Source organism: Cornus florida, unplaced genomic scaffold (assembly GCF_030987335.1).
Source record: "Cornus florida cultivar Cherokee Brave unplaced genomic scaffold, ASM3098733v1 CherokeeBrave_3.0.0_Hap2_Chr05, whole genome shotgun sequence".
Classification (NCBI taxonomy): domain Eukaryota; kingdom Viridiplantae; phylum Streptophyta; class Magnoliopsida; order Cornales; family Cornaceae; genus Cornus; species Cornus florida.
The window spans coordinates 117,309,798-117,370,745 of NW_026775575.1; the positions used below are offsets into that span (position 1 = coordinate 117,309,798).

A 60,948-nucleotide genomic window follows, 5' to 3' on the forward strand; every position below is an offset into this window, starting at 1 on the left:
GAAATTTTAACAGTTCATCAATTAACATCCATTGCACGATATAATGCTAAACAGAATTGAAACTGAATACATTATACTAGAATGCCAAAAATACAACCACATTAGTCCATGTACTTTGCTAAAGCAAACCTAGCAATTTAAATCCTCCTCAATCCTTGATGTCATGTAAATTCAAATTCAAATTTCATAACGTCATTTAATCCTCAAATATAAATCCCGAGCATAATATATTGATACACGGAAGTATAAATTGAACACATTATATTTGAATGCCAAAACCACCTCCATACTAGTCCATATAGTTTACTAAAGTGAGACTAGAAATTTCAACTTCCACTATTCCTGACAGCATACAATTTAGTATCTAAATTTCATGATCTCTATAACTACAGTAGAAACCAACATTCCTGGGACTTAATAATGTTATAAAAATCATTTTAAAACCCCTCCATTAAATTTGCTTAAACATTACGACAAGCTATTTAAATTCTTCCAAGCCGTAAACCGCATACGAATTTAATTTTAAATCTTATGTTGATCAAGTTCCTAGCATGAATTAATCATTCTTTAGTTTTATCCTACTTAATTACAACATTTAAAACCATCCAACCAAGTTTAAAACAACATTGGAGCCCTGAAATCCCAAAAATGTCAAAGAAATACATTTAGTGTGTATTTACAAAAGAGGAGTCGGCTCCACAAAAGTGTGGAGCCTGCTCTACCCTCTTGGAGCCGCCTCCACAAGAGTGTGGAGCCTGCTCCACTTCAATGGAGCCTGCTCCATTAAAGGGTGGAGCTTCCTCCACTCTCTCAGCCTCCGTTTTTCCTTCTTCATTTCCTCTGTTTGCCTTCTCCGCTTCCGGCAAAGCTTCAGTCCTCTGTCTCACTTTTATTAAAGATTTTTTTTTTTAAGATTCAATTTAAGTCCTAACAATCCTAAAAACTTCTCCAATTTCAGTATGAATTAATTGACAAAAACATAAACCATAATCGAAACAGTTTATGCTTCCTCTGTTTGTCTTCTTTGCTTCCGGCGAAGTTCAGTCCTCTGTTCTAAATTTTCTTAAAGTTCTTAAGGTTTAATATAAGTCCCAACAGTTCTAGAAACTCCTCAAATTCTATTGTGAATTTATTGACAGAAGTTTAAATAAAAAACAACACAGTTTATGCAAGAAACCGATTTCAGTTATTTAAACGTAAAACAAGTTACAGTCCGATATAACATGCATCAACCATCAGTTTTAAAAGTTGAATTAATCCCTAGAGACTATATAGAATGCACAGAACACAAGTTTACAGGAAGGAGATAAAATGAAACTTGCCTTTAGGTTTCGATTTGAAACCTTTCAACATCCGTCTCCAAGTTCCGACAACCCCCAAGACCATTCCTTCCTCCTCTGTTCACTGCTTTATACCTCTGTTACTTCTTGGCTCAACCCACAAGCAACTCCCTTAATTAATTTCTCAAGACCCTCTCTGTTTATCTCTCAAAACTATTCCACAGCCTCTGTTTTTCCCCTCTCTAGACTATTGCGTGAGTAGGGTTTTTCCCAACCCTAGCAGACATATAAGAATATATATATAGGCATCCCAATCATAAGTCTGATTATAACCGTATATCTATAGGCTTTAATTAAACCCTAATATAAGTCGGCTACTATAATACCATAAAATAATAAAACCTTAATCCTAAACTACATACACGACCAAATAAAACAAATAATTTAAACAAATAAGTCATATAAAACGTATGTCATTTAAATCACAAATTAATCAAATAATTAAATTAACTCACAATTAACCAATTAAAAATACAACCAATAAAACAATTATAGTTAAATAATTAATTTAAATAAACATAATTAATCAATTAAGAAAAATACATAAGTCACGTAAGTCACATAATTAAATAAAAATACAATAAAATCAAAATTAAATTCCCATTTTATCCTTTTAAAAACAAGGGGTATTACAATATATGTATCACTATCCATGGGTAATTATTTGTACCCGTTAAAACTCCTATCCAAGTAGTCCATGCAACCCATGGGTTTGGTCCATGACTACAATCCATAACCATTAAAATAAAATAAAACAAAAAGATAATATTTAAATCATTTAATTGTAACGATTAATTACAAGGAAACAACTAACATTTAAACAAACAAATACATATCATTAATCATACAATTTAATTAGACAAATAATTCAAATAAATATATAAACAATTAAACAAATAGCCAAGAAATCCAAGAAATAATAAAAAATGCAATTAAAACAATTAATTAAATATCGAGACTATCCTTTTAAAATTAGGGGTATTATAGTTTATCCCTTTGGTAAGTGAATAAATTTTGCAAGCTTCATTCAACATTTCCCTTTAGTAAGGGATTAAATTTTTATGAGCTTTACTTAGCTCGTCCCTTTAGTAAGGGAATTAATTTTTACAAGCTTCACTCAGCTTGTCCCTTTAATAAGGGAATGAGTTCTTGTGAGCTTCAATCAGCTCGTCTATTTAGTAAGGGAACTGTTTTCACGAGCTTTACTCGTTTAATCCTTTTAGTAAGAGAGTTTGGTTTTTTGTTAGCTTTATATAAAAACATTACCACATAGGTCATTCAAAGGTAACTGAAACAAATAATATTTTATTTTAACATTAGGGGTCATCCATCTTATTGGTGATGGTGACTTTATTGGAAAATAAGATGACAATATGTGAGAGAGCTATCCTCCCTTTAAAGTGATTAAATGGAATGCCCATAGTCTTTATTTTGGATGACTTGATAAGGTTGATTCCAACTGGGAGGCAACTTTTATCACGTTAATCTCATGAGCCGAGTTGGATTCGTCATCCTAGGTTTACTCATCCAGAAATGATCATGATATCCCCAATTAGTTGTTACCCCATAAGGCAATTATTGGGGTTGGTACCTTCATTGGCAACAAACTTTTGCAAGTGACCCATTCGAGTTAGATTCTTAAGGTCAAAACAATCATCCATGGGTGTGCCCATGATCCCGATGGAACCTACAATATTTATCTCGTGGTCTTTTCGCTGGATCAGACTTCATCCTCTGTGGCCATTTCAAAGACACATAGTCTTGGATCTGTAAAAAAATATGGCCAATTAACGTATTCAAAGGAGTGTAGTCGGCATATTTATCTGAGTCCTTCTCACAAGAGGTCCTATCGCTTTGGTTGAAGAATGATTTATTGTATTTGGTTTCCTTCTCATCCCTGGTGATAGGGGTTAATCTCTTCTTGTCATCTCCTTCCTTTTCTTTTCGTGCATTTATGATGTCTTCAGCATTCATGTGCTTCAGCGCTTTAACCAACAACTCTGACATGCTAGTGGGAGGCCCTTCAAAAAGTACCACCGTGGTCTCACAATATTTTAGTTAGTTTTTTTTTTTTTTTTTTCAATGCTCTCAAATGTTGTCAATGAAGATTAATATATAATTTTAGATTTTTTTTTAATCATAACCACCATCTTTTGAAAATGTTCACTTGAAATGTTTATGCATTCTTTAAAAACTCGAAGGTTCATTAGTGTAATTTTTTCTTTGGTCTCTCTTGAATTGATAAGAATCTATGATAGATAAAATTGCTATAATAATAATGAAATTATATTTTTGTTAACAAGATTAGGGATGTTTGAAGTATCACTAAAACGATTTAAGGTGACTTTTTTCTACGAGTGTTGATGGAACATACTTGTAAGTTAAATTTATTTCAAAGTTTCTATTTTTGGAGTTGATAATCGAGTGTTTTGATTCTTTTTTGGGAGGGTCCAATGAATTTTAGTAAGTTTGAGTTATGATCTACCCTCGTGATCTTTGTAATTTATTTTAGTTAACTGGTTTTCTTTATGGGATAAAGTGCAAAATCAGAAATTCCGTTGTATATTGAATGTGGTTGTGTGAGGTTCTCGCCGAAACAAAAAAAGAAAAAAACTACAATTTGAAAATTGAAATATCTAAAATACTCTAAAGATAAAAGTAAAAAATTTTAAAAGGTTATTTTGGAGTTTTTATAAAAAGTTTTAGTCAAAATTAACCGGCACATATGTTTCAAATGTTACAAATTTATATGCACATACTTAATAGTACAAATATTTTTTTTACATTTTTTCATATAACATTATTATTATTTTTTTTTGTCGCACTATCTTTAATAATACAAATAACCTCCCTATTTATAAAGAGGAGTAGACGTCGAATCGGGTGTTCGCAAAAGAAAAAACAGTAGTGTGTGAGTGAAGGTAATAATAATAATAAATAATAAACAATTGATGATAAATAAATAATAATAATAAAAAACACCGTACAGTTGATGTACCTAACACACTGCCGTTACTTTTTGCAATTCTACAAACAACCTAATAAAATTTAAATTTTATCTAATTTCCGCCGCTTAAATCTCCTTTTTCTTAATTTTTATTTGTTTTATTAAAAAGAAAGAAAAAGGGAAAGAAAAAGGACAAAAAAAAGAAAAGTACAATGTAAAGCGTGTATGTTTTAGTTATGTTACTTCTCATACGTGCGGTTACCGATCAATAACTCCACAAGTTTTAGCAGACAGATAGCATCAGATTTGAGCAGTGAAGAACATGATATGTTAATAAGTTAACTGATGGAACTGTTTTGTGTAACAGTAGTAGTTTTTTTTTTTTTTTTTTGAGAGAGGGGTTAATCTATAATTTCTTATTTTTATTTAAACGGACAAAGCGACAGAGATGCAGGCGAATCTAGAGAGCTCTGTCTCTTCTCTGGTTCGATCCCTGTTTTCAATACACCAAGCTAACGGTCGCATTCCCATCTTCACCTAAAAATAAACCCACAATAAACCATTTCTAACCGTTACATCTCGTCACTTTTCTCTCCTCTCCACATTCCATCTCTCTCTCTCTCTCTAAAATGTCCACGAATTCCTCTTTCTCTCTCATCCTCTCCCTCATCTTCATCACCACACTCCCCTTTAACTCCCTTTCTCACACCCAGCAGCACCCCACCACCCTCAGACAATCCACCTCCGCCCAAGACGGCGGCGTAGTGTCGGTGGAGCTCTGGTGCGTGGCCAAGAACAACGCCGAGAACTCGGCCCTGCAGTCGGCCTTGGACTGGGCCTGTGGGTCCGGAGGTTCCGATTGCCGTCCGATCCAGCAAGGTGGGCCCTGCTACGATCCGGCCGACATTCAGAGGACGGCGTCGTTTGCCTTCAATGACTACTTTCTCAAGCATGGCTTGACGGAGGACAGCTGTAATTTTGACAGCACAGCCGCTCTCACCTCCCTCAACCCTAGTAAGGGTTTACTAAAGAAAAAGATACTTCTTTAGAGGGTTTTGATCTCTTAACCCCAATATTTTGTTTAGCTAATTTTGTGATTTTGTTTTTAATCTTATTTTCTTTTGTTTTTGATTTCAGGTCATGGTACTTGCAAATTTCCGTCCAGGTAATTGATTTAAAATTTGTTGTGATCAGTTTCTACTTAGAAAGTTTTAAGCAGATTTGAAATTGAGTGGTCCATTTTTTATTTTTTATTTTTATTTTTCCTAGTTAATAAGAGTGGTGCATTTTCAGTTGCATACTGTTGAAGGTACAAATTAGTTGCTAGGTAAAACACTTTGGACATTTGTCTGTGTGTGAAATCTAGAACTGTACTCAAGCGCCAAAGCCACTCAGGCATTTGGAGTGTGATAGTGTACTAGTGATCCTCTACTAAATAATTTAAATGCCGTCACGTAATTCCCAATTCATAATGCCGGAAAATAGACCATCTCCATTACTTCAATTTATAGGACAGGAACTAGAATAATCATCTAAACAAGTTGCATACTGCACGTTGAAACCCATGTTAAGAAAACCTAGACACAGTGTTTTACAAACTTCATGAGCATAAAGAATTTCAGAATGGAAATCCATGAAACATTTAAAAACAAGCATCCGAAATGTTCAAAGCAGAAGACATTAAAAAATAAAAAAAACACATCCATGAAATATTATTTAGGCAAAGACTTGTCAAAAAAAAAAAAAATTTATTTAGGCAAAGGCAGATAGATAGATTTTTAAATTTTTCTCCTGATAAGTAAGATTAGTTAAAAATATTGCACTTACAGATAATTGAGTTCCTACATGGGACAATTGAAGGATGCTATTACAGGAGGGAGAGAACATAGGGATGCTTCTACATTGAAAGTCTCAGGCACATGGTTTGGGGAGTGACAAAGTACTATCTATATAACAAGGACTTAGAAACCAACTCAAAGCAAATTTATGCATTTTTTTTTTTTTTTTTATGGTGTGAAATACCCTGAAATAAATAAAGAAATTGTACATGACAAATTCAAATAAAACGTATCTTTTGAAAAATGAGAAATTTAATGTTTCTTTTAGATTATGTCCAAAGCATACGATATTACAATTTTTGAGGAAAAACCTCTTAAAATTAATAAAACTCAATTCTCTCTTCAAAGCAGACACAAGATTCATGACGATGTCAAGCTCCAAATTACATTCGAAGATGGTTTGGAGGATCGAAGAATAATTTTTAAATTTGCAAGTGTTTAGTACCCAAAACAAAGCCTCCCAATATAAATTGCTATTATGCACATATAAATAATCCTCCAGCACTTATCTCTGTTTCGTTGTGTTTTAATACCGAACATTCATCTTTCTCTTGTAATTTGGCACAAAACATTTTTCTTATGTAGCTTTTGAAACAGGCTTCTGAGTTTTCACACGGCCTTCCATGAACCAAATAGCATCCCACTGTATGTGGTATGCTCTCAAGGAACGAATTTGACTATGTCTTTCATAAACATGAGAGTATGTTTGTAGAGAAAATTATGCATAAATCATACATGAGAATATTGTTAAAAGAAATCATGAATAAATTATAGATGTGGTTATTCAGTTTCCATAAAATATCCAAACATGCCCATATTCTATAATTTTCTAGTTCAAAGGGTATAGATTGTAAGGTCGAGTGATTTTACTTGTCATCTATGTCACGTTATGCAATTGAACACTTCTTGTGGGACCATTGATGGCTGGCTCTTATTGCAAGATTTTGTTTACATTAAGAGCGTTACTTCCAACTTTTGTGATATATTTTGCTTATGCAGTTTTACAGTGAATAATGGAAGCTTCGTTGGGTCATCGACCACGGTTGGACTGGGGCCGTCTAGTGCGGATATGAACAGTGGAAATTTCGTTACTGCCAGATGGTGTTGGGCCTTAATCACCATTCATTTATTCTATTTAATTAAATTGATCTCATGAGGAGGATAAAGGTGGACTCTGTTACTTGCATGTTGCCTAGAATTGAGGCAAAAGCAAAGGTTTCTGTTGAGAAGATAAATCAGGTAATTAGTATCTGCTCGTGAATTGTATTAAACAATTATATATATTATAATTAGTGAAATGTCTTCTAATATATCTGTTTGAATTTGTGGTCCGTTTAATTAAATCAGTTTTGATTCAATTCAGTTTTGTATATGTAATACCCCATTTCAATCTGTCAAAGAGGACTATGACAGTCAAGGCCTAGGAATCTTGATGTCTCATTTCTGTGGTTATTTGTTCCCATTTGAACCTGTCCAAGGGCTTTTTGACAATCATGGCCTAGAATCAGGCCTTATAGACCTATCTGGCTTTTTCTTTTTGTTATTTATTTAATTTTTGGAACTTTTGCAATGCCACTCCCTCGGTAAACAATTCTTTTGGATTATGTAGGGTAAAATTTTCTTGGCAACATGTCACTCCCTCGGTAAACAACTCTTTGAGCTCTTGGCAACTTGTATCCTAGTAAACAATTCTTTTAGACCATTTCTTTTGCTTATGGTGTGAACTCTTTGGGCTTGGCAACATGTAGTTAAATAATTTCCTTCTAATTTGGTTTGTGTTTTCATGTTTTCCTAAGTTTTTCGGTTTCTTTATCAGCATTTAAGAAGTCATTTCATACTAATATAAATGGGATGGTAACAAGAGGCGTCGATTGCCAAATTTGTTATTGTTGCATTTGGAATCATTTCACTTATTATTGTGCGGGTTGTTTCTTGTGCAATAAACTTCACTCTGAAAGACAAATTATATACCTTGTATTGAATTGTGGGATATAGTCTGAAATTCATTGTAACGTTTGAGTGATTATTAAATATATTTTTTTTTTGAGTGACTCGGGCGGGGTGAGCATTTCAAATGGTTTCTTGACATGTTGGGGTGAGCATTTCAAATGGTTTCTTGACATTTTAATAACCTACTAGTAAATAATAACAAGAAGAAAAAAAAATGCTAAAAGTATATAATTACATAACTAGGAAAAAATAAATTCGAGCTCTGAAGTTTAAACTCAGCTCCAATACCATAGATTAAAGCACCTTGTTCACGCTGTAAAATTTTCGGGCTAGACTCGAGTTAGGCACTCCCAAATCCCACCCTGCTTAGTTGTTTCCAAATTATGCGAGTGCAGGATTTTAAAATTTGATATAAATCCAAATTATGCGAGCGTGAAAAAATAAAAACCATCATTACCCAACCTCAAGTCTAACACGATAAAAAGGTAAGTGGTTACTTCATAAGAAATAAGAAATAACAGCTATGCAGTAACTGGGAGAGATCATTACCCAACCTGCTTAGTTGTTAGCAAATTATGCACACTACCTGCTTTAGTTGTTTGCAAATTATGTGAGTGTGCAGGATTTTAAAATTTGATATAAATCCAAATTATGCAAGCGTGAACAAATAAAAATCATCATTACCCAACCTCAAGTCTAACCAGATGAAGTTGTAAAAAGGTTAGTGGTAACTTCATAAGAAGTAAGAAATAAGAAATAACAGGGAGAGAACATCGTCAGTAGCTATACAGTAACTGGGAGAGATCCCTAGAGCGTCCAAGCATATGCTTCCTCTCTCTGCCGCTCTTTCATGTGGTTTTCGCGAGTGGAGAAAGCCTTCTGCATAAGGCAGCAGCATGGATAGACCATTGAATAATCAAGTGAAAAAGTCGTTTTGAACGGTTGTGGTGCCAAGCTGAGGCTGCCGTGTCCGTATGTGAATAAATGGAGCCTATGGAGGGGCTAATTCCTGATAGACGGGCAGGGCTAAGTTTAAGACTTAGGAAGTGAAGAAGGTGACAACTCCCGTTCAATTAGAATCTTGGTTGGAAAGAAGGCAATTCAGTGGTTGAAGTTTTAAGTCGAAGTCGAACAATTACCTGCTCTATGATCTAAAGCTTTTTGTTGAAAGATTTATATATTTAAGTTACACCATCTCTAACAATTTAAGCTTTTAGAGTAGATAGGTAGTTATCTCGACTTCAAACTTCACCGTCACCCTGAATTTTTTTTTGAAAAACACATGTTGGACCAAAAGAAGGCCACGCGTAAAGGAACGTGTTGAAAGATTCATATATTTAAATTACACTTTCTCTAACAGTTTAAGCTTTTAGAATAAATGGGTGGGTAACGCAGTTATGAAATGGAACTCTTGAATTTACCAATTCATCAATCAGTCAGCTTCGGCACCCTTGAGGAATCCCTTTTGTTTTGTGCGAACAGTCTTTTTTGGTCTGCGGCGTGGGGTCTTGGGTACTCAACAACTTAAATCCCTTATTCCAAACATAATATTTATATACCTTAAAAAGGTGATTTCATAAAACCTACTCTCCAGAGGGTGTCCTAACCAATTGGAACATGATAGTTTAAAATGAAGCCGTCCAATAACAGAAGAATTATTTTTTGGTCATGTAATTAATTACTTTATTTTTTTATGCATTTCCTACTGTCTATTCTGCAAGTGTTGAAAATCCTAGTTTCCGGAGATAAAAATATCTATGAGATATTTTTATTGATTAAGAGAATACAATGACACTTAGCAGGGATCTTGGTTCACATGAGCTGGACCTTACCTTACCTGTCTCTATTATATTCAATCATAATCATCTTAGGTAACCAAATACCAAGTCCTACGACCAAGTGAAAATGACAATTAATGACATATAGACCCATAAGTTTAAGCATATTGACGAATGATCTCTTGACGGACCTTTCTAAACAACTTTGGATGACCGGAGCTGAGAAAATCCATCTCCATTTTGTATCGGGATGTTTTGATTTGTAATAGCAACATATACAAAAACTAAAATCATTACATGTAATGGTTTGTTATGTTATAATAACAAATACAAAAACAAAACTCAAAAAAGCACACAAATTAATATAGAAGAAATTAAGAAATTATTATTACCCACAATCATTGTCTTTCAAGATCTTCAACACCATCATCTTGTCCACAGGATTGAGCTCTTCTCGACGACCTTTCCCTGCTAAGCATCCTCCGAAATGAACTCAAGCGCGAGTTCGATCCGCTAACCTTAGCTGACAATTGTACTGCACCATCTGATGTCCCTTCCGCGCTTGTGAAAGCAGAGTTCACATGTTCTAGAGGTGGAGCAGTGGGTGGATCCATGGTGGGTTGCTCCCTGGGCTCGGGAATGAGCAGTGGCTCAGCCTCAGTGCGACAAATGGGACATGTTGGTTGTGAAATCAGCCATTTATCAATGCACTCTGCATGAAAAGTATGCTTACAGTTTGGTAGAAGCCTAGCCATATCTCCGTCCACCAACACAGTTAGACAGACTGCACACTCTATGGTGCCCAAGTCATCTTGGGTGCCATCTTGCTTGAAAAGAAATTCTGGTAGGGCAGCAATGACAGATGGATCAAGCCCGGTCTTGGGCGGCTCGGACGAGTGCACTTGAGCAGTTGCCAGACCTAGTTGTCGAAATATGGCCGCCCTCCGGGATGCCTGGCGCCGTAGGACACATCTTGTATATATATGAAGTATGATAACAAGAAGAACAACAACAGATAATGAAATAATCACAGTGAGTATGATCTTATTATTGAAATCATTTGTATTTTTATGAGGGAAATCAAAGGGAGGATTATCGTCGTTATGATCACCGTGCATATCCATGGCGGTGATGAGCCAGCCGGAGAAAGAAGGGGCTTAGGAGTGGATAATTTGGTTATGGTGTTTCAAGTTTGGGGGTGTAACAACTCTCAACATGTTCTCTAAGTTTACCCTCGTTCTATTTGTTGTGAAAGGAAAAGAAACTGACTTTATATTTATTCAAGAGGTTGACTGTTGAATGTTGAAATCTCTCTTCCATGTTAGTGTATTTTCTATCTTTGCTATTGTAGTAAGGTGTTTTGGTTCTTTTGTACTGTAAAAAGGGAAGGGTTTAATTAGAGAATTAGAAAAAAGGCAATAACAAATTTACCAAAAAAAAACTTTTCTAGGACAAGAAGTGGGGATGAAACTAGAACAACAAAAGCATGTTTAACCTGTCATCTATAATTGTTGGTCTTTAGCTAGCAAAATCTAGTATGAATGTATGAAAAAAAGGGGCAATATAATTGCAAAATTGTTGTGATATTTTAGTGGTCAAGTATATTTGGACACTTTATGGAAATCAATGGTTCGCCTTTATATTACATTGTACATATGGAATTTTGATGCAATCATCTTTTATTTTTCAAGGACTTGGCTGATAGCTGTGGGTTGGGTGAGAGAATCAGAAAAATCATGAGCCAATTGAATAACTATGGTGTACCTGTCCTTGTTTTCCCAGGCCAATCACCATAGGGTCTATGATGATGCTTTACCAGAACTGACTTGTTTAATATATATATATTAAAATATACTATTTTATGTATATTCGATTATTAGGTAAACTACTTTACTAATCAATGCCTTAAGAAGACCTGTTCAAAGCCTATGTTTCATAAATTTAAATGATTCTTGGGAGTTTTCTTTATGAGATTTTTATATGGTAGCTGACGGTAATAAGCGAGAGAATGAGATAAATTTTAAGTTTCATGTTCTATAAATTTTTTTCATAAATTTCTTTTAAACTTTTAGTAAAGGACTAGTTTTGTTTTTATTCATTTAATTATATATATTTTTTCTTTATTTAATTAGATAAAGATCAAACAATCAAAACTCCACATCAAAATTTTCTTTCATGCTTCCACAAACATTTTGATCTGATTTTTTCAGGTTATGTATATTATTTTGTACAAGTGACAATTCGTTGCTAGTGTTATTAAGCAATGATTATTTATTTATTATTATCATTTTTTAAATAAAGTGATCATCTACAAGAAACTCTGATTTTTGCCCTTTGAAACTTTTTCAATGCATAAAGGGTGCCACGTAGAAATAAAAATAAAAATATATGAAAATGTATTTCATAAAATTGTAATAGCTAATTATGTGGTGTACAAATATAGAGTAAAATGTGGATGGTGTTGGTCAGGTGAAAGACTTGATTCTACTGAGCATTAAAGTATAGGGAGAAGGTTGAAGGTTCCAAAGTCAATAAGGGGGACTTTTGTGATAAATGATCGACATAATTTTCAATTTTGACTGTTATAAGATAAACAATGCATCGTTACAGGACTTGGAGGGGAGAACTCTCTAGAAGAATATAACATATATACATAATTATATATGTGTGTGTGTGTGTGTTATGTAAAATTTTCTTATTTAGCTTAATTCTTCCTATATATAATAAGGAAAAACTGAAAAAGGATGAAGATTTGTAAACATCTTCTTTCTACATAGCCCTCCTACCTACCTGCCTACAAAGGTTTGAAAGAGAAAAACTGTATTCTAAGATAAAAGTCGGCTTTGTTTTTCTTAATTTCATTTTGGGGTTTTGATTAAGAAAGTCTTTCCCATTTTATTTATTCTAAAATCTAAATCAAGCCCAATTTATTTAGAGCATCTAAGTTTGAACTTTGTAATTGTACATTTCAATGTGATCAAATCATCACACTCGTCATACATGACTTTAATTAATTTAAAATTTCTTATTTAGAGCATCAAGTTTAAAATTGTACATTTCTGTAATTTTTGTGAATTTCTCTTCATATATTATCTGAATTTCCAGACATAAAAGAGAGAAATATATTTACATATAGATTGCATGTAATCAAATGCCATATTAAATGTACAAATTAATTACATGGTCCTACTATATAACGTACTCTTGCTACAATGCAAGTTTATATTACTATACTACCTCACTTCTCATCCATATCCCTTGTAGTTCAAGCTATTAAGCATGGCTAAATATTCAATCGCTGCTGCACGGGTGCTTTTAGCATTCCTGCTCTTCTTCTTCTTCGTCGTCGTCTTCTTCTTCGTGCTGTTCATCGCTTCCGTGCTTTTCGCGAGCTTCCAGAGTTGTCAAAGAATAATATTGATAGCAAGCTAGCTTCTTTTCCGCCGCCGGTTAGTATTCACATATCTCACGCCTGCTCAACTAGCAAATATATATACCTATATCTCCCAAAAAGCTACTAGTTGTATACCACGTTCTGATTTCTTGTATGACCATTAATGGATAACAATTTTTAATATGTCTTGGCTTGGCTTGTACAAATTAAGCAAAAATGGACTTGTTTTATATATATGCTCATCTTCGGGCTGTCGTCGACTAATAAGGATTGAAATAAATCCATTGGTTATTAAGCACACTAATGCCACAAAGAATTTAATAATATATGATAGAAAACACAAGCACAACCTCTAATTAAGGGAAATTTCAATAAACAAAGGATAAGAATAAAAAATGAATATTAAGGTCAATTAAAGCCTGAAATTTCATTTGAGATTTTAGTTTTTCTCCACCATTCCAATTAATTTCATTTGAGATTTTGTGTTTCTCTCCAAGGACCTCCGGGTAAATGGGTCATTTTGTTTTTTTCGTTTTTGTTAACCATAGTGACACTCGCAATGAAAATATATAATATAATTCCCCATGCAAGTAGCAAATATATCCATCTTTTTTTTATACTAGATAAAAAGGAGCACGTAATTACAACTCTTAATCTACCATTAAATATATATATATATATATATATATATATATATATATATAACAATGACATTGTAAATTTGAAAATTGTCATATAAAAATAAAAATTTTATTGTCATCTCCATACAAATTAATTTATAGAATTTTATTCTCACCTTCATATAAAATTTTTTATTTTCATATAAAAATTAAAATTTTATTGTCATATTTATTCCAAATAATCTATATCTATATAGTTTAGTTATTATAATGGTGTAGGTTTCTTGAAAGTTATGAGATGATTCACTCCCACTATTTTTCTCATGGTTAAATTTCTTACTTGTTAATTATTGTATTCTTGTGAGACAAGTATTATTACTAATTATTCAATTTAAAATTAGAAAAGAATTATTCCCTACTGTTGTTACAAGTATATCAAGAAACTTTTAATCTAATTTCAAAACGTAAAAAGTTAAAAATGTGTTAAAATATAAAATGCTTTAGGCAAATAATGAACAAAATATTAGTAAAAGTGTATAAAAATTAATTACCATATACCAATGTAAATGAAAAATCTAAAAAGAAAAAGTAAATTTGAAAATGCAAATATATATAAAAAAATAAAAATAAATGTAAATCACTAATGGTATGAAAATTAAAGTGTTTTTAAAAACGTTTATTGAATAACTCACGATATTTTTAGCAACTCAAATGATTTCTTTTACAAATCCAAATTATTAATCCGGCCCGTTGCAAAACCCATGGCAAGCCACAATATCATTCAGGGGAAAAAAAAAAAAAAAAAAAAAATTCCACAATACGAATGGATAGAAAGCCACAAGTACTGCACACTGCAAAGATTTACGTTTTTACTATCCAAAGAATATTAAATGGAGGGTTACGACTTACAATACGTTCAGGTCAAACAAAACAACCATACTGTCGCCCCAAGGTCTACACTCATTATTATATTATATATATATACTGTGCAAGAAAGTGAGGTCTACAATCTACATTCATTACCTCTTATATTTGATATTTAAATTAACTTCATCCGTTCTGGACAGTTTTATTCATTCAATATATAATATAACTAATACAAAATATTTAGTTCTTGTAATATTTATTATTTAATACCAAGTATTTAATGTTTAATACTTTTTACCGGAAAAAAATGTTTAATACTTTAAATATTAATATTTAATACCACCATTAATTGAGGAAAAAATATTTAATACATTTTTTTTTGAAAAAAAAGTATTTAATACTATAAAATGTTTAATATTATATTAAAACATTTAATACTTAATATTTAATACCAAGTATTTAAAATGTTCAAGCAGCACCAAAAAAAAAAAAAAAAAAAAAAAAAAGAGAAAAAAAAAAGAAAAAAACATTCATAAATATATATACAAACACAGTCACGTACACTTGGCCTCTCTTTCTCCCATTAAATTTGCACGTATTTTTATTTTATTTTTTCAGATTTGCATGTAATTAATCACATAAAGAATAGTGCATTAATTAATTACATGCACTCATATATGCGGTCCAGCCGGCCTATAAATAGCACTCTTTGCTAGCTAATTAGTTCCATTATTAAGTAAATTAAGCATCACATGATATAATTATCATCATACATATGGCTATTTCATCTGCTTCTCGGGTATCTCTGCTGATCACTTTTTTCGTGCTCTTTATCTCGTCTGAGGCGGCACGTCAGCTTTCAGCCATGCCCAATGATGATAATAAAATTGATCGTCGCCACCTTCTTCTGCAAAACTCAGCAGCTGCATCCATATATGGATTTGATTGTAAACTTTAATAATTCGTGTTAAGTCATTAATCACGAATTTACATGAATTTCATATTTTAGAACTTCATAATTTTTACATATCTATAATGCATAAATAAATGGTTAGATATAAATACGTCGATTCAGATATTAAACTTGTTGAGATTAAATTCAACGTCTAGATCCTCTAACCACGAATTAATCTGCAACTCTGATCAACAGGCAAAGGTAAAAACTGGTTTCTCTCTCTTGACCTTTTGCACACATAAAACTTTTACGTGTTGTATCATTAATCGTACATAATTGATGGAGTATATGCACTTTTATAAAGATAGAGAGAGGACCAGTTTTCCTTTTAGTAACATAATTATACTTTCCATCAAAGTAAGAAATAAGTAAAGAAAACACTTCTCCAATAAGTAATTACCAAAAAGGTAATTATAAGTTGATCAAAAATAAATAATATTAATTGATATCTATTTACTTAGCCACCAACTAATATGTCACATGTCCAAATCATGTGGGCCACAATTAAAAAAATAATCTTGCATTCTCCCACTTGGCACATATGATAATTTATGTAGTGGTTTAGTAAAATAGTCATTAGTGTGCACCATAAATCAGATTAAGGTATTAAGTTGATCATCATAAATACAATGGTAAACAAACTACCAATGTGAGTCATGGCGGTTGTGTGTCCCTAAATGACACAGTCCCTTCCATGTACCACAATACTAGTAACTCATTTAACATAGTCTATAAAAGAGAAGTATCAATAATGATCTAACAATAATGTCTTTTCCAAGACTATTCCTATTAGCACTTATTAAAGCAATACGTACATGTACATTAACTAAATGGAAATATCAGAAACACATTTAATGAGCGTAAAATGTCAAATATATATAAACACTGTTAAACAATCCACAATTAAAAAATAATCATCATTGACTACATTCAAGACTCATTCTTTTAACATGTTCCATAAATGTCTTGGGTGGTAGTCCATTCGTTAATGAATTGCAATCATAAGATGTGTGCTTCTATATTCAATAGACATTCGTTATTTCTAAACATCTTCTTTAATGATAAAGTATTTCAACTTTAGAATACCTATCATTTTTCATACAAGAAGATCAACAATTGCAGCATAAATTTTCAGCAATCTGAAAATAGTACCCATAACTCCAAATCCTGAAATAACTTCTGCAATTATAAATTGTAGCCTCAAAGTATGCTACTAATTAAAAATTCATAATAGACAAAGTAATAAAAAAATTACTTTATACTTTTTCATAATATTGTTCTTTCAGCCAAAAAAAAAAACAACAAATGACCAATTAAAAAATGTCTTTCTAAGTGTGAGCATATAATTTTTATCACATACCAACTTGGATATACATCAAACTTCACAATATATGCATAAGGAATATTTTTCGCTTTTTTACCTTCTAGCTAACTCATTTTTTGGAATTGCATTAGGCTAAATTTATCCCCTTTTATGTATGGAGCAATACTGGTTGAATAATGTTCCATACCAAATCTTTCTACAACTCTTTCAATATATATTTTTCTGAGATAATCCTAAAAATTCACGTGATATATTATGAAATATTTCTATTACTATCATATAGGATGCCTCATCCATATATTTTATTTCAAAGTTCTTAGAGATACTTTTAGTTTCATATAATAAACTAAGATCACTACTAGTAAATCAAATATCATCAATATATAGAATCAGAAATATAAACTTACTCCCACTAACCTTCTAAAATCTATTCATTGATGACAATCTCATTATAGAGTTGTTAATCATTTAATTGTTCTTCGTTGTTATACGATTCAACAACTGAAGGAACAATTATTTCCTTAGAAGTTATGGGTAAAGAGATTTGTACCTTAACTTCTGGAATGATCAAATTCTTATTTTTATCACTCCCACTGATTTCACCATTCTTAATGAATCTGTCATTACCGGTTTCAATAATTATCGTACTATGTTTAGGATAGTAAAATTTATACCCTTTAGATTACTTAATATCCACAACATTATGGGTAACGAGGAATTACTTAACATATTCCTAACCAATTCCATAAGTTTGTACTCTTTAGATTACTTAATATTCACAACATTATGGGTAACGAGTAATTACTTAACATATTCCTAACCAATTCCATAAGAGTACGATTACGCCTTACAGCTACACGCTTCTGCTGTGGCATATATAGCAAAGTGTATTGAGCACATATGCCATATATTTTAAGGAGTTTAACAAACTGTTATAATATTAACCTGTTTTATCATACTTTCCATAATATTTACTACCTCTATATGACCTTATGATTTTCACTTTTCTATCTAATTGTTTTTCAACCTCATTTATGTATACTTCAAGAGTACCCACTGCTTGAGATTTTTCATACAACAAATAGATATATCCATAATGTGAAAAATCAACTATAAAGGCGATAAAATACTTTTCTCCTCCAAAAGATGGAACATTAAAAGGTTTACAAATGTCTGTATGAATAATTTCAAGAAGCTATTTACTTATTGTGGCTCATTCTTTGTATGTTTGGTTTGTTTACCCTTAATACAATTCACACACACACACACACACACACACACATCAAAATTAATAAAGTTTAGATTCAGAAGAATCACATCCTTTACTAATTTTCCTAACATTTCACTAGATATTGACCTAGTCTTGTATGTTATAAGAAAGATAAATTTTCTATTAATTGAGTTATGCTTAGTTCTAACATTATGATGTAAGATCAAAAGATTTTTTTTTTAATAAATAAACTATCAAGTTTGAATTTACAGAAATCATTAACAATAATACCATAACTCACAAATTAGAATTTCTTGAATAAATATCATTATCAAATTTAAATGAAAAACCATTAACATAAAAATCAAATTATAGGAAATTGAATAAATATAAAAAGTTTAAAATAATTTAAATAAAATCCACTATCTAACATTAAACATAATATCACAATGGTTTCAATAAAACTTTTTCCCAATTATCATAAATAAGAAAATATTATTTGAATTTGTGGTTTAGGCCATAAGAAATTCTTGCATCTATTAGAAACATAAATATTAGTACTTAAGTCAACCTATCATGTATTAGAAATAATTTCAATAAGTAATTTGAAATATACAAAAACCAAAAGTTTACCATTCTTTTTCGAATCATTCTTTATATTTCATGTAATTTTTTTAAAAGTGTTCAATACATTAATGACACTTTTTCATTATTACATTCATTTCTTTTAGTAGATTAACCTAAATCTTTTAATTTTGAGGGTTGCTCACTTAATACCCTTTCAGGCTTATTCCTAAATTTCTTTCTAACTTCTTGAGTCATGAGATGAGCATAATGATTACTTGCTACTTAAGCCTTGTCTCCTCCTAAATTAACATAATAGTCAATTCATTAACTTCCACTTGTCTTAATAGTGTTAATTCGAAATGACCCATATTGAATAGACAAGAAATTGAGAATAAATTGAATAAGAAAATTCTCATTTACAATCATTCATAATGTTCTCAATTTTGCATCAACATTAGTCAGCCAAAAGAAAACATACCCATACATGGTAAGAGTTCCAACAAAATTGCATAGTAGTGATATACTCCATAAAGTTTGGGAGAGATCGAATAGATTAAGCATTATAGTTATGTGAATAATTGTTTCCCATAGTGATAGTGCTAAGGAATATTTTGACTAGAAGAATGTTTTCGTTCTATTTGATCTCTCCCAAACTTTATGGAAAATCTTTTCTCCCTCACTGTCTTTATGAGTAATAATAGTAGATTTCTCAATTTAAAATGCTAAATCAAGATTTAACACATCTAAATTTTGAACTCAACTTACTCATTCAATTATGAGAAATTAGTCCTATTGAGAATTAGAACAGATGTAGCATGCATATTAAGATAAAATACTCACAACAATAATGCTTTGAGTTAACAACACGTTTATATATAACTTAAAAATATAAATATAGTGTATAACTATAGTACCCCTTTGGGTCGTAACTATAAAATATTAATAATGATACTCATTTGTATTTATATGTATATCTTTATTGGCAATGTATTATTTAATTAAATAGACTAGTTACCTTTGGATATCCTATATCTACCTAATTAAAAAATACATGCAATCCCTTAATTTTCATTTAATTACTTGAAAATTAATTCCTTTTGGAGAATTATTTTTCATAATTAAATAAACTCAATATTCATGAATATCACAAAAAATAATAAGCATCATAATTCATGAAATATTATAATTATGTTTACTACTAAAATTAATATTCATCAACTATTATAGTTAGGCCACTTTGGTAGTTACCAACCTTTACATAATATGAATATTAAATTAGATAGTAACTAATTTATGATTAATTATGTCTATTACAAAAATTAATATTCATTAATCATTATGATTGGGCCACTTTGGTAACTACCAATCTTCACATAATATGAATATTAAATTAGACAGAGATTAATTCATTATTAAGTTATACTTACTACTAAAATTAATATTCGTCGACCATTATGGTTAGGCCACTTTGATAACTATTAACCCTCACATAATATGAATATTAAATTAATTAGTAACTAATTAATCATTAATTTACCCATTTAACATTATACACACATACTCATAATTGTCGATTGAAGTTTAAGCAACTTCGATATCAAAAACTTAATAGTCCGAAATTTCATAGAAAATATCTTTTTATTTTATATACATAATAAAACATATTATTTTATTTTCAGACTTAAAGATCATAATTGAATCAATCTAAAATCGACTCTTCATCATGTATGTATGTTTGGGTATAAAACAGCAAGTTATTTGCATGTCTAATAATATTAGATTAAATTTCTAAACTCACAAATTATTCTAGAAATTCAAATTCCTAAAATAAATAAATCACGTACATTATGTATTTAATAATCTATTAAAAATACTCATATACAGTGCCATGCTTCTCATTCATCAATTATCACTATATATATAAAACAAATATATAATGATATATATATTTATATCCACCACACAAGTAGGTCTAGAAAGTTTTTGGGTGTAAAATATACATGCTAGAGAAGTGATGTTTCAAGAAACATCTATTTAATCATGCAAACCAATAAAGTTATATATACATATGCTTACATATATATAGTAACTTTCAAGTCAAATATACAGAGACAGAAATCAAGGTAGGAAACCAAAATAAATTCTTTGGTAAACAAACTGATAAAAAACATACTCCGGAGACTAATTGGACATTATACAATCATAGCCACGATTTTGATCAACAAATTTAATTATTTAATTTTAATTTTAATTTATATATATTATCTATGCAAACTTTAGTGGAAAATAACGAGTTCCTAAACCATAAACTCTGATACCACATGAAAATTTTAATAATTCATGTTAAGCCATTAATCACAAATTTACATGAATCCCATATCTTAGAACTTCATGATTTTCACATATCTATAATGCATAAATAAATGGTTAGATATAAATACCTCGATTCAGATATCAAACTTTGTTGAGATTAAATCCGACGTCTAGATCCTTTAACCACGAACTAATCTACAACTCTGATCAACAGGCAAATGTGGAAACTGGTTTCTCTCTTTTGGCCTTTTGCACACATAAAACTTTTACGTGTTGTATCATTAATAGTACATAATTGATGGAGTATATGCACTTTTATAAAGGCAGAGAGTGTCACGCCCCAGAAATTCTAACAACATCCTCAAATTTATACAAATCAATACATATCAAAATATACCCAGGATCATAAAAATTGCCCTCTCTTTTATACAAAGTCAATTTCCTTAAGTATACAAAAAAAATCTCCAAGTAAATAAATAAAATCCTGCAACAACGACTCTTCAGCCTAAGCCCGAATCTAGCAATTCCAGTTCATCTTCAGTACCTGAAACTGGAGGGTGGTGAGACAAAAGTCCCAGTAGGAAAAACCATAACAAGAATTTCACGGTGGTTTAACAAAATAGCTTCACAACATAAACATATACATTTAATATATATGCATTTAATTAAAAACATTAAAGCAAAACCTCCCCATGCCATTCAAGGTATAGAGAACCCTACATTAAAAAATCATCAAGCCTCAAGCTCCGGCTTCTCTGCCACTCTCGGCTCCTGTGTTTCCTTAAAACTCACTCTCAGTTTCTCTCTCTCTCTCTCTTCTATACTGCTTACTCAAGTCACAAGATAGATACATACATAGGAGAATGCACCGACTCCACCCACCAACTCCATACACGTGTCAATATTGCTCACCACACCCTCAAAGGATATCAGACAATATCACAATCCGTCCTTACATTAACTACAACCCACGTGAACAAAACCAACGCCAAAGAATTTTTGACAGAAAATCAACCCGTAGGACCCACACCACATCATTACCATTCTGCTTCCTCATTATGTTTTGCCTTGCTGCCCAATTTTATGGTTCAATAAACAATATCTATATATATATATATATATAAATCATGTGACAAAAGTCAAGCTCATTAAACCATTTCTTGTGGGCCCCGAAAAAAGTATCATCACCATTACATTTCCATTCTCCTTTTTCTCTTCGGCGGGTGCCTCTCTCTTGGCAAGTTACAATATATATATATATAGATAACATATATATACAAAAACAATAATAATATCAAATCAAAACTCACATTTACAATTTAAGTGAGACCAGCCAAAACAATTCACTATTACATCCTTTCTCTCTCACCTTCGACTGTAAGTTGCTTTCTTCGTCAAAACTAATAATAAAATAAAATTAATAATAATAATAAAATCATAAGTTAAAATAAAAAAATTCAGAATTATCACAAAGAGAGGATCAGTTTTCCTTTTAGTAATATAATTCTACTTTCCATCAAAGTAAGAAATAAGTAAGAAAAACACTTCTCCAATAAGTAATTACCAAAAAGGTAATTATAAGTTGACCAAAAATAAATAATATTAATTGATATCTATTTACTTAGCCACCAAGTAATATGTCACATGTCCAAATTATGTAGGCCACAATTAAATAAATAATCTTACATTGATCATCAACCAATAGTAATTCGAACTCCACCACCACCACATGGTAATAGGATTAAACCACTTTGCCATACACCAGACGATGATCCATCACCACCACCATACACTAATTGTAGACTTCAACCAACTCCCCCTCCACCACATCATTACTAGCTACCTACTTATGATCAATGTTGTGGGAGTATGTGCATGTTATGGCAAAATTTTGATCTCTCTCTCAATATGATCGATCACTACCCTCTATCCAAGCCAACTCTCACTATAATTAATTATAAAGTTAGCTATTTTATTATGGAGAAATTTTATCCCAGAAAAATGAGATTTAATAAATAAAAGTCTTATATGTTCTTGGGAAGCTTTTTAATTTCTTGTTTCTGTTTTGGTAAATCTTTCTGAATTCTATGAGTTTAGTATTTCTTCAATTCTTCAACATAATTAATGCATGTTGTTCGATCTGCTTATTCTGATAATGATTTCTTCCATCGTCAACACTCCGTCCTGCTTATATAAATATTTTTAATATATATATATATATAATATTTTTAAAACCCTTGTTACTTTGTTAGAAATGTTTGTTAATATATTTATATTCAATACTTAGTAATTTAAAAGTTGAACCAACTTATTTATTAGTTCAATTGGAGCACATTGTGTTATTTTTTTTTAACTAAATAATAAAAGTGGCATAACCCACCTCTCCCCCGCAATTATATGAAGTGCGTATTAGGTATAGCAATTTCCTCCATTCTGTTAGGTTTCCGCCCCGCTCTGCTCCTAATGGGACGGATTTAGTAACTCCATAAATGGGTTTGAGGCGAATTTGGTAAAAGAATTAAAAACCTGAAATGGATAACAGGAGATCCCCAAAACAACCACAAACGAAAGGTGGCTCGAGAATGAGGTCAAGCATAGAGAAAGGTTACGTTTGTACAAGGAAAATGTCCAAGACAACCTCCTACTCTTTCTATTTCATTTGGGGCGGGGGATGGATTTAGTGATGCCCTCACCCCACCCTTGCCCCGACCCTGATTATATATATATATATATATATATATATATATAAAAGTTAAGTGTCTATTAATATATTTTGACTAAATATTCGCTAGAATCACTACTTACTAAAATTTCACAATTGTGCACGTGATTCAATCTTCAAGAATCAATCAAGGATTCAAGATCTTGGTATTCTATCCTAAGTTCAAAAATTAATTCAATAGTTTCAATTTTATCGCAATTGAACGAAGTATGCGGGACGGAGTCAGTATTTTGTCTATCAAAATAGGGACAGGGATGGTATACCAATTATAAACCCGTCCCGAAATTAGAACGGAGTTGGTATGACGAAATTTTTAACAGGGCGAAATAGGGTGTAGCCAACTCTACCCTGTTGCTAATTTTAGTACGTATGGCAGAATTGATAAGTTACCTGCCGAAATAGGGATGAAGATGGTACACTAATCAAAAATCCATACCGAAATAAAGACAAAAATGGTATACATGAAGTGATATTATGCAACCGGCTCTTAATCGGATTATATCTGTACGTATAATAGGGAGCCAATAACACCAATATTCATTGATGCGTCAGTGCTGAAGAGTTTTGATTTTTTTAAATTTTTTTTTTTTATTAGATTTTGTATAACGCAAAGGGAAAAATTGACAAATTAGAATAATAATTTAGACACTTTTTCATGGCCTAAATGGAAAAAGAGTGACGATCAAAAGATACAAATGAAACAAAACAAGTTAAGTTGAGATCCAGTCTTATAGTACAAAAGTTCAGTTTTCTCTTTCGCTTTGCGTCCATACAATATCACCAACACAACGCGTTTATAACCTCAAGCTTCAAATCTCTCTATAAAACTCTAAAACCATATCCAAATCTTCGTCTTCGATTGATCAAGCCAATTTTCGAACCCTAGTCCTCGCCAGACACCTCAACCACCCAAATCTTCATTCACCTCCCTCCGTACGTCTTCAATACTCTCCTCCGGAGCTCTCCTACGTTTCGATTTCGACACCAGATCCATGCGGAAGCTGATGGACGGCCACAATTTGGAGGACAGGGACTGGTTGTTCGAATTGATGATACAGAGCAAGTTGTTCTTCCCTAGAGAGAGGGGCGGGAAAGTTTTCGTGTCGCCAGACTATAATCAGTCGATGGAGCAGCAGAGAGAATTGACAATGAGGCGAATTGGGTAATTGCTGGATCGTGGGGTTTTAGATGGGTGGCTTACGACCAAAGGGCCCGATGCTGATATGCGAAAGTTCGCGTTTTTTGAGGTCGTTGGTTTGTATGATCACAAACTTGCCATTAAGCTTGGTGTTCATTTCTATGGTCCGTTATAGTTTCTTTTTCTATGATCTTTTAATGCTATTATCCTGAATTTAATCCTTTTTGAGTGATCCTGAATGTTGGTTGGTGTTGTTTCCTGTTTGGTTGCTGATTGAGCGGAGGAAAAGAAAGGAAAAGTAGATTGTTTTCTTGGTTCTGAGAGAAAGCTTGAATAGGAAGAGAGTAAACCGCAAGGGGTTTGCCTAGGGGGAAAAGCAGGTCTTAAAGATCAATTCTTCTTAAGTGTAAACAATTTTTTAAGAGCCACGCGAGAGGCATAGTCCAACCTTTACCTAATCCGTGCGGGGCACCTTGCACAGTCCCGTGGATCAGTTGGGCAAAGCCCCGACACCCCGGTTTGGTGAAATAAAAAATTGGAAGAGTGCGCTGAACTTGGGAATAGTAGCAACTTTATGTGATGGTGTTAAATGCTTGACTGCCCTGAAAGTTGTTCCTTCTGTGAAAACATCATACAATTAGGCTCCTCTGTTTTAGCATCTTCGCTTCAAAATGTTTTCTGTAAATGTAATAAGAAATTAAAAAACCTTCACACCTCACCTTTTCCGTAATTTTCATGTTGAACAAATGAATGTTTTTTTATAAAAAAAAAAAGAAAAAATGTAGAAAAAATAACACAATTTAACTAAGCCATGTACTTGTCCAAGCTTGGTGGCCGTTCATTTGATTTGTGAATCAAATAAATAAGAACATGGTTGTCTCTCTCTCTCTCTCCGAAATGTGGCCGGCCAGATTTCTGTCTCATATTCTTTAATTTAATGGGTTTCAGTTATAAATAAAAAAAATAAATAAAATAATGAGTTTCTTTTTAAGATTTTTCTTCTTTTGATGGTCACAGCCACGGACCTACCTGTAATCCAGTGGGGGCCCCACAGATTTTTTTTTTTTTTTTTTTTTTTTGGTTTTGGTTTTTATACCTGCAGTTTCCTCCTCCACCTTTTTTTTATTTTTTATTTTTTTTGTATTACATACCTACAAAAAAATTAATTTGCCCCCCAATGAAATTACTGAATAATCCCACTATTGCCCCCACAACATAGGCCGTCTCCTTACATAATTTTCTGGGTCTGTCCTTGGATGGCCAATTAGTTTCCCGATTCCATAACAGATGAGATTGTGTTAGAAATTTGAGTGGGCCCAACTGCCCAAGATAGGAGGGGTTCTGGACCTGTGAGAGCACATGCTGGTGAGCGAGAACCTGTGGGGTAATTCTTTACGTGGCTTTGGAGCACTTTTTCTAGTGTGACAGAGTTATACTAAAGAAATTAAACAACCTTGTCCAACAAGAAATTGGTGTAAGAGCTCTATAAAAATTGAGTATGTGGTAGAGGAGTTGGAGTATGCCTGAGGTAGCGAAGGGTTCTATTAGGTTTAGTATTCCTTGGATCTGCGCATTAAAATTCCTTTATAGGAATGACAATAATAATTTAGCCTATGTTATGATAGAATTATCATACAGATGGTGGATCTCTTTCTACACAGAAGAGATCCTTTCTGACATTAATACTGTTATATCATCACATTTCTATGAGGATTTAAAAGTATCACCAAAATTCCTCTTTAAAAGATCTAATTAAGGATTCAAATAAAAAACCTCCCAAAATTTCCAGAAATATCTTCAGATTTGAAGAAAAAACTATTAGAGATCATCATAATTCATGTCCAACAATGAATTCACTTTAAGAGCTTTATAAAGAATGAGTACGTGGTAGGAGTATAGTATACCCAAGGTAGCTAGGGGTTCTATGCTTATGGGAGAATTCATGGGGTATTTCTTTACATGGTTCCAGAGCGCGTTTTGTGGTTGGATTTGGTTCTAGAGCGCATTTTGTGGTTGGAGTTTGGAGAAACATGTGTCTTATCTGACTTTTTTACTTTGGATGTTTTGTTTCAGTTTATTATACTCTTTTTGGGTTTTGGATGGGATACCTTCTTTGATTGAGTTTAAGAAAAAATTCATAGTACCGTCTTCATTATATATAGTGGAACCTTTTTGTTGTCTTTGCTCACGAATATAGCTTATTTGTGGGTGAACTGAATAAATCATCCAGTTTTATGTTTGTTCATTTCTTGTTAAATTCACTTATTTTTCTCTTGCCAATATGAACCTTAACAATAGTGTTGATTTTTTATTTTTTCCCTTTTAAACTATGTGTGATCATCATTTCACAACTAACAGAAGACAATTCAATCATATATGTTACTGAGGAGGGAGGAAACACGTTATGCAAGTTGGTTTGCAAGTTTCAGTTGGGTGGACTCCTACTCTTATTCATGTAATGAGGAGCAGGGGCCATCAAATTCTTTTAAAAAATATATTAATGCAATTGGACCATGATGAACTTTACACTTTTATTTTTAATTGAACTTCAGGTATTGGCATGTAGCTAGGTCTGGCTGGAATTGTTGATCATATTAGCCAGACAATCAATTAGTCTGGGTATTTTTTGGAGCTTGGTGATCAATGCTGATTTACTTATCAAAAAAATAAATAAACTTGAATTGCATATATTATTAGTTATTACAAGTCCAACTTTTGGAATATTGTGTTTGTTTGTTAATTTTAGTGTGGTATATCACAGAAATTTTATCATTAGGACTCTCTTTTTCAATGCATTTCTGGGGTGGTGCCATCCAGTTTTTTGGCACAAAGCGCCATCATGAGAAACACTGAAAGTTACGTAGTCAAAGGCTGCTTTGCAATGACTGAACTTGAGCATGGAAGTAATGTATGTAAAGGTGGTTCCTTCATTTAATATGGGGGGTATTTGGCCTGTTCTTTGATTTTCATCCATTCTTCTGCGTCAGTTTCCTTGACTGTTTCCTGGGTTATCTTTTTCAGGTATGAGGATTTGAAACAGTCACCACCTATGATCCAAAAACTGGCGAGTTTGTAATTAATACTCCCCGTGGATTGGCTCAGAAGTACTGGCGAGTCACGTTCTTCAATTTCTGTACATGTACTGGCCAAATGCCTTACGAAGCATCAGGTCTGTTTCAATTCCAATGGCTACAATAGTAAAATACCAGCAAGCCTGAGACAAAAATAATACAATACAATAATAAAACACTAGCCTTCTGAGATAATTAATAAATGAAACAACTAAAATATATAAACACGTCAATACATCATCCGCCATAGACATAAATGAAACAAATGAAATAAACACAGTCTATACATCATCCTTGGCCTCTCTGAAAGTGACTTTCTAGCTCTACTATCTATATGATCATAAAGCTGTAGCTTTGCAGATAGGACAAACATTCTTTTCAAGGGGCCAAGTCTTTATGCAGTCTGCATGATATTCATGTCCGCATCCAAGTCTTCCAATGTACTTTAATTTTTGTTTATCTGTCTCAGATCAGAAGATTTTGTTTTTATTTTTTTGGTCTATTAATGACTAAATTGAGGAAATGAGTAGAAAGATTGAAAGTTTTTAATCCTATGTTGTCTGTTGTCTGGCTCATGAATCATGATTAGTGAATATGTGGCTCAGTTCTAGATGATAGTTTAGGAATACCAATCAAAATGATGGAACCATTCAAATTTGAGGGGATGTACAAACACACCCCAAATCAATTTGGTTGCAAGACAAGCTTGTAATGTATATAGTTGAATAAATTGGATTCTTTCTAGACATTTTCCATTGATGTCCCTGGCTTTGCTTGTTTCCTTGTACATTTGTTTCTTTCATGGTGTTCTATGTGTACCAATTGACCATGCAAAGCATATGTTGTACATGTTCATACTCCATGGTAAGTTGGGATGCTATATGATTGGGTGTGACAAGATTAGCTACTAGATTATAGTGATGAGTAGAGTTTAAATCAAATTATTACTCCACGATTATCATTTCTGCTATTCTGGAATGTTTCTACTTTTGCTTGAAGTTGGTTGACTAGAAATAGAAAACTTGGAATGTCAAAACTACCAATCAAACATTGAGTAAATGTATGATATTGAATAGACTAGTACTCTTTCCTCTTATCACCGTCTGCTATTAAACAAGGGTATTATTGCTTCTGAACAATCCTTGGATGTTTCTGGGTTGCAGCCGATTACCATATAATAAGGAGAGAGTTACAGAACTTAAAAATCAATAACCTACCTTCCATCATTTTCTGGATCTAAGTTTCCATCTCATGGTGATGATACTATCCGAACGTAGTTTCTTCAAATTTTTATTGCTGGCTATAAGTATGTATATTTGTATAAACAAACAAGCAAACTAGGAACCCTTTAAAAGGTTTCGACTTCCAAAATGAATTGTTATTGGTTGTTGGTCTAACATTGCCCTTATCCCCAATCTTAACTCCTTTGCTGTGTAAAATTTCTCTTTTTATATATATCTGCCCTGTTGTTTACTACATGATTAATCAACGAAGTGTATTTTCTTGTCAATATTCCTTTCAGAATAAATTGTCTTCTCACTTGAAATTCTTTGTTATAGATACTGTGCTATCACAAGTGCATACTACCAAGGAGCTGTTGGTGCATTGCTTGTTTGTGATGTCACTCGTCATGTCACATTTGAGAATGTAGAGAGATGGCTAAAGGAAGTACGAGATCAGACAGACGCCAATATTGTGATCATGCTAGTGGGGAACAAGGCAGATTTGCGTCACTCGCGGGCTGCTTCCACCGAGGATGTCACATCAGAAAACACCTTTTTTATGGAGACCTCTGCTCTGGAGTCCATGAATGTGGAAAATGCTCTCACTGAAGTGCTTAGTCAGATATATATCGTGTTGTTAGCAGAAAGGCTCTTGATATTGGGGATGATCCGGCAGCTTTGCCAAAAGGGCAAACCATTAATGTTGGCGGCAAGGATGATGTATCAGCGGTGAAAAAGGTTGGGTGCTGTTCTGCATAATCTAAAGAATGAGACCAGTGGCGAAAACTGGTATTTCTTTGATTCCCATTTCAATGTGGTTATGGGACACTTTTGATTGTCTGAGTGTTAGAATTACAAAGAACCATCGCCAACAAAACTTATATATTTATAACATGTGACACTCAAAATTTGCCTAGTTTTGCCGAGGCTCCAAATTTTAGGATTGATATTTCTTGCATTCTTTTGTCCTCTTAGTCACCTTCATGTTAATTTAAATTTGATTGCTCAGGATTGGATTCGGAAATGTATCAAGACATTCTACTTTCACTGTGCTTCAATTTGATGTTTTTTGTCCACATAAATAATTTATTAGTTATTGTATTACGGTAATGGAATGATAGATTGATCCATTTTCCTGTGCAAAGTTTACTACAAAGCTCGAGCTAGATATTTGTAAGCTTGTCTTCTTGTTCATGTTGTATGAAGAGATGTCAGTAAAGGGTGACTATCCTCTTTGAGGATGTTGATTGTTGATTGACAACTTACCTTTCTGTTTTCATCAATGAGTTATTGGAAGTTCTTTTATGGGATCTACATTACTCAATGGTTTTTGTAAGGTCTATTCAATGGGTTTTTATTGGGAATCGGGATTACATTTACAATCTGATATCATCGTCTGGGTAGACAACATATGGCAAAATTGTTAGATGGTTCTGAAACATTGATGTGAAGAAACTGAAGATTCAATTCCTGTGGACAAAAATAATAAAATGCTAGCCTTTTGAGATAGTTAATGATGAAACAACTGAATTATATAAACACGTCAATACACTGTCCACAATAGACATGAGAGAAACAAATGAAATAAACAGAGTCTACACATCATCCTTGGCCTCTCTAAAAGTCGTTTTCTAGCTCTACTATATATATGATCAAAAAGGTGTAGCTTTGCAGATAGGGCAAACATTTTTTTCAAGGAGCCACGTTTTTATGCAGTCTGCATGATATTCATGTCCGCATCCAAGTCTTCCAATTGTCTCGTTCTTTTCATACTCCGCCTGCAAAATTATACACCATTTTAGTTATTACATCATCAACAGACAAAGATGCATGCCTTAAATTAAAGCCAAACACAAATGGGAAGAATTAATGGAATTGGTTTGCATGAGACTGAATATATATGCATATATATAGTTTTACGTACTTGGCATATAACACAGATTTCAGGTTCTTCGTTCTGATTCGCAGATGAAATATGGGTTCTTGTGTTAAGCTGATTTGCAATGGTTTCCTCTGACAACCCAGTGCTAACCCGGCCCATCCGTTCCTGAAGCTCTAGTCGGTCCTGCAAAGTTGCACGTGTCCTTTTAGTTATACATGTATGATTATATATCTATAATGATAGTGCAATAAGATTTTTAGATAATCACTAGTCTTCAATTTATATACATACTTGGGTCTCCTTTGATATATATAAATGTATATATATGAAGAGAGTGAAATCGTCTTATTTATGTATAAAATTAAATTAAGAACACATTCAATTTGAACTTAGTAATGTAGATACCTCGTAAGACATATTATCATCAGTGAAGTTATCTGAATTGGGGTTTGCCGGAATGTAAAGGGAGTAATATGAAGAATCATCCAGCTGGAGCACCTCCTACAAACAATATTTTCAGGGAATATATTAATTAGTATCCTTAAAGTTAGATGGTTATATAAGTACCGTAGTCTGTAAATAAAGGAAGTAGATAAAAGTAGTAGAGAAAGAAGATAAATTAACGTAACATACATCTTCTAGAAGATAATTTCGGAAAAGGTGACCCTGGTGTGGCGCTAATTGATGAATGGGTATGAGCGTGTTACTCGAATTCCTGGTATTAACCCGAGCCTGAGAAGGACGACCACCTCTTCCTCTGGTTTCATTGTCATGATGATGATGATGATGATGATGATACAAGCTTGGGTGGTTTTCTCTTTCTATTGCTTGCATGGGATAAGGTGAGTGATGCTCATAATCATTCATGACATTGTCATACTGGTAGTGTGTCGATCTCTCTGCATATTGAATCTCTGTGGAACAATTAAATCAACAATTTGTCCCATCACTACTCAATTCACAACCATATAATATATAATATATATACACTAATGAATCTATATATGGAACCAAACATTTAATTAAAGACAAATTAGTTGAAGAAGACAAAGGTAGTAGAAATTAATAATTACCTTGTGAGTAATAAGATCCAGTAGTTTGGTCCCAAGTAAAAAGTCCTACATTTGTTATCCCAAAAGGAAGTGTAGTAGATGAATGCGTCCCAACATCTGTAATGGGCGGTCCATACAGAAGACTACCACCGTAATGAGTCCAAATATCTGAAATAGGTGGAGGCCCATACTGAATAGCACCGGAGTGAGTCCCAACATCATCATCTGAAATGGACTGCTGCTGATACTGAAACCCACTGGAGCGAATCGCATCGTCTGAAATGGACTGTACTGGATCACTAGACTGATTCCTATAAGCACTTGTGAGCAGCATGTTTCCAATATAGTTCTCCCTCGGCCTTGGTTGATCAAGCAGATCGTGACTACTTGTGAGTACCATGTGATCATCTATACATGATATCCACAGTTGCCTGCTTTCAATTACATATCAACATACCCATCCCATCAGAAAAATAAATAATAATAATAATAATATATATACACAAGAAACACAGATAAGTACACAAGAAACAACACACAAAATATGTAACTACAAAAGAAAAAAATTTATTCATATACCAACATCACAGGGGAAAAAAAAGGAAAAAAAATTATAGAAAATGCAAACCTTAACAAAACCATAACTTAATACTCAAGAATCATAAAGTCAATCCATAAACTACGGTTATACATAGTCACTATATTGTCTTTAAACTATACATTAATATATGCACTCATATACCAATTAATATATAATTAAAACATTAGAGAATTCGTACCTTTCCATTCTTTTTGACTATGTAAGTCACTGAATAGAAAAATCTAGAAGAGTAGAATGAGAAGTAGTGTGTGTTGTCCGAAAAATCTAAGGGAATAGAATGAGAAGTTGTTGATGAATGTGACTATTTATAGACCCACATAGATATATATTACTTAGTCCCTACACAAAAGGAAAGCTAATTGGGCTTCTCGCCGCCGCCGTACAGATTCACTCTAATTTCTCAGATTATATAATTTCTTTGGACCCAAGTTTTATCCTTTAAATAGTCAAACTTAGTGGTCAACCAGAATCTAATTAGAGATTGCCACCAAGCACTTACATATCTTCTTTCCCAAATGTATATTTATACAATAAAAATTTGTTTCCCTACTTTACGGTCTCTTAAAATAAATTAATTATTAATTTATACGTTAAACTTTTTTATAATTTACTTTTTAGGTCAAATTGCACTAAACTTCTTTTACTATCAAAAAATTGTAAAATACACCCCTACACTATATTTTTTTATTTTTTTTTATCAAACATTCTCAATTTATCAAAAATTACAAATTATCCTCTCTTCAATACAAAAATTAAATTTTTGGTGTTAAAATAGTAGAGCGTCTTAAGCGGCTAATTAAGTGATGGCTTAAGCCCTCGCTCAATCGGAGGGTCCCATGTTTACAATTTAGTTTTTTTTTACTCTATTTAAATGTTAGGGAGTATTTAAATGAAACAATCTTTCAGCCATTCCTACTTTTTCTCTTTCTATTCTATTAAAACTTTTTTTTTTTTTTTTTTTTTTTTTTTCACTCATTTATGCTTTTTATATTAGAAATCTTATATATTCTCTCTTTAGTTTTTTCCACTTCTAAAATTTCTCTTTAGTTTTTTCTACTCTTAGTATTTTTTTAACTTTTCAATATTTGTTTTGCATGTTCTAATATTTTTTTAATGTGTTTTAAAATTATTTTTCAATTGGAAAAGTACTTGAGAGAATTTTAATCCGCAGTACAGTAAAATTTAATCCTTAATGCAATATATATATATATATATATATATATATATATATATATATATATTTTAAACGAGTATAGTGTTAATTTCGTAACCAAACGTCTCCCATCGTCTTGTGGCGATTATGAAAGTCACTGATAGAAGACGACGGAGCTGGAAACTGATGAGTGGTAGTCCAACGCCTCGCGTCATCATCTGATGAAATGCATCAACTCAAAATCAAAGCCATGCTCGCCGCACCACTAAGGTTCTCAAAACTCCCACTTCCCATCTTCAAAGCTAAGTCCTACACATCTTCTTCTTCTTCTTCTTCCTTCAACCATCCACAATGGTCTGGTCTTCAAACATGGAGAGTCAATCCTCTCAACGAGGATCGTTTTTGGGGACCCACCGGTCCCCAACCCCCGACATCGTCACCTTCCTCCTCGGCTGAAGTCGATGAGGGTTCCGTAGCGTCCGCTTCTTCTCTGGCGGAATTGGGCACTCTGGTTCTCTCCACCGGTGATCCTCTTGCCAAATCGAAGCTTTCTCATCTCGCTTACTCCAGGTGGCGCCGACACAATCTTCCTATTGGGGTTTCTGTGCCGCCTGATCGACCCGCTCGCCCTACCAAACCCCAATTGGTTCCTTCTCTCATTCCCATAGTTTTTATTTTACTTTTGTTCTTAACTTATTTGAACTTTATATTGTATCCAATTTTGTCTTTCATTCTGGTTTCTTAAGAAAATTAGTAGGTCTTGATGATTGAAGCTAAATTGCTCTCTTTTTTTTTTTTTTTTGTATGTACTATATATATATTAGGACTTACGAGTCCCTGCAAGCTTTAGAAGCTTCTTTTTTCCCTAAAAATCTTTAAACATCCAAGTGTAATTGAAGATTATAATGGTTCGCAGATGTGGGTATTCCCTATTATTGATAGTTATATACAATGAGATTTCTTCAGTTTAACTTTCTAAACATCTTCAACTAAAAGTTCAGTGATTTGGAGATGGTGGTATTGTTCATATCTTTTTATTGTAGTGATATTTTCGTACCGGCAAGTTCAGGGGGTTATGTTGGATATAACTTTCTATATATGTGGCTATTGCTCTTATATTTTAATTATTGATAGTTACAATTTGATGAGGGGGCGATTTTAACTTTTAGAAAATTTAAATTGGAGTTTCTAATGATAGGGAGATTTGGGTGTTACTCACCCATGGGCTATTGAGTTTGTAGCTATGTGGTATTGTTCATTTTTAGCCTCTTTTTGTAAAATACAGGTGTCCCCAAAAGAAATTCCGTCTCCCAAAAACTCTGGCTTGCCGCTTAATGCTTATATGCTACATAATCTTGCTCATGTGGAGTTAAATGCTATTGATTTGGCATGGGATACTGTTGTCCGGTTTTCATCATATAGTGATCTTCTTGGAGAAGGTTTCTTTGCTGATTTTGCTCATGTTGCTGATGATGAGAGTCGTCATTTTGCTTGGTGTTCACAAAGACTGGCTGAGCTTGGTTTTGGGTGAGGAGAGCTATTAATTTGGGTATTATAATTCCTTTTTGTTACTTTGGCTTACTTTCAATACTCCCCTTGTAAATAGCTATGGAGACATGCCGGCTCATAATCTGCTTTGGAGGGAGTGTGAGAAGTCATCCGATAAAGTTGCTGCCCGTTTGGCAGTTATACCATTAGTCCAGGTAATCTTTTTCTTCTAGTCCACGTTTTTGAAGTTCCAATGATGTCAAACTTGATTGCTTATCCTTTTAGAGATGTTAAGTTATAAATATATTTTCTTTCCTCCTTTTCGTCCCTTAAAGAACTCAAGGTTATAACAGTGTGTAACATAAAAAGTTCATTCCCTAGTACTAGTCATGGTGATGTGGCATACTAGCAGGGAAAGTGTAGAGACAAATCTAGCCTTTGGCATTATTTGCACAATGCGGCTCTCATCCGACTTTGAGATATGTCCTTGTGCTTTTGGACCCAAGTTTTCACCATACCAAGCAATGATTTCTACAGGCAAATCTAACCTTATGATTTATTCAACATGCATTCATCTTAAACCCATATCAGTATAACGTCATAAATTTTACCTAATACAGTTGCCCCTTCCTCAACATTGCATTCGGTTTTCAGCATATCTGTTTTGCATCTTCTTCTTCGTAATCTAAGAGTTCTATTTCCAACCCTTTTCTGCATAAAATATATACAAAGTCTAATGTGGGCTATGCCATGCTTCGACTCCTGCTGCCCACTCCTTCACTCATGAGTATTTTAAGAGAGGTCATTGCATATTGCAGTGGTAAAAGGTTGGACTGAGAAACGTGAGATAGTGGGTTCAAGTATGAGAGTAGCCACTTTGAGTAAAATAATTTGGAAACTTAAGTTTTGGGCTCATTCATGCATACCATTGTTATATTTGGTAGTCTCTAACCATGCACAAACCATTAACTGTGCCCCATACACCTGTCTACTTCTTCTGTGCAGAAGCATTACTCATATATTATCACCTAAGTTTCCTAATCCATTCAGAATGAGACTTAAAGGATAATATAAAATTCACTACCATGATTACCCCTGTTTATAATTTGAACACCATTAAAAATAATTAAAACTGGAATTTATGGAATTCTGAGTTTAATTCATGCATATCTTTGATATATTGGGTAGTTGACAGCCAATAGAAAATGATATGGAAATTTGTGTATAGCTATAAGCTACATAAAGCATCTGTCACTCTGTTATTGTTACAACTCATTTAACAAGTCATATACACCTTTAATACTCAATAAGTAAAAGTTTAAGCCTTCCACAAAATGTACAAGTTATCAGACTAGATTATATACCTTGCCCAACAATGTATTTCTGAACTACCTTACACTTTCATCCCTTGTACTAAACTTCAATAATTATTAAATATGATAAAGGGTAGAAACGTGGATGATCTGAGTTTATGGAAATGTTTAGTTTATATTTATTGAGCTGAGGGTCACTCTTTTACTTTGTTGCTACAGGAGGCTAGAGGACTAGATGCTGGGCCAAGGCTTGTGCAAAGATTGGTTGGCTTTGGAGATTGTAGGACATCCAACATTGTGGCTAGGATTGCTGATGAAGAAGTTGCACATGTGGCAGTTGGTGTCCACTGGTTTGTTTCAGTCTGCCAGAAAATGGGTCACACCCCTTGCTCGACTTTTAAAGGTTTGCTAATCTCTTGACACTCTTTCTAGTTATTGTATTTGTATGGGTGGGGGGCTTTTGGAAGCCCTTGAAAGGGATTAGTACTAGTAGACTAGTAGTAGTATTAGCAGCAGCAATAGTAATGGCAATAGCACTAGTAATTTAGTAACGGTAATAGTAATACTTACTGGAGAAAAAATAAAAAGAAAATAAATGGTAAGAGTAAGAGTAACAGTAATGGTAGATGCTTCATGGCAGTATCTCAAAGTCAATTTCAAGAAAGTAAATTGGTTCGGTATATGCTTTAAGTGAATAATGGGAAATTCTGTAATGTTCCATATTTGTCAAATAAGACGTTATCTTGAATTTTTAATATAGTTATAAATCCTGACAATCTTGTGTGTGCATGTTATAAACCTCCTCCACAGAAGAAGAAAAACCTGAATTACCCATCTCTTCATCGTTATCATCTTCATTAAACCTGAAAAACCTGTATAAATCCTAAGGTCTTTGTCAGTTTTGAAAATTGCATATCTTACTGTGTAAGGTTGGCACTTTGGCATTGTCGGAATTTCTGTGCGTGTGTTTGTGTTATGCCCATTGCAGTGAGTACCTTGCATTCTGTCCTTCCATTCATCTTTATCTCGGCCACATTAAACAATTGAAAGCAAACCATTCAACTGACAACCCAGCACATAAAATTGAAGTTGTCCTCAAATTTTTTTCTCTTAATGTGAATAACAAAACACCTTAGTTATCCATCTAGTAGAAATTCCTACTGCTTCTATTTAACACCAAAAGCAAAATACTTAAAGAAAAATAAGGAAAGAGAGCTAAATACAGAGATAACAACACGGAGGAACGAGATTTATCTAATTAGTGTAAGATGACATCTTGTAATCTGCCCCCTTCTGTCTCATCCTCCATTCATATGTTTTGTTTGTGTGTGTGTGTGTTTATTTATTTATTTATTTTTTTATGATATACATGCAAATTATGCATGAACTTGTTTATATCAAATATTTTATGAAGTTAAAGGGCAACCCTATAAACTGAAAGTTATTCTTGTAGTCATGGTTTTTAGACATTAACTTCTTAATTAAAAGGACTTCTGAAAAATCCATTTGCCAAACATTTTTTCTTTTTCCTTTTGATTCCTTGTAACAAAGTTCTTCCTGTAAGGGACTTCCCAACAAAGGACTTTTGGTGTTAGGATGTGTCAGAGAGCCCAAGCATTAATATTATTACCATATTAATTCTGTGAATTGCGTGCAAGATGATGTTCTTTTCTTTTATTTGTTGGTTGTAATCTTGCAGACTTGTTAAGAGAGTACAATGTGGAGCTCAAAGGACCCTTCAATTATTCAGCTAGAGATGAAGCAGGAATTCCGCGAGACTGGTGAGAGAATTCAATTTATTCTTTTCTTCGCCCCACCTTCTTTGTCGGGGTGCTTTCCACTGATAATTCATGTTTATAAGTTGAACACAATAAAAACAATAAAGCCGGAATTAAATGGAGTCCAGGGTTTATTCATGCATATCACTGGTATGTTGAGTAGTAGTGTATCAAATAAAAAATTACAGCTTCGATGTCAATGTCTATGACATAAGATGTAACATGTAATACACCTCGAGTCCTTGCCACTGCTACCATGACAGCATGTAAAACATTTAGTGGAGATAGAATCTTTTTTTCCTTGTATAGCAGCTAGTATGGACTTAATTTATTTTATTTATGCGTCATAGATGCGGCTCTTTTTGATAAGCTATGTCTCGTCTGCTGTGCAGGTATGACGCATCATCTACCAATAAACAGGATAACGGGCAGCTTTCTGAGGTATATGATTTGGGAACTTTGCACATATGAAGTTAATTTTAGAATTTTCTTGCAAATGATATTGTTTGAAATGTTACTGACAGGTTTATGAACGACTTGCTTGCATAATCTCTATGGAAAAAGAAAACTCAAGTATGAATAGTCCCCCTGGATGATCATTGTTCTGCAGAATCAGCTCAAATTGGATAACATGTTCTTTTTGCTGTGAGCAAATGGGTGTGAAACAGAATCCCCTGTTTGGTTGCATTTTCATCTCCACTAAGGGGAGTTATTTGGATTTATGATATGACAGGCTACACAGTAAAGCCAATTTGATGCAATCCTAATTCTTGCTGAATTGGGTGAGAGGCTACAGATAATTGAAAGTCTGGTTTTGAAGTGGTCTGTGCAGCTTTGATAGAATTCATTGTTTTGAAGTGGTCTTTCCCTTGTGATGAGGGTCTATGACATAAACCTTGCTCACCCAGTCATGGAGTTGAAGTTTCTCAAGCTCAAAAATGATACAGAGCGTGATAATTGAGAAAAGAAGACAAGTTCAAATGAAAGTAACAACATAATATTTGTGTAAATATCAATCAACCTCACTTCATCCAAACTAACAGATGGAGGATTTAATGATAAAAATTACTTATGTTATAAGAATGAGTAGATTTCTTTGGTCTAATATCTGAGCAAACAATCGTTGTCCTTGTTCATGTTCTCTAAACAGTGTATTAGTGACCATTTTTCTTGTTTAAAGGATTGAGATTTTTATTCTTACCACATTACCCTTGATTATCTGACCTACTGTAAGGTCGGGTAACAAAGACGTGATTCTAAGTCGTAACGTTATTTTTTTAATGACGATTATTGTTTTGTTTTATTGATCTATCTATTACATTAAAATGGATTGGTTATGGATTGCATATATATATTCCCTCTCTCTCCATATTGACGATTGAAAATATTCTTGTTCTTTGATTCCATTATCATAGTTTGAATCTCCCTCAACCATCGCATTGATCACAGTTTTATTTTTTTTTATTCCGGGTAAAAATCATTGATCACAGCTTGATAACTGTGGGAAACTAAAATAGAATTGAAATAGTATATTAGTGAAAATTGGTTGAAGCTATGTAGCACGGATATGGATACGTCGATATGTCAAATTTTTAAAAAATAAGATACGGATACAGCGTGGACATGCACGGCTACATATAAATGTAAAATTTTATATTTATGCATTTATTGATAAATAGGATTATAAAACTTTAATTCATTTATAATTTAGTTACTATGAAATGAATTAGAAAATAAAATTATGTCACTATTGTAATGATTTTTATATCATATATATTATTATTTTACTACATTGTCATGATAATATTTATACTATTTTCAAGATTACTCGGTAGACTTGTGTTAGAAATGTCTAGGAAAGTGTCAATGAAGTGTCCAGGGAGTGTTAGAAATGTCTAGGAAAATATTGGTGAAGTGTTCAGAAAGTGTTCGAAATAATAAAATTAAATTTTTTTTATGAACATGTATATGAATTGTTGAATAAGTATTTGAGGAGTGTCGGTGTCCGACACGTATACGACTCTTTAGTAGAAGTGTTCGTTCTTCCAAGCACGGACCTAGCGTAGAATCAGCAGATGCCCCCATTGGATTTTTTATATTTTCATTTTAGACCTTAATTTTTTTAGAATTTATGAAGATGCCCCTACTAAAATTACAATTCGCCCCCACTGATTTTTTTTATTTTTTATCTTTTACTTTAAATTTTTAAGAATTTATGAAAATGCCCCCATTAAAATTACAATTTTCCCTACTCAATTATTATTTTTTTTTTTGTATTTTATACTTTAAATTTTTAAAAATTTATAAAGAAAACTCTATTAAAATTATAAAAATAAATTCACTATATAAGTTTGCCCACGAATTAAAATGCCGCCACTCCTCACAAAAGTTTTTGGATATATGCTTCCTAAGTTAAAAAGAGAGTGGGAAGCCGAAAGCAACTTTTAACAAGTGATAAAATGAGAATGCTGAGAATGCCTTTTGTGGGGGTGGAAATTGGGAATCCTTTGGTGTCAAAGTGGTTCAATGAAAGCGTTGGCTTTACCTTTTTTATATCGGATGACAACACCGATGTTGCTTAGAGCAAACGCAAAGGAAACGCCTACATGATGTCTAATGACCCACTCCCACTCGCACGCACCCATGTTCCTTCTCTTTTCTGGGTATAATTTCACAGTAAACAAACAAGAGAGAAGAGACTATACGACTTACCATTAGCCTTCAGTTGAAGCAATTCATTGTAGAGAGAGAAAGTAGATCATAATGTGCTGTGGAGACGATGATTGCAGACCTCTGGGCTTTCTTCTGGGACTGCCCTTCGCCTTCCTTTCCCTCATCATCTCCGTCGTCGGAATAGTCGTTTGGATCGTCGGGTAGGCTTGCCTTCCACTCTTAAATATCTCTCTCTCTCTCCCCCTCTGTCTATTAGGGTTTCCAATTTCATCTAATAATCTTGATTTATTGACGATACATTACATTGCAGGTTGGTGCTGACGTGCATATGCCCATGCTGTCTGTGTGTGACGGTGTTAGTGGAACTTGCTCTAGACCTTATCAAAGCCCCAATTCATGTCATCGAGTGGTTCACTTCTCAGATCCCCTGTTAGAACCAACACTCTTTACTGTATTTCACTTCCTTCCTTCTTAATCTCTCTGTGTGTTCTAATTAATTAATGGTAATACTATGATTCCCTAGGCCGCTGTACATTCAATTTACATATATTAGAGTTTTTCTTTTGCTACATTACTGGTTTCTGTGTATTGCCTTGAAATCCCTTTCTTTGAACTGAATATTGGATGTCCATTTCATATTTTCTTCTTGATTATTTGTGCGTACATAATTAATATATATATGTATATGTATTAGTAATATATATATGATCACTATATTGAACTATACCATATGTGTATTTACAGCGTGTTTTATATTGATTTGATATGTGCCTCTCATCTTTAACAATTTATGCTTTTGGGCCATTGTTAGTCTATTATAATACTGGAGTTTTATAGTTCTAGAGGTCTTGGAACTTTTTGGCCTTATTCTTCAACAATTTAAGCTTTTGGAACAATTAAAACTCTAAAAGCTTTGTGATATTAAGTATCAATGTTTTCACAACATTATGGGCATACTTAGCTGACTAGAGACATGGAATTAATTGGAAAGATTTACTATAATTAGCAATAATAGTTTGCATAAATAACTGATCTTATCTTTGTAATGGCGTGGAAGAGTGCTGCTTCTTCATGTTGCAACTTTTTTTCTATGTATTTCATCTACTTCAGTAGTCAACCTCCTCACTATCATCATTCTGATGATCCTCCAACTTCCAAGACCCATCATTTTGTTGAACCATTCCCTTATTCTTCTCACACCACCATGAAGCAGGCACCATGTACTCCTCTTTAAGACCATCAATTGATTTGTTCACTAGTGCAATGTCCCGTTTAACATCCAAATGGAACGCTCTTTGAGGCCCTTGTGTTCCTGCAATTCCATGCAGATAAGTCTCCAAGTTATGCCACGTCGTGAAATTTCCAGGACTCTTCAGGAAGTTGGACTTTCGAGTATCAATCACTAGTTCTTCCCCCACATCTGTGTATCCGAACATCGGATAATAAGGAACGATATCTGGGACATTTTTCACACGTAGAAAATGAAGATTTTTCATAGACTGCACCACATTTCGAAATTGGAAGTCCCCAACATGTGGGCTGGCAAAGAGGAAGGCTGTTACAGGACAGGGCTTTTTAGACATGTCAAGTCGCTTGTTTAATACATTGGCCATAATATCAGCTGCATTCAGCGTTCCGAGGGCCGCCCCTAAACTGTGGCCGGTTATAGTTATGCTGATTTCCTCATTCTTGAATTGTTCAACTAGTCTCTTCACCTCGGTTAGAACCTAGAATGTGGAAGTCAAAAGGGTCATGAAGGTTAGTTTGGATGATATATAGCTTAAGGAAGACTTGCATTTAATTTTGTTTATGGTCTCATAAAATACTGAAATAGGGAATAGGTTCTGTTAGTGGAATATTAAAAAGAGCCATAAGGTGTACTTGCTTCAGTTAGCTGAAGAAATAATAGACATTTTAGATGTCAATCTTTTGAAAGTTTTCTATCGAAAAGTTCAAAATATTAGCTCCAAAAAATAATTTTGTTTTAGTTCTTTGAACATCACATTCTATGAAACTACTTGAAATCATCATTATAAGAGTAGTTGAAAACCTTCTCTTAGAAAATTAAATCACACAGACCCTATCCTGAAAGATATGAGGGATGTTTCATCTTCCTCGCCGCCTTCTCTTCTCTTTGCTAGATGTGGTGATTACCTTTTTCTCCTCTTCCTCAGCCACTTAGCTAAGTGGCAACCCCATTGGCTTTCTTATGCTTTCATTATTTCCCTTTCAAAGAAAGTTTTGTATATAGCACTTGCTTTAAAACCTCTTACTCACTTCTCTAGCATTTTCATGTCCTCGTATTATCCCAATATGTTTATCAAAAGTATCTTTTATACGACCTATTAATTTATATATAGTTATAAAAAATCAACTGTAATGACCAATATAAAAACAACTCCAATTACATTAACCACGAGAACTTATGTCAGGGAATTTTTTTTTTTCTTCTTCCTAGTTTTTTTCTTCTTCCTAGTTGAACTTATGTCAGTTTAAAAATTAAAATAAAAACAATTCCATGACGGACATGCATGTTGGCATTCACCTGTTCACGAGCACTAACTTTATTGAATCGTGTATGTGGATCATCTGAAGTATAAATAGAAAGCCATCCTCTGTGCACTTGAGGATTGCCTTCTTTCCCGAGTATCTTAGCAGCTGATGTCAATGGGAAATCAAAGTCTTTAACCCATTCCAATTCCTGCACTGTCCCTCTCCAGGCTACCAATATATCTCTCCTACCCAGTGCCACTTTCGCCTTATCTGTGGCCACCGCGACATACCCCATCCAGTTGGATTGCTGACACCAAGCCTCCTTTGACGACGATTTGAAGATGAATGATTCTGGGACACCGACACGAGACATTGCGTACACGTACTTTGTGCATGTATACCGATATGGGTGGCCTAATGTGAGACCGACCATGGCGAAGAGATTTTTCCTTGAGTATCTGCTGCTTCCGGCATACTTTGATTCTTTATCAGAGTTGAAAGTGTCATAGGTTGCCTGAGCCATCTCGCCATAGTGAATGATGTATGGTCGGAGATCCTTGTCAAGAGGGTTCAAGAGTTTCTTCCAGTTGTACTGGCCGCTGAGCAGCCTCCATCTTTGAGCCACACTCCCCACCATTTCTTTTCTCACTGTAGAAACAAGTCTTATTATGTCAGGTTTTTGTGTTCCTTTTAACTTTGTTATAACATCCATCATATATGTTCATTACTATAACACACACCCGACCTTTGCGGTTAAAACTATAAACATTGCCTCGCAAAGCAGTTATTGTCAGCATAAATGTGCGAGTGCGGTATATGTGTAGATATATTTTATATTTAGGTCGTTGGTGTAAAAGGCAGATTGCATGTTCTCTGTGTTGGCAAACTATTGTTATAGCACAAATACAATTAAGTGCAAATATACCTCAAAAGTTAATTACGAGTGAAAAGAAACAAAAGGATAATGAAGGGAAATGAAAGACAGGAGGGACAGTGTTGGTCACTCGCACTTGTGTTTGGAATAGAATAGCAGAAGGAAAGAAAAATATAGTATTAACCAAGGAAGCATGGACACTCAAACATGTGTCATACTTATGTTAGGCTAAGATACATGTACGCTTGTATGGCGATAACTGTCTTGAAATTTGAATATTTTATTTTTTGATTGGACACGGATAAAACACGATTTGAACACTTTTCTAATGCGATGAGATCATTTTGTAATTATTAATTTTTTTTAACAAAATGAAATTTAAAATATATTATGATTTTTAAAAAAATATATATATATATATATATATATATATATATAATTTAAGAAAACAAAAATAATAGTGATCTAGCTTTAAGTTCCAAATTAATAATTTTATTTACCAGCATAAAATGACCAAAAATTATAACTTATATATTATAAGGTAAATTGCACTCACACTCTCTGAGGTTTGGGTCAACGCCACTCAACAGACGATCAATACACTAGTTTACATTGATACCCTTGAGATTTCAAAAGTTATATTTACCCTTGAACCTATTAACCGCCATACTCTTGAACCTATTAACCGCCACACTCTGCCGCACCTACCACCGCAACCACAAACCCACCGCCACAACCACAACACCACACCCACCACAACCACACTCTACTGCAACCACAGACCGCCACACCCACCACCGCAACCACAGAACCACCGCCACAACCACACCCACAACGCCACGCACATACTCTGCCACAACCACAGACCCACAGCCAAACAATTCACACCCACAATGCCACATTCTGCCGCCCCACACACCCACTGCCACAACCCTTGCACACCGCCACATAAAACACAACACACCCACCGCCACAACCACCACACAACACTTCAGATCGGGGAGCTCCTCGATCCGACCTCAAATCAAACACGTAAAGCGCGCGTGAAGGGCAGTGGTGGTCGGGTGGCGGTGATGGCGAGTGATTCGCTAGCCGACGTCCCTAACAGCGAGCCATCTCAAGGAATTAGCGATTCACTCCCCGATCTGAAGCGTCAACGCATCGAGGACATCTTGATTGCCACCATAGTCGAAGAGTATGTATGTGTGTGGGTGGTTGCGTATGGACTCGTCGTTTTAGCAGAGGGATTTTGCCTCTAATTGGAGAGTGGTGGTGGTGGTGCTTCTGATGAGAGAGGCAGAGAGGGTATGGTGGTGGGTGGTGTTAGGGAGGAGAGAGACAGAGAGGGTATGGTGTTATTTTGCAGTTTCTGGCTCATCTGGTGTTAAACCTAGCACTTGCTTTACTATTACATTGAATGTAAACTGTAACACGCAAATTCAAAACAACCAAAACATATGAGACTATTAATTTGATGGTTCAGTGATCATTATATTAAAAGATGGTATAAAATATTGAACATATACATATATGTATACCTTTCTAGCTTCTTTACAGAAAGTGACTTGGTGTTTATGTTTCCATGAATCAAGTATGTCAATGGCTGTCCTCTCTATGTCATTTAAACACTGAGGGTTTGATTTGGTGGTGGTGACTAGGGAGAGAGCCACATTTCTAAGCCTCTTGTGAGTGTCACCTACTGCCACCAGCATTGAAATCTTCCCAAGAATTCCATGGATGGGCTTTGGGTAGCTGCACTGGAATCTCTCTTTTGAAGAGAAGATGAAATATGCTTCGGACGATGTGATGAATTAGGTATGGAACGAGTGCGATTACATCCACGAAAAATGATGTCCTCTGGAGGGACTATTTGAGGCTTCTTTGCCGTCTGATGAAATATGCTTCGGACGATGTGATGAATCCAGCTGTTAGGTGTGGAACGAGTGTGATTACATCCACGAAAAATGATCTCCTCTGGAGGAACAATTTGAGGCTTCGTTGCCGTCCTTTACATAGTAGCATTCATCTTTGGCCCACCAATCCCTCTAACTACAGCTAATTAAATAGATAGATCTTTAAATGAATCATTAATTTTTCTCAATTTGCGTTTTACAAAATTAACCCAAATCGATCTGTCAATTAAAGGTACATAGCAAATGTATATTTAGAGGAGGTTTGGAAGTTTCAACTGAAGATAGCAAGTGCAATATCAGAAGGCTTAGGACTTGACACTGATTATATAGAGAAGTCACTTGGAGACTACTAGTATTATTATTAGGTTCGAGGTAAATATGACTTCTTGAAATTTTAAAGGTGTCAATATAAACTAGTTGATCATGTTTTGAGTGACGTTAATTCAAATCTGTCTGAGGAGTGAGTGCGATTTATCCATTATTATATTAATAATTTTTACATATTCATGTCACGCATTTATTGGAAAAGATAATCAAAAGAAATTAATTTATTTTCAGAGTAAAAAGAGTAAAATGTGTGTTCACCTGTTATAAAAAATATTGACAGAACAGATAATTACTAAGGGCTTGTTTGTGAAGTATTCAAAAAAAAAAAAAAAAAATAATGATTTAGGATTCGGATATAGTAAAGCAAATTTATGTTAACAAAATATTACCAATAAATTAGATGAGTATATATACATATACTTGGCGTTTGATTCGAATTGATCCAATTTTAAGAATTTCGCTGTTTTTGAATCGAATAAAAGTCACCAAAACAAGAGCAAACCAAAGAAATTGTTGAAGACGCATGCCTAAATCTCTCTCCGGAGGAAAGGAAAGGCATGCCAAGCCGTATGCCCATGGCCATGGGTGCAGGCTACTCTCAGATTCCTTCCAACAAAACCAAAAAGGGTCCCAAACTAAAATCCTGTTCCTTTTTATCAAGGTTTGAATTATAAAATCAACTTCAAACGAAATTAGAGCAAGGAAAACTTAAAGGAAAAAAAAAAAAAAAAAAAAATCATAACTCATTCTAAATAATAAACAAACCTTTGTATAATTCACCTTTTCAACATATATGTACACTATATCTCATACCAATTTATTTGAAACATCAACCAAAACAGAAAAGCACTTTCACTCGTCCTCAACAGGAAACACCCCAAAACGTCAGAAACTCATAGTTACACTACTTTATTTGCATAGCTGCCTTTCCTTTGCTTTACTTGCTATCATCCCATTGACCACTCTCATAGCTGCCTTTCCCTCCTCCTTCATTTGGCTCCCGTCCAGCCACAAGCTCTTTAGTTGTCTGCGCAATTTCCACTATCGTCTCGCCGATGGCTTGCAGCACCCCACCACCACCACCTCCTCCCGTTCTTCCCTTTTCCGATCCTCCTCCCTCAGAAAACTCTTGGATGCTCTCCCTAGATTTCACCTCTTTCTCATCCTCTCTTTTGCCCCCTAGTCCAATGCCCTGTTGTTCCTCACTAGGTTCTTGGCCGCCTCCTTCCCCCTGAATGTTCACAACATAAATAAAACACACACACATCTACAATTGGGACACTTACTTGTTATGTCAAGTAATATATAAAAGGGGGAAAAAAAAAACACATATAGATCAACAATATGAAAAGGCATTGCTTTAATTCGAACACTAATAAATAAAATTTACCTTTGATTTCTTCTTAGCTTCCAATTCCTTCTCAGCCTCCACCTTCTTCCTGGCTGCATATTCTTTAGCACTTTCCTCAGTGGCCACTATAGTATCCTTAGCAGCAGCCGCCTTCTCACCTGCATACCCTGCAACCTGCTGAGCCACATTCGCTGCAGGCTTTGTTGCCTCCTCAGTCTTCTCGCACACATAATGTGTCGCTCCCCAACCGCCCACAACCACCTTGTCCTTCACAGTCTCAGCTACTTCCCCTGCATACCCAGTCGCGCTCTTTCCCTTCTCCACGGCTACCTCCTTTGCCACTGTTGCCTTCTCCACGGCTACCTCCTTAGCCTTCTTTGCTGTTTGCGTGGTGTATTCGGCCGTGGTTTTGGCTGTACTGGCAAGGGTATCCTTGGCAGTGTCCTTTGCTTGGGCACCCTTTTCCTTGACGTTCTCCAATGCTGAAGAGCCTAATTCCGTAGCCTTCTGGTATCGTTCTTCGGCAGCTCTAATGGCCTCCATGGAATTCTGCTGTGCTGTTGCTCTGTACTTTGATATCTCAGCAAGTGAAGGCCTATCTCTCTGCTCACCACCACCACCTTCCTTGTCAAAGCTTCCACTCTTCTCTTTATCAGCTTCACTTTCTTGGGCTTTCATGTCTGTACCCGAACCCTTCTCCTCTTCTTCATCGTGAATTTCAAATTTGCCCACTCCTCTTGGTATCTCTTCTTTATGGGTGGTTTCTGATCTTTTCCTCTCTTTCTCATTCTTTTGTTCGCCTTCTTCGCCACCACCAAATTTAAGGCCTTCAACTTTGTCAGCAAGAGACTCGAAATGGGTAGTCATTTTGGGGACTATGTCTTTCTCCACCTCGTTGGTTGTATTCTCCCTTTTGGCCTTCTCTGAAGCCATTGTTGTTTGCGCGAAGGATTGCAAAAGTATGTGATTGATGAATGCGAGTTTGTATGTGACACAAGAAGAATGAGGAAGATGATAGTTATAGAAAGCAGAGGAGGGCTACGGCCGTGGTTCGAAGTGATCCACATTACTGGTTCACTTCAGACACAGTGGACAAGTGGTGCTGCTCTTGAGCTACGTGTTGACATTCAAGAGACTCCAACCGTGACTCAGCAGCTTCGTGAATCACACGTGTCACGCTGGGATATGGATTGCGGCATCAAAGGATACATGCTTAGCTGTTTTTTTTTTTTTTTTTTTAGTATGGATAACTACTAATCAACTTCAATTTTCACTTCTGGAGCAACTCAACTTGTAATTTTAAACTTTATTACTCCCACAAAAATATTTCTTTTTGAAAATTTTAACTTTTTAAGTGTAGTTTTTATTTTTTATTTTTTATTATAATGATAGGAACAAAAAGGATGAATTAAAAATATTTAAAAAATAGTATATTAGATTTTGAATTGGAATAATTATTTTGAGAGAATAAAAAATTAGAAGGTCCATAATTTTTGTGGAACCAAGAGACAACCAAAATAAAAGAATAAATTATTTGTGTTTCAATTTGATGAGAAAATGATGTGTAGATTATTTACGTGGAGTGTTATACCTATAAGTAGGGTTGCAACTCGAGCGGATCCAACTCCAAATAATTCGAGCCCAGCCCAAAATTTTGTGGACTTGGGCAATGTTTTTCTAATTTTGGTTTGGGTCCGGACTATATATTTTGAGCCTGAATTCAATTCGGACTGAGCTTGAGTTGATATGGATGAAACCTGAAACCCAACCTGAGCGCAAAAATATTATATATATTTATAATTATACTTAAATCACAAGAGTGTAGTAACTAAGTTGGTAGTGTGCTTGAGATTTATGTTTAAAGTTTTAGGTTCAAGTCATGTAACATTAATTGATTTATTTGTTACACACAAATTCTTCTGAGGTGGGTTTAGTGTGGGCTCGGGCTGGACAAATTATGTATAGGTTGGGCTTGGGCAACTCGGCCCTTGCTTGGGCTGAAGATTTTTTATATGATGAGTCTAACCAGAGATAAGTGCCGAGCCCGCCCAACTCGCCCGAATTGCAGCCCTACTTATAAGTCACAAGGCCTTGGTGTTTAGTTAATAAAGGGCTGTTAGTTAACTGTTTTACTTTGGTGTTTTTATTGCAGGGCTTCATTTCAGGCCCAAAAACATATTTGGTAGCTATTGTTTTGTTTTAAACAATACTAAAACATTGTTTTAAACAGTACTAAATTTGGGCCCAAAAATGAAACACCAAAATGGTGTTTTTTGTTGTTTCAATACTGTAGCCCAATAAAAAGCACTGTAGCGGATAAAGTAAGTTGGGTCTAACACTGTAGCGGAGGAAGTAACTTTAAAAGGCATTTGCAACATTCGGCCCGATTTTTTTTCTCTCCTCTGAAACCCTAGACTCTGGCGATTTGGGAGGCGACGAAAAGGAATCGCGACTGTGAGTACTTTATCTTCTATTTCTCTCCGGTTCAAAGACCTTTCCTTTGTTGTTTCCTTTGATGTTGCTTTACTTAATACTTCCAAATCTGCAACTACTACTGAGAGGGAGAGAGCGAAATCGCGACTATAAAGTTTGACGTCTGGGTGGGTTTCTTGCATTTTCCCTCTGTTTGGTTGATGAAAAAGCAGAGGAAACTGTAAGTTCTTTATTGTGTTTATGTGGATTTGGTGTTCTTAAGAAATCTTTGTTTGCATTTGTTTAGCTTGGCATGAAATTTGACATGGGTTTCTTGTATTTTTTGTCTTTCTGTGATATAAAACTAGGGTTTGTTAAAGGGGAGGTTCATGTTGGCTAGTGTTCCAATAAATGAGAAAACCTAAGATAAGAAGTTCAACGTTCTTAAAATTAGGGTTTATTTGGCTGTTGTCTTATTTTATTGTTCCTGTTTATGTGACATGTACACATAAAAAAATTTCTTGTTCATTTCTTGTTATAAGTTTACCCGGATTAGTTTTTCTTCAATCAAATTTCTTTGCATTTATATTGATATTTGTGGATTAAAGTTCAGTTTTGATCCATTAAATTAATTGCTCTTGTGATTATTGAAAAGCTTGTGGTTTAATTTTATTTCTAATTTGCTTTGGGAAAAATTGATGGAAGAAATTGCACAGTTTTGGTAATGTGTTGATTAGAACATCTAGAACAATTTATGATGAATGCTTTCGGTTAGTTGCTGCATTGTTATTTTGTGGATTTGTGGTTTCAAACTTATTTTTCATTGGTTACTTGGAAAAACTGAGGAAAATTTATTTGATTGTGTTAATTGTGTGCTTTAATTGATATTAACTATTATGGATTTTGTTTCTGAAAAATTTACCTTTTAAATGCTTTTTGGTTTATTTCTCCTGCTTCCTTTGGGTTACAACTATATTAAAAAAACCCAACAATTTCTGTTGTGAATCTTTGATTTTTGGTTGTTGTTTTTCAATTTTTTTTTTTCCTTTTTGTTAGTTTCTACTCTGATATATTGGGGATTTTTAGTTTAAATCATTTGGTTGCTGGGAAAACCTGAGGAAGAGGATTAAAAGGTTTATTTCATTTCCTGTAATTGAATTTCTACGCGACTCAAGATCGAGAAAAGGAAGTTTTCCAATCACTGACTCAAACCCATTGTCGAATCCTACTCAGCGGAATACGGAGGTACTTATGGCAGAACGGGCCAATCTGATCTATCACTGTGTTTCAATAAATATTTTCATAATTTCTAAATAATTTATATGTTTTGTAGTTATTTCCTTGTTATCCTTATGTTTCTTCTTTTTTTTCTTTTTTCTTTTCCCTTTCTGTTTCCAAGATTAAGGAAAAGAGAAGAAAAGTTGGAATCTTTCGCATTGCTTATTTGAATTTTTATATATTTTGAATCAACCTGTAAGAGTCAAAATTTTGATTCACTCTAGATTCCTAATTTTTAAACAGAATCTTGGAAATTTTTTGCTTTTACATGTTCATATCCCAATGATAAACTATTTAGTAATCTGAATTTTTGCATGGAACTTGTAAAATTTGGTGCTCTCTCTTGCAAGCTCATTGATGAGGTTGATGAACCACGAGTTCATGCTAGGTAGATAATAGGCATTTTGAGGGATATGCTGTTATTTGATTTTAATATTTTCTTTTTGTTTTTTTCTTTTTGGCTTAATTTTTTTAGCACAAATATACTTATGATGCTTTATTGTCCTACAATGTATTGTGCCCTAGGACTCCACTTGTCGTATGGGTTTTAGATATTTTAGCTTTACCTAGAATTATAAGATAGTTTTTTTAATAAATAAGTTGTTGCCATGGAGACCTGGGCTTCAATCCCGTCAGCCGATGTGTTTTTTACACAACTTCATTAGAAATCAATATCAGCTTGATGATTTATTTGATGGTGACGATCTTCCTCGAGAAATGGATTAGTTGCGCAGTACTATTGTTGATCGAATCTGGAATTCTATTGGGCACTCTTGATCTTCCTGAAATTGATGGTATGTTTTTTCTTTTAAATTAAAATATATTTGTTGTTATTGTGGGCTTGTAATATATATATGTAACATATATCATTTTTACCGTTACTATTTGCTTTTATTATTACTGGCTGATATTATTGTTAATATTTTTCAACTTAAATTCTACCATTACAGATGTGAAGTGTGTTGATACTCTCTTGAAGGTGATGGGTGCTGTTATGAAGATGACGTATCCTACTATTGAAGTTTGTTCCATGGAAGTGAAATTTGTGTTTTTTGAAGTATGTCTCCTGTAAGGAAAACATAAGGAAATATCTTTTTATTTGTTAAGCATCTTTTTCTTCGTTTTTGAATCATATTGTTGAAATTTGTAGATAATGAAGTGAATTGTGTTTGAACTTTGAATTATATCTCCTGTTTAATTTGTTCTCAATTTATTTGTCATTTTTCCTAATACAGAAGAATGAGTATGATTTGAGAAGGTTCCTTGCAAGCTTCCATTCTAGCAGGGCCCCTTTTTTTTTTTTTTTTTTTTTTTTTTTTTTTTTTTTTTTTTATGACTCCTGATAGATGTTTTGTGAAGTTTGACTCCAAATAGATGGATTAGAAATGAAAAAGGTGATCTTAATATCTAGATCATAAGAACACAGTAAAAAGATGGAACTCTACATGTCATCAAGACTCAAGTTGATGCCAAAACATTGGTCTCGCTGAAGCAGTTGCTTCTGTAATTACACTTTGGTTATATATATATATATATATATATATATATATATATATATATATATATATGTTTGTGTGTTTAAATTTCAATATATTTATTAAAAATATATAGACTATTTATATAGAAATAAATTTATAAACATATTTAAAATTTATAAAAATAAATTAAAAATAATGATAACCAAACATGTTTTTATTATTTTTATTTATTTATTTTATTTTATTTTATTTTTTATACAACAGCTAGAGTTACTAAACATGTTGAAACGTATGGCTTACCAAACAGGTTTTTCATGTTTCTATTTCATACACTTCCATAACAAAACCAAACAGGTTTTTCATGTTTCTATTTCATACACTTCCATAACAAAATATCGTTCCCAAACGTGCTTCCGATTTTTGCTAAAACACTCCAATAGTAAAAACACTGTTTTTATTTTACCCAAAAACAAAATGTAAGTTGAATAAATTATATTCTCTGTACTGCTTAGTTATAAATAAATAAATACATATTTAAGCATAGACCCATAAGAAATTGACCAACAGTGTTGGGCTGGGGCGAGGAGACAGGACTGATGTAGATGCCCTACAAAAGAAGGGGTGTCGGTTTAGCTTTCTTATGGATCTATGCTTAAATATGTATTTATTTATTTATAACTAAGCAGAACTGATGTAGATGCCTTACAAAAGAAGGGGTGTTGGTTTAGCTTATGGGCTCCCCAAACGACTAAATTAGATGTGTGGGTCGTGTAACAAGTTTTAGCAGTTGCTTTATGCGCATAATGTTGTGGCGCTTTCACAATTTATCCATCTCTCAAAAACCTTCATGTAATCGTAACGGGAGTATGAATGATGTTTGAACTCATATTATATATACATACACATATATATAGTGGTACATCCAATTCTCATGGCATTTGCTTAAGATTAAAATGTAGGCAATAAACTTTGTGCCAAAAACAATCTCGATATAACCTACTTTACAATTGATGCATCATCCATCATGCATCACCTTTTTTTTTTTATTGCCCAATTTACATGGGAAAATAGGAAACAATTAATGGTTGGTTTTTGAATTAAAAATGAAATTGAAACTAAAGTAGACGTCTAATGGGGTCAACTAAAGAGAGCTGCATAGAGGAGCTGGTTCCAAGTATCGGGCAAGCCTGGAAGACACCAATGGCTGCAGTCGGTGGTGGTGCGGCCACCTCCACCGTACCAGGTGGGGTGTGCATCCTTTCGGTATTGAGAGAGAGTGGTGACATCGAGCAAGTAGACCGGCTTCTTCACCCGGCTCAACACTTTGTTCACGATAACTGCAGCCTCAGGTATGCCTGCAGGGTACTTTGCCACCATGAATGGTTGTGTCTCACCAGTGCATGACTTTGTTGGTTGACCCCATTCCCTTCCTCTGCTTCCACATCCAAGTTAACCATACCATTGTAAGTCTATATATACATTATATATTAATTGTGTTATCACTACTCTACCTGCTAATTCATTCATGCTTCCAAGTAATTCCATCACACATTGTGACAGCTATGTGAGGTGGGGGGATTCATATGAAAATATAAGTATATATATATATATATATATATATATATACACACACACGTCTTTATATGTAAGCATGTGTCGTGCAAATTAGATCTAAAATAGTAAGATAATTAAATCTCAAACACCAAGAAATTAAGTAAAGCATGTTCACTCTATTAACGGAAGGTTGGTAGTATATAGGTGGTGCAATTATAAATTCATTTATTGGTATATACGCATTCACATGCTCATATGTGTGTGCCTACGTAAAATACACTAATCAGGGACTAGATTTGAATGTAGTGTTTTTGCAGTTACATGCTTATAAAGGCATTTACCCACATAAACACGAATGAATGTGTGTGTATGTGTGTATATATATATATAGTAACGTTTATATATGTGAACTAAATTGCAAAATTGCATCATATATATATATATATATATATATATATATATATATGAACTACATAGTATATTTAAATAATAAACACGAGGATGCATGAAGGAGTTACATCTTACAAGTAATGGGTGGGGGAAATCCCTTGAAAGAAGACTTTGGTTTTGGAAGGGTCAACGTTGAGATTGACCCATCTTCCCCATGTGGTGAGTCCTTTGTAATAAGCAATCATACGGTTCATATCTTTGTACCATTTGTTCCCCTCCTGAATGTAATCCCATCTGCAATCAAATAAAGTTCATTGGATTAAACCTTCCTTATATCACATTTAATCAAAACACAAGTTTGTAGATCAATCCTACGGTTGGCTGCTTCCGGTGTGGGTCCACCAGTGCCACGTGTTGAATATCAGCATGTCCATCCCCCTCCATGCGTTCCCATTTTGGATCGAGTCAAGCTTCAAAACCGTACCCGCCTTTCCATTCACCATATCTACCAGGTACGGTGTACGATACAGCAACAACTGAACTCCATAATCCTGTACAAAACATTCTTATATATAAGTCACACCTGCTTTCATCTGTACCCTTCTTTTTATCAAAGAACATCAACGGTCATGATTTTATTATCAAAACACATACCATTACTATCTGAAACGGAAAACGAATTAACTTTCAATTATAATAAATCCGAAAATGAATCACCACAATTGAAATAACAATAATTCTCTATATCACTTGACTGAACTTTCTCTAAATTATTAATTATAGTCTAATTGAAATCATGTTTCAAACTCGTTTATTGAAACAAATTGAGCTCCAAAGCTAGGATGTGAACACTGAAATACTCATTTCCAACTCAATCCATGTGTAATCCTATAAAAAAATTAAAATAAAAATACATTCATATATATTATATATATATATATATATATATATATATAAATACATACACAGTATATATCTATTTGCGTGGACTGTGGATTGCGTAGTGTAGACGCTTGGTGAGGTCCATGTATTAGTTGTGTGAAGAATATTCTCATTTCTCAGTCACGTCCCCGTTTGTCTTGTTAACATATGGTAGTACGTGTTTGTTCTTCCTTAACTTATAAATTGGTTGTGGTCTTTTTAATCTGGAAGGTGGTCCAATTTTTCTTTTGCCACCTTTAATAGAAAGAAAGTGACATTACTTGTTTAATACGTAATTTGACTCTAAAATTGACACTAAAGAATGAACAATCTTCAATTTGATTGAAGTGCTAAATTGGTTAACACTTAATAATATGGGGAGTTTGTCGAGTCATTTTCTACTGTACGTACCATTCCCACTAAAAATGACAAAATCATTAATTGATCCATCCTAAAGTCCTTCCCGTTTACTTTAAGTTTTCAAGCTTCAATTTAATTATTTGTATTCGAGACATTGACATCATGATTGTGACCGTATATGTACACTGATTTGTTACGTAAGTTATTTGTTACTTTATTGGTCTTAAACTCTATTTTTGAATGAAACCAGAACTTAGAAGGAAAAAATCTTTACTTAAATTTATTTACAGACTGTTATTTTCACATAAATTCATCTGAATTTTCATAAATTTTGTTGCGTAAGTTATTTGTTATCTTATTGGTTTTAAACTCTATTTTTGAATGAAACCAGAACTTAGAGGGAAAACATCTTTACTTAAATTTATAAAAAATTACTTAAATTTATTTACAGAGTATTATATTCACATAAATTCAGTGAATTTCGAATAAATGAACTTTTTTTTTCTTTCTTTTTTTTTTACCAAAATAATAAGTTAGAGAAAATTTCCAAAAAGTTCAAACCTACTACCCAAAAAATTTCGTCACACATAAACATTGGAGTAGATAAAAAAAAAAGGTGTGTATCAAAATTTATTCATTAAAAATAGAATTGGAAATGAAATTGTACATGCATCATTTAAGTGTTTGTATTTTTAGATAGGATGGTAGTAATCGTAAAGTAATATTTAGAGCATGGACTTCTCCTTTGCTCCAACTCCCCATAAAACTAAAGTAGAAGGCAAATTAAATGAGTGTTGCCGCCTAGAAATTTCAAAGTGCTTTTTGGCATCCCCAACTTTGTCAAAAGTGAAATTGTCACCTACTAGTGCTTTTCAATTAAGCACTTATTACCACAAGTAAAGTACTAAAGTGAAAATATGAACAGAAATTTGAAAAGTAAAGCACAATTCCGCACAGATTGCTAAAAAAAAACACACAATTCCGCAATACCCCCATTTAATGCACAGTTTGCTAAAAAATTTGTTACTTTATGAGCTGGAGGCTTCAAGGTCATACGTATTAAAGCTCATGTTTACAATTTGATTAATGACTTCAGATTTCTCTCGAGAAGTTGGGAGTGAGAATAGCAATATTTTGTTTTTACAAAAATTATGAAAATAGCATAATTTAGTACAGTATATAATATCTATATATATATATATATATGTATACACATATGCATCTATATTGTATAGAGTAGTATTCAACTTTTCAACAACTGGACTACTGGAGGTTGGGGGGAAAAAGATATGAAATGCATGGACTGTACCAAGAAATGATTTTTGTTGACTTAATTAACCAGAAAAGTGAGTGAGAGAGAGAGAGAGCAAAGCAAAGCAAAGAAAACTAACCTGAAATGTAAGTGTAGCAATTATACCTCTCCTAACAAGTGTGGTCTTAGCGTTTGGCACCCATGAGTGGATCATACAGCTTAAAGACTCCCACATGTTCAAACTCAGTGAGTCACCCACAAACATGATCTTTTTTCCCCTCCATTTCTCCAAGAAATATAACCCATTAAACCTGTGCAGTACAACATACCCATATGAGAGAGAGAGAGAGAGAGAGAGAGAGAGAGAGAGAAAGTGTGTGTCTAGAGAGAGAAAGAGAGAAGAGGACATTAATTGTAGTATTTAAGAGTAGTAGTACCTTGGAAGGTTACATGAGAAGGGCTGCCACCTGTATTTGAGATACAATTGATCAGGTCTGCCGTGCCTCTGACAATCGAACTCTGGATCTATGAAGGGACATCTTGAGGAGTCATACAGAGGATATGAATTATCATATACCCATCTCCCTCTGAATATATTACATCTACCTGCCAGCTTTCTAGCACCAGAACAAGTGCTTCCATTTTTGTTTATATCAGCGTTTGCTTTGTGTGATAACACAAATAATGAGAGAAAAATGGCTTTCAACAACAAACCACCCATCTTGGATTTCGATCCACAGGGTATGAAGAAGAAAAGGACGAGGAGTAAACAAAAAGTTGTCTGATAAATGTGTTCATGTAAATGTCTATATATAATGTAGAGAGAGAGTGTGTGTGTGTTGTGTGTGTTGTGTGTGTGTCTCTGTAGAGAGAGAGAGACGGGGCACATGGTAGGTACCACATGTTCCTATTTTATATTTGAATGAAAAATGAATTTTGAAATCTTTGATGGATTGGAGCCGGTGACGGTCGCATGTGGGTTAATTTGGATCAATTCTTTTCTTTGGAATACTATAAATAAATAAATAAATAATCATTTTTTCAATTTAGAACAGAGGAAAAAAACAGAGCTTCTTATTTGCTCGTGTTTGGCAAGTGATTCAAGAATCTTTTCAAAGGGAATGGAAAGCAACTTCCACCTGATTCACTACTCTTCTCGTACAGCTGGAAATTATGTAAATTGGACACCAAATAGCAATTTCTGATATTACAAATCCAGTAACAAGTTTATTTAGTTCCCTCTAACTATTAGTTGTACATTTATTGTTGCCATTGAAGAATCAAGTTTCATATTAATTTCCCCCAACTGTTTCACTTTCTTACCAAACTCTGAGGCGTCACACTTTCACTAAACTCACTTTGTACGTCATAATAGTAAATTGTGCTCTTTTTAAAATATAAGAAGTATTTTGATGTGATGATCAATGATGTGCTAGTTTATTAGTTTGTCACTGCTTTCTGATTCAACAATTCTCATATAACAGTGGATCTCCCGTCTTAATGCTGTAACATTTAGGGTACTGACATAAAATTGAAATTTTGGAATTATAATTTATGTAATTAAATAAATTTTTGGTTTTATTTTCCGGATTGTTTTTCTTTAATTTCATGTTTGTCAAATGTAGTCTTAGAGTGTGTTTAACTGTATGGAATTAGAGCCCTAGGCCATCTAATTGCAAGAATGCTGGTACGAGGTGACACGAACGAGCCGTCTACTTACAGCGCTTCTCAAAGGAATTGAAATTGGTGGAATTTGCAAAATTAAAAAAATTGGTTTATTTTTTAAATTTTTTTTGCTCAAATTCCACCAATTGTAATTTTAATACTCCAATTACATGCAGTCAAACACTCACTTAGCTTAATTAAACATTAATACTCAATTTCATCACAATCTTTTCTTTTGATATGAAAATATAAAAAATCGGATGAAAAGAAGGCAGAAGGAATAGAACCATAAAGGAAATTTAGTTAAGAGAAATGAAGGAAGGAAATGAAGAATAAGGGTGAAATGGGTAACATCGTCATTTCATTTTCTTTATTTTTTTTTTAGTTTGGAAGTAAATCATCCTCTCCTTTCTGCTTCCTTTCTCTCTCTAGTCAATTAGTCATATTGTCTTACATGGAAAGAAAAGTTTTTTTAATGAGGTATGCCTTATCCCCTTCCACGTCATTTCTTTATTCCCTTTACCAAATGACGGAGAACTCTTTCTCCTTCCTATTTTTCCTCTCCTTTCCCTTCTCTTTTTCTTCCAACCAAACATGACATTAGTTTGACAAAGACCAATCTGAAATCATTATTAATCTTAATCACCTAACTAACACAAGAGAAGAATCTTGGAAGAATTGTCCCAATGCCATATAGTTGATTATTTGACTAATGTTTGTGGAGCTAAAATATTTTTCCAGTTGAAGAAATACTAAAAAAAATATAAATAAAAATACTTTGAATTTTCAAATATAAAAAAGATATAGTACACACTACATAATAACTAATTTATTAATTATTTTCAAAATATACAAAATAGTTTTGTGAAGGCTGGTAGACAATTATTATATCAATCTCCTTCCCCTCCAACTCATTTTTGGGTGTCCCATAGTAATCCCATACAAGACAGACAACCTTTTCTCAAGTATTTGAATTATAGGGTTTGCATTCATACAATGACAATATTATATTTCAATCTAGTTTTCTACTCATTTTGCTTTTGAAAAACAAGAAAAACATTGGGCACCATACCACATAGTAAGTGATTTCTACTCATTTTTGGTCATATACCAACTAGAAATCAATAATTCCTTCTTCTTTTGTGTATCGTTTTTGACTTATTGGTCTTGTGATTACAAGGAAGCCCATACCACCAATTTCAAGATTTCTCTTTTTCTCTTTGATTGTTTTTAATAATATCCATATAAGAAGGGGACAAAGTGTTTTTCCTTCTAGTGCCAACATTTACCCTACATTTGTTCAAAAGTAATTTTGTGGGCAAGGGAGGTCTCATTCTCCAGCTGGCTCTCACTAGTTGAATTGTTCAAAATTTTCCTCTCTTCTAGATATTAAAATTTTATTTCACCAAATAACCAATGTTTCTTTTATTTATTTTGTTATTTAGATAATAAGAAAGAATCAAAATTGCTAAACATGGAATTT

General features: G+C 33.7%; 8 protein-coding genes and 1 pseudogene across 8 annotated transcripts; 4 read left to right on the top strand and 5 right to left on the bottom strand.

Moving 5' to 3' along the window:
* The first annotated feature begins 4,590 nt into the window (after positions 1-4,590).
* LOC132308939 (PLASMODESMATA CALLOSE-BINDING PROTEIN 5-like) lies at positions 4,591-7,695 on the top strand. The gene is made up of 3 exons (XM_059807242.1): positions 4,591-5,301; positions 5,425-5,452; positions 7,125-7,695. The coding sequence occupies exons 1-3, from the start codon at positions 4,917-4,919 to the stop codon at positions 7,279-7,281; spliced, it is 570 nt and encodes a 189-aa protein (XP_059663225.1). The 5' UTR covers positions 4,591-4,916; the 3' UTR covers positions 7,282-7,695.
* Positions 7,696-9,959: 2,264 nt separating this feature from the next.
* Positions 9,960-11,128, bottom strand: LOC132310519 (RING-H2 finger protein ATL40-like). Its single transcript, XM_059808684.1, has one exon. The coding sequence runs from the start codon at positions 10,975-10,977 to the stop codon at positions 10,252-10,254; it is 726 nt and encodes a 241-aa protein (XP_059664667.1). The 5' UTR covers positions 10,978-11,128; the 3' UTR covers positions 9,960-10,251.
* A 13,162-nt stretch (positions 11,129-24,290) lies between these two features.
* Positions 24,291-30,401, top strand: LOC132308940 (ras-related protein RABA1f-like; annotated as a pseudogene).
* A 360-nt stretch (positions 30,402-30,761) lies between these two features.
* Positions 30,762-31,314, bottom strand: LOC132310520 (probable E3 ubiquitin-protein ligase RHG1A). The gene is made up of 2 exons (XM_059808685.1): positions 31,182-31,314; positions 30,762-31,035 (listed from the first exon to the last, which is right to left on the bottom strand). Exons 1-2 carry the CDS (start codon positions 31,296-31,298, stop codon positions 30,910-30,912), a joined length of 243 nt encoding a protein of 80 aa, XP_059664668.1. The 5' UTR covers positions 31,299-31,314; the 3' UTR covers positions 30,762-30,909.
* Positions 31,315-34,045: 2,731 nt separating this feature from the next.
* Positions 34,046-39,827, top strand: LOC132308941 (uncharacterized). The gene is made up of 7 exons (XM_059807243.1): positions 34,046-34,591; positions 35,231-35,472; positions 35,552-35,648; positions 36,966-37,149; positions 38,446-38,527; positions 38,917-38,965; positions 39,049-39,827. Exons 1-7 carry the CDS (start codon positions 34,172-34,174, stop codon positions 39,118-39,120), a joined length of 1,146 nt encoding a protein of 381 aa, XP_059663226.1. The 5' UTR covers positions 34,046-34,171; the 3' UTR covers positions 39,121-39,827.
* Positions 39,828-41,020: 1,193 nt separating this feature from the next.
* LOC132308945 (signaling peptide TAXIMIN 1) lies at positions 41,021-41,766 on the top strand. Its single transcript, XM_059807246.1, has 2 exons — positions 41,021-41,397; positions 41,508-41,766. Exons 1-2 carry the CDS (start codon positions 41,288-41,290, stop codon positions 41,629-41,631), a joined length of 234 nt encoding a protein of 77 aa, XP_059663229.1. The 5' UTR covers positions 41,021-41,287; the 3' UTR covers positions 41,632-41,766.
* A 298-nt stretch (positions 41,767-42,064) lies between these two features.
* Positions 42,065-46,525, bottom strand: LOC132308942 (phospholipase A1-IIgamma). Its single transcript, XM_059807244.1, has 3 exons — positions 46,103-46,525; positions 43,743-44,338; positions 42,065-42,924 (listed from the first exon to the last, which is right to left on the bottom strand). The coding sequence occupies exons 2-3, from the start codon at positions 44,325-44,327 to the stop codon at positions 42,304-42,306; spliced, it is 1,206 nt and encodes a 401-aa protein (XP_059663227.1). The 5' UTR covers positions 44,328-44,338; positions 46,103-46,525; the 3' UTR covers positions 42,065-42,303.
* A 1,032-nt stretch (positions 46,526-47,557) lies between these two features.
* On the bottom strand, positions 47,558-49,234 carry LOC132308943 (seed biotin-containing protein SBP65). Its single transcript, XM_059807245.1, has 2 exons — positions 48,195-49,234; positions 47,558-48,035 (listed from the first exon to the last, which is right to left on the bottom strand). Exons 1-2 carry the CDS (start codon positions 49,086-49,088, stop codon positions 47,742-47,744), a joined length of 1,188 nt encoding a protein of 395 aa, XP_059663228.1. The 5' UTR covers positions 49,089-49,234; the 3' UTR covers positions 47,558-47,741.
* Positions 49,235-54,194: 4,960 nt separating this feature from the next.
* LOC132308946 (protein trichome birefringence-like 39) lies at positions 54,195-58,630 on the bottom strand. Its single transcript, XM_059807247.1, has 5 exons — positions 58,238-58,630; positions 57,940-58,111; positions 55,643-55,818; positions 55,403-55,561; positions 54,195-54,755 (listed from the first exon to the last, which is right to left on the bottom strand). Exons 1-5 carry the CDS (start codon positions 58,519-58,521, stop codon positions 54,461-54,463), a joined length of 1,086 nt encoding a protein of 361 aa, XP_059663230.1. The 5' UTR covers positions 58,522-58,630; the 3' UTR covers positions 54,195-54,460.
* Between the last annotated feature and the right edge of the window lie 2,318 nt (positions 58,631-60,948).

What these genes read in the sequence shown, in the direction of transcription:
- LOC132308943 (XM_059807245.1), bottom strand. Translation starts at nt 49,088, where the DNA reads ATGGCTTCAGAGAAGGCCAAAAGGGAGAATACAACCAACGAGGTGGAG. An exon ending in AAGCTAAGAAGAAATCAAAG is followed by an intron (nt 48,036 to 48,194) that starts GTAAATTTTATT and finishes GTGAACATTCAG; the next exon opens with GGGGAAGGAGGCGGCCAAGA.
- LOC132310519 (XM_059808684.1), bottom strand. Translation starts at nt 10,977, where the DNA reads ATGGATATGCACGGTGATCATAACGACGATAATCCTCCCTTTGATTTC.
- LOC132308939 (XM_059807242.1), top strand. Translation starts at nt 4,917, where the DNA reads ATGTCCACGAATTCCTCTTTCTCTCTCATCCTCTCCCTCATCTTCATC. An exon ending in TCTCACCTCCCTCAACCCTA is followed by an intron (nt 5,302 to 5,424) that starts GTAAGGGTTTAC and finishes TTTTGATTTCAG; the next exon opens with GTCATGGTACTTGCAAATTT. An exon ending in ACTTGCAAATTTCCGTCCAG is followed by an intron (nt 5,453 to 7,124) that starts GTAATTGATTTA and finishes TTGCTTATGCAG; the next exon opens with TTTTACAGTGAATAATGGAA.
- LOC132308945 (XM_059807246.1), top strand. Translation starts at nt 41,288, where the DNA reads ATGTGCTGTGGAGACGATGATTGCAGACCTCTGGGCTTTCTTCTGGGA. An exon ending in ATAGTCGTTTGGATCGTCGG is followed by an intron (nt 41,398 to 41,507) that starts GTAGGCTTGCCT and finishes ATTACATTGCAG; the next exon opens with GTTGGTGCTGACGTGCATAT.
- LOC132310520 (XM_059808685.1), bottom strand. Translation starts at nt 31,298, where the DNA reads ATGGGCCGGGTTAGCACTGGGTTGTCAGAGGAAACCATTGCAAATCAG. An exon ending in AAATCTGTGTTATATGCCAA is followed by an intron (nt 31,036 to 31,181) that starts GTACGTAAAACT and finishes ATAATTTTGCAG; the next exon opens with GCGGAGTATGAAAAGAACGA.
- LOC132308942 (XM_059807244.1), bottom strand. Translation starts at nt 44,327, where the DNA reads ATGGTGGGGAGTGTGGCTCAAAGATGGAGGCTGCTCAGCGGCCAGTAC. An exon ending in AAGTTAGTGCTCGTGAACAG is followed by an intron (nt 42,925 to 43,742) that starts GTGAATGCCAAC and finishes TCCACATTCTAG; the next exon opens with GTTCTAACCGAGGTGAAGAG.
- LOC132308941 (XM_059807243.1), top strand. Translation starts at nt 34,172, where the DNA reads ATGCATCAACTCAAAATCAAAGCCATGCTCGCCGCACCACTAAGGTTC. An exon ending in GCCCTACCAAACCCCAATTG is followed by an intron (nt 34,592 to 35,230) that starts GTTCCTTCTCTC and finishes TGTAAAATACAG; the next exon opens with GTGTCCCCAAAAGAAATTCC. An exon ending in CTGGCTGAGCTTGGTTTTGG is followed by an intron (nt 35,473 to 35,551) that starts GTGAGGAGAGCT and finishes CCTTGTAAATAG; the next exon opens with CTATGGAGACATGCCGGCTC.
- LOC132308946 (XM_059807247.1), bottom strand. Translation starts at nt 58,521, where the DNA reads ATGGGTGGTTTGTTGTTGAAAGCCATTTTTCTCTCATTATTTGTGTTA. An exon ending in TTCTCATGTAACCTTCCAAG is followed by an intron (nt 58,112 to 58,237) that starts GTACTACTACTC and finishes TGTACTGCACAG; the next exon opens with GTTTAATGGGTTATATTTCT. An exon ending in ATTTCCCCCACCCATTACTT is followed by an intron (nt 54,756 to 55,402) that starts GTAAGATGTAAC and finishes ATGTGGAAGCAG; the next exon opens with AGGAAGGGAATGGGGTCAAC.